We start from the raw sequence: 69,171 nt of genomic DNA on the forward strand, positions 1-69,171 counted from the left end.
AAAAGCGGCACACTTTTTTTGGCGCACTCAGTGTTCGAATTCACTCACTTGTTTTCATTCACTCTTTCAAATGAACTGTATTAGTTGACTAATGTAGGGAATAATGACTGAGGGTATAGGGAGTGATTTTGAACACAGCCCCTGTCACTCACATGAGATCACAGCAATATAGCAAACCACAATGATCCAATCAATTCATGTCGGACAAAATCAAGTCCCGCTGTTTCGCTCAGATATACATCACAATAGGGAAGAAAAGACTATCGCAACTTCCTTTTCATGCCGACTTTAATATGTGAGAACTACTACTTGCTTTGCCTAGAGAGGGTGGGCCTCAATACCATTGACATTTTGGATTAGTGAAAATATCTCCATAAGCATCTTCCAGAGAGTGTGAGATACACAGGATTGAAATTACAAGATTTTATCATAATTTTTGTGAATGTAGCCTACTCCTTTAACATGTAATAGACGGGACCCTGCTCCACCAAGTGTTGCAGAGGGCTCCAGCAGCATAGAAAAGCCAGTGAACGTGATTTCACCAAGTGCAACATGTTCCTGGATCAGCATCTTTGTTGATCCTGGAACAACATTTCAATCAACCAATCAGATCTTGACAATTTTGCAGTTTATGTCAAGTTTAGGCTTACAGCCAGGGGTGCTTCTACATCATTGTTATTCACCTATTATTTCCCTCTGATTTAGGGATAAAGTTGTGGGCAGGGTTGGGTTTAGGGGTAAGGATAGGGTTAAGATTACATTTTTGGACATGAATGTTGTTGCGGAATCAACAAAATATGTTGATCCAGGAACATGTCTTACTTGGAAAAATCACGAATTACTTTCACCATGAAATTAATAGATCTACTGTTGTGTGCGAGTCCCTAATCACAACTCTTTTCTTGTTAAATATCGATCTCTAAGAACTGACACAGAGCTTCCAGTGAAGTCTGGCTTAAAGCTAATGTTCCTTGCTGTCCAATCAACGAGAACGGTCCCTAACATAAAAGTCACAAGGGAACACATTTTCTTTTGAATTTGGGCTTTTTGGCCTCCAGTGTTGCATACAAACAGCAAAGTCACCATGTTGCCAGGAAGCTGCATTCTATCTGTCATTTTTACAGCTTTGTGTAAGACTCTGCAGAGCCATTAGTTTTACAGATTTGTGTTACTGACCTTACTGTCATTGATTCGCTTCACATTCTACACGATAAACTTCCATGTGCTCTCCTGAGAAATAAGGCATGATTATACATGCTTTGGTATGAGAAAACAGAGGTGTTTCAACACTCTCATTTGTAACTATTTTACATTTTAAATTTTGTATAATCTCATTTGTACTTTTTTTGTACAGTCTGCTTTTCCACTAACGGTGTATAGAAGTGGACCCTCATGTTTACGTTGTTTTCCCCCCTAAAAATTGTAAGTTTCCGTATGAATCACATTGTTCAAATTTATCCGTAATCGCCACCTAGTAAAATAGTTACGTTCTCTCATGAGATCTGGATGGCTGTTGGGGAACACTTTTGGAAAACTCTTATTAAGGAGTTCTCTTCCATTATTAATTTACAAGAGATATCAATTATTATCATAATTTGGGTAAAAATGTAGATAGGCTAAATAATTTTCACACAAAAAAATATGTTTATGATGTTTTCCTATTTAAAAGACAAAGCTGTAATTCATCCTTATTCATCTTTACACTATGTGCTAACTGCTAAGTGATGGCTGTAATGTGCATTTTTTGCAAGCCAGAAAAAGGTTAGACACCGTAATAACTTTCAGTGACAGCAAGAAGCAGAAGTACAGTTATTTACTTGTGTTTGAAAGGTCTGAAGCCCAATGATGAAACAGACCACAGCCGCTTCAGTATGTTTTATGACTCGTTTGCTCTCATAAAAACTCCTAATCACTGCAATCATCCCCACGTGCAGGGCTGTTTTGGCAAAAACGTTTATGCACCGCTTGAAAGCCTTTTGTTCTTTCTGCAACTTGACACAGTCTGTTCTTCCATACAATATCTGTCACAACTGATACAAGTCCAAAACTCACACAGATTATCCTGTTTTATCAACTAGAATGTTCATTGTGATATAAAAAGAAATTTTTGGACAATAAAAATGAAAAATTTAAATAAAATAATAAAATTGAAAAATTCGGTTCTCGCGCACCGGCACTTGTCGCATGTTGCCGGTATCTGAACGCCCACACCGAAACGTAGAATCAGATTATTAATTAAATGTACATTGCGCATTCTGAGCTTTTATAAGCTTTACGAACTGAACGGATCAATTGTCTGCGCAATATGACAGTGACTGAAGCTCAGTTGTTTAATTTTGCATGAGTGGGGCGCGAATCACCGTAAGCGCGTTCACCAACGCGCTCCAAAAGTGTTAATATTAGCACGAGCCGTTCCTATGTGACGCTGCTGATAAAATGTGCGACCCATTTGGATTCTATTGAGGATAGTAAAACGCTACGGAGAAAGTCGAACATGATATAAAACAACCACAAATGTCTGATGAAAAGAGGGGAAAACATAATCCTGCAAGCTTTTTAAACTCATGAAGACCACATTTACTAGAATTGATCACGTTCTGTTGTTTTTATTGTGGCAAATTTTGACTAGTTTTAGAATTTATAATATATAATCTGTTAAGGGAATAGATTTTTCACTAAAGATTTACATTACAGCTGTGGCATGTTGTAGCTATAGTTTCTAAACTGTGTTGCTATATTTCATAACAAATGCTATAAAAAGAAAGAAAGAAAAAATTGTCTTACCTGTAATTGTATCCTTATTGTAACAAATGCTATAGTTAACAATTACAAGAACTGTTATTTTAAGGCCGAGTTAGAGCTTTAGAATATAAACCTTCTTGAATTTTTGACTAAACTATTGGTTTTGTTTAAGAATGTACGAATATGAATATTTTTATCTTCTAGTGCTATAGCCATGGGAGGTCTCTGACTAAATACTGATACCTAGAGGTCAAAAGCAATAGCAAAAGAAATAGGTCATTATTATTAAATTGCAGACAAAGATTTTGGATAGCTAGGTTGACTTGTATGTTTAGTGCGGTAGGGGCCCCAACCTCAAATTCTTTCATAGGGCCCAAAATTGCTAGCTGCGCCCCTGTGAAGACGTTGCACTGGCTTCCTGTTAAATACCGTATAGATTTTCTAAATTTTAATGCTTACATATAAGGCTCTGCATGGTCTTGCTCCACAGTATTTGGCAGATCTTTTAACATCTTACACGCCAAGTCGCAATTTACGATCTTCTCAGCGTGGTCTCTTAGCTGTCCCCAAAACAAGGTTACGATCCAGGGGTGACAGGGCCTTTTCATCGTATGCTCCAAAACTGTGGAACTCTCCCCCAACTGACATTAGGGATGCCAATTCTTTAGCTGTTTTTGAAACTTTGCTCAAAACATTCTTTTTTAGGAAAGCTTTTATTTGATTGTTTTGTGATTTATTTCTTGTTGATTTGTATAATATATTGTCTTATATTGTTGTGTTTTTCTTTTTTGTAGCTTTCTTGGAAAGCGCCTTGAGAAAGCAACTTTTAAAGGCGCTATACAAAATAAATGTATTATTATTATTAAGATAGATAGATAGATAGATAGACAGGCTGAAACATAGCTAGATAGACAGAAAGACAGAAAGCTAGCTAGCTAGCTAGATAGAGATAGATAGGTAGATAGACAGACAGACAGACAGACAGCTAGCTAGCTAGCTAGCTAGAGATAGACAGACAGACAGCTAGCTAGCTAGCTAGATGAGTAAACCGAAAAATAAAACAAAATAACAGTCCATTAGATTTAACTAACCATGAGAAAATCCAATAAAATAATATTTTTTAATGATCATCTCTGCTGTTTTATCACATAAATTCCCACATTCCAACATGAATGCAGTAAAAATAGTGTTTTTTCAGTTCTCTTGCCAATGGCACGGCAGATGTACTTTTGACTTTCTTAGTTGGAGCCCATCTCTCAATACTGAACCAGCCTAATGAAGGATTTCTTGAACCCTCCAGGCATATCACTCATCACCTCACTCCCTATATAAATCACTGTAAAACTACATGCTTACAGTCATGATGACTTTATGTCAGATATATGACTGGAGTCAAAGGCATGCCAACACACTGATATCAGGGACAGCATTCAATTCAATTCAATTCAATTCACATTTATTTGTATAGCGCTTTTCACGATACATATCGTTTCAAAGCAGCTTTACAGAGAATGCATATCAACATTACAATTTGGAGACTGCAGTTAGCTAATAATGTAATAATTTAGGCGATTAACATACAATCACTGTTAGCAATTTAATTGGAGGTAGAAGCAAAGAGCTCCTGGAAAAATGAATTACATATTAACAATAATTAGGATTTATAGAATGTGAATGTGCGTGTTGATCCAGATGTTGCATCTTCTGAAGTCATCGCAGGAGTTGGCGCCGTCTCTTCCAAAGTTTTAGTCATCTGAGGTCTTCTTAAGAATCTTGTTAAACAGAAGGAGGTGCCTCTCAGCTTTATCATTCCCTTCACTGCCGATCTTGTCACCGAGTTACTAATTAAATATAATGTGGTCTTTGTGGTATAATAAGGGATGGGATTTTGTTTATAGTGCAATAGTAGCTTTTATTTATATTTTAGTTTAATTGATCATAATAAATAATATTAGAATAATTAATATTATATTTTATAATACATTTTATTAAAAAAAAAAAAAAGAAAAAAAAAAAGTGAATACTATGTGAAAGTATGTGACTAATTGTTTGTTCGACCAATGGCATGCAGGGGGAGCGTTTTTAGGAAAAACCATCTGAATTCTTTTTCCAGTTCGTCTGGTAATGAACTGTCTTATGTATGAGATTATCCAAATCAGTTTTGATTCTGGCCTGTATCTTCTAGTAGTGTGTAGTTATCCAAGCAAGTTTTCCCTCATCTTTCCAAACATAAGAAATCATGTTCTCTATCCCCATGCAAGACCACATATGGAGACTAATAGAACTCATATGTGAACCTGCAAGTTCAGCCACAATACACATGACTTTCTCTATGGCAGACCAGATGTGTGGAGAAAGAAATGGCCTTTGCTATTGTCCATGAGTTAAGGCCAGTTGTTGTTGGCTTGCTAAAGACAATGCAAGATCACTGGTCAGTATGACACTTACACAAAGAAATGTTAAAGGAGATGTGCTGAAAGATGGCAATCTAAAGTTACATAGCAATCGCTATTATAAATAATAGCAATGGCAAAAACAATGTATGTTACATATTAAGCAGATTAAAGTCAGATTACTCGGAATTGTTTTTGCAACTAGCTGAAAGGTTTTTATATTTTATTTTATTTTAATGAAAATGTTTCTTTATGGTTTTAGTTTAATTTGGATCGATATTTGGTGTGAATTTAGCAGCTTTTACTTCAGACCATGTGCAAACAATGGAGAGCTGTATGGTGAGAGTGTATATACATCTGAAACAACTTGTTAGTCATGTTCATCCTCCCAGTGTTTTTTCAATAAAGTCTGGGGTTTCAGGTTCAGGAGCAAAGCTTGACTTCTTTCAAACATTTAGTCATCCATATGTCTTTGTGTAAAGGCATCTATGCATGCTGCCACATAATCCCTTATATCAAATTTTGTTTCTTTTACTCTGCAGTGTTAGTTTTTGCATTCACTTCATGTCATTTTTTAAATTAATTATCAGAATATGTGGAGAATAAGAATCGGCCATTTCAAAAGTGACTTTGTACAGTACTTGGATACAAATGATTGGTTATGCCTATCAGTAGGTTCATCATTAGCAGTCACCGTCATCAGGATATTTTGAAGAATGTCGGTAACCAAACAGTTGATGGTCCCCATTGACTTTCATAGTATTTGAGGTCCATCAACTGTTCGCTTAACTGTATTCTTCAAAACATCTTATTTGTGTTCAGCAGAAGAAAGAAATTCATACAGGTTTGGAACAACTTGAGGGTGAGTAAATGATGACAATTTTCATTTTTGGCAAACTATCCCTTTAATATGATTCATAAAACAATAGTTGCATCACAGATTAAAAAAATGAATAGATGGGTTACAATTTTTGGAGGTAAACAGTAAAATCACAAGTGGAGTTGTTTTAAGCAGAAATTGTTTTATTTATTTATTTTTTTTAGCTCCATTGAGGCTTATTTCAATGTAAAGATTTGTCTATTAAATTTTTTTTTACATGAATAAATTCATAAAAATGAACTTCAGCGGGATGATGGAAAGTTACAAGCTGCATAATTTAAGGTAAACAACAGCCAAAGCTATTCTGATCCTGATCAGATAAAAATGCATTCATGTGTCTGAATGCAAGCACCACAAAATATCATGTGCATGACAAGCTCAATGACAAGGCTCATACAGTATATATTCAAAGAAACAATATAAACAGCTGGGAAAAAAATGACCAATGTCTTTCTTTCTAACCACCACCATTTCAAGTACCCCTTATCGGAGTTGAAGTGGGTTTTTGTGTTTGCTACACAGATCCAAGATATTACTGCACTGGTTTGTAATGTGCAATCATTCAATGCTGTTTGTAGTAAAAACGTATTTTCAGGACAAACACACTGTTCTACAACAATGACTTTCACTTAAGCTGGATCTTCGGGTACAGAGAGCCTCCATTCATCTCACTGTCTGGGTCTGGAGTGATGCCTGACCAGTCTCACTCTTCGTCTTAATCCTGTTTTAGTCAACAAACACACACATAAATATATATAAAAAGCTGCCCTACACATCTATGGTTAATTTAATTTCTCTTTACAATATAAAGGTCTATGAATTATGATAAAGTTGGGTTTGAAAATAAATAATTTTAAAAGTATTTTAAATCTTAATCTGTATAAAAAGTGCAACAAAATGACTTCAAGAACACATCAGATGTTAATGAACTGATATGCATACCTTGCGGTTGTCTGACGGCGGCTCGTTTTTTAGAACGTCCCTCTGAGGAAAAAAAAAAAAAACAATTAAACTTTCGGCATCAGATCCTTCTTCATATCAATTGCAACGAGCTGTGAAGCCACTAACCCTTGATGATTCTGGTGATTCTCTCTGTTTCTGATTCAAAGAGTTCTGGATTGTCCTTCAAAGATACAATCTTTGAGAAATCTGGTCCTAAAAGAGGCATAACATTAAATTCAGTAAATATTCAAATATATAATATTAAATCAGATATTATCAAATATTATGTTTTTTATAATTATTGTTTTTAATATTAGAATTAACTACACTCTATATAGAACTATATAGAAACTTAAAGAACCTTTTCGCGCTTCTCAATATGGAATCATTTTATGGATTTGGTTTTAATTAATTTTGTATTTTAATTAAATTTTATGAATTAAACAGCTCGTAAACATACTTTATTACTAGACAAAGTGAAATAACCCATTAAACAAGAAAGTATTATGCAATCATTTGAGACATTTCTCCTTATATTGAACTTTTCTGGCATAAAGTGTTCTTTAAAATTGAGTCAAGAACTGTAGAGTTATATATTAAATTTTTTCTCAGATCGTAAAGTAATTGAAACTGATATTAAAATTCTGGCTGACAGTAATAAGCCAATAATTGCCATGTTTTAACTGACAATCCAATTTTTTCTTTTTAAAACATAATTTTAAACATCACAGCTGAATTTAGGCATCAAAACATTATAATGTACACAATATAAAAATTTACATTTTGAGATTTGATAAAGTGTTAATTCATTAGTGTTTTTAAAGACTGTAAAAGCAGGGAAAATTAGTATGCATAATTACATATCCAACATTGACTGACCAATTAATTAAAACAACAAAAATCTGTATATCAGAAGTGTAAAATCATATTTTACCTTCAATGATCTGCGGTTCTGGTTTAATTACTCTAGTAATAGTGGTTTCCCCTGGTGCACCTTTGAGCACAAAAAGATGAACATTCGATTTGGTTCATAATTTTAAACACTAAGCAGGGCTTGACATTAACTTTTTTGCTCACCAGCCACTGTCGCTAGTGGTTTTCCAAAGTTACTAGCCACTCAGCATTTTCACTGCCCACAATTTTGACATCGATACCATGGGTAACAAAAAACTGCCATATAGATATTTTTAATATTATCTCATTTGGCAGCAGACATATTAGGCTGCTGTCACTTTAAGACCTGACACACAGATCCATTATACTGTTACACATGCGTTTTCTTTCTCAACTGTTTACGTTCACTTAAAACGTAACTCAGTATCGATGCGTATCAAAAAAAATCTATATTTTTGACAACACTACATTGCACTTAGTTTATTATTTCAGACGCCTTTTTAAAAGACAACAATTGAAAAATGTATATATTATAAATAAAATCAAACTGCCAAAGTGGCTAGTAAGATTGACTGCGTTACACGCCATTGCTGAAATCCACCCGCATTTGGCAGGTTGGCGGGTGTTAATGTCAAGCCCTGTGTATTGATGTATTACATCTCACCTTCAGACTCTTTCTTGATTACTCTGGTAAAGGTGGTGATCCCTGGTCCACCTTTGAGAACAAGGATACATGAGAACAATGGATGAACAAACTTCTGGGTAAAAGTGAAAACAACCCTTAGCCAAATCAGTGAGTAATAGTCAATAATCAAACCCTTAATCTCACTTTAACTGTACTGCATGAAGGTTCTGGAGTAATACCGATTCTTTCTTTTAGCTAAATCATCAGTGCGATCTTGCCAAAAATGAATCAAAACCATAGGGTAGGAACTTAAATCAAAAACATCTGGAGTAGAGCCATGTGTGTGAGCCATGGGAAAACCAACAGGGCTTTATTTTGTTACGTAACTAGGGATTGTAATCCATGGGCATAAAATTAGACAGACAAACAAACATTAAACATTACTAAACAAGAATGAATCACTGAGTTCACAGCTGCTCTCAATAAAAACGTCAGGCTCTTTAGGAAGCTACAAAAGAATTTTACAGATCCCAAGCCTTTCTAAATCATAAATCAAATTAATGTTTGGATCAATGGCCTAAAAAAAAAACAATACTGGAAAGAACATGATCACTACATATGCCAAGGATTATGGGCAAAAGTGTTTGGCAGCAGAGAAAGATATATCTGATCTGAAGATTCAAGAACGGTCTCTTGGTTCAAGTGTAAATGGCTCACTGATTCAATGTCAATGAGTTTAATTTGTTCAAAACACAGTATTGACCTTTAAATATACAAGTACCAAATTGTATCCAGGTCAGTGCTGTTATTGTTGACTAAAATTCAAACTAATAAAAATCATTTTCGTTAACTGATATAAATCTGAAATAAAATAAACTATAAATATTAGATGAAAAGTTTAAACTTAAAAAATATGAAATGTTGACTTGACAACTATCTAAAATAAAATAAATTACTAAAACTGAAATAAAAATGATCTAAAGCTAAAAAACAAGGGCAAAGGCACAAAAGCTAATTCAACAAATTTAAAAAAAATAAAAAAATAAAAATACTTTAATAGAACAAATAATATTAATATAGAACTATGATGATGTTTATGAAAAAAAGAGTATATAATGCAGTTAATAACAGATAAAGGGGTTACTTTTATCATTTCAGCAACATTGTGGCCTGGATATAGGCTCTTTTTTAAAAAAATGTAAACTATAACTCAACGAAGACTCTCTTAGACCAACCTCCCTGAGTGATTGTGTCAGTGATTTGTCTGATGTCTTCATCCTGGAAGATATGTACGTCACCACGCTGAAACTTCTCCTTGGTTATATCTACAACATATAAAGTGATAAGATTTGACATAGCTGTGCCACAAAAATCCTTTCAATGTATCAGACAGGATAAAAAAAAACAACTCTGTTTATAGCCATTCTGAACCAAAGTGAAATGTTAAAGTAAGAGTAACTTTTCTATTTTCTTTTGAGAACAGACTTATGCTGAATATGCAGAATATGCTGAGTATCTCTATCTAATCCAGTTCTTACTGTACTAGATTTAATTTCTCAAATGTTAAATAAAACCAACTGAACATTTTAACTCTTAACAACTTGGCCAAATAGTAATGTTGAACTATCCAACCTAATAAAGCTGTTAAAATGAATGACCTTCACTCTCGATTTCTCCCTCAGCATCAATTTCACCATCAGATGAGGCACTGTGAGCTGAGCAAAAAGAATGGAGGCAAAAAAATGTTACAAGAAATAGTGTTTTTTATAAATTAACGTTGATACTTAATTTTATGTTTGGACATACTTTCAATGACCCTTGTGACTTTTGTAACAGATGGCTTTCCTTTAACCACTCTGGTAACTTTGGTTATGTTTGGTTCTCCTTCAAGCACTCCAGTAACTTTGGTGACAACTGGCTCTCCAACCACTCTTGTAACTTTGGTGATGCTTGGTTCTCCTTCAATCTCTCGTGTACCTTTGGTGACACTTGTCTCTCCAATCACTCGTGTAACTTTGGTGATGCTTGGTTCTCCTTCAATCACTCGTGTAAATTTAATGGGTTCACGCTCAATGACCCTAGTGACCTTGAACTCAGGACCTGTGGAAAAGGTACAGATCCTGTCAGGTGTCATGTCAAATCATAGTGGCCATGATATTTTCAACAATGTTCTCGGTACTTGTAAAAAACAAATTATTCAGAAAGTTAAATGTTAAAGTTAGGTTTGCTTCCAATTGCAGCAAACTTCATATGAAATCAATTCGAGCATTGTGCCAAAGTGATATAAATCACAAGTAAATGATCAAAGATGAGACTGGGAGTCTAAGCCAATCTTTAATAGTTACTGGCGCTGTCAGAGCTGTTAATGAACACCAGGTTGGCCTTTCTCTCTAGACACTGCAACGGGAGTCACGTTTCATGCTACTGCTGAATTCATAAAACATAGATTAGTATATTCTGCCAAAGATGAGATAAGACATTGTGAACATGTGGCTGCGGATCAGGATCGTGTCTTTTTTTTAATGCAGGTTCAGCATAAATGATAATTTGGGTTTTATGATGGAACTCAAACACAGTTTGCACTGACTGTATATAAGAAACTGTAAAAAATAAAACACTAAATTACACACACACACACACACACACACACACACACACACACACACACTTGTATATGTGGTGTATGGGGACTCTCTATAGACATGGTTTTTATACTGTACAAACTGTATATTCTATCCCCCTACACTACCCCTACCCCTAAACCTACCCATCACAGGAAACTGTCTGCATTTTTTGAATTTCAAAAAAAAAAAACACAGTTTAGTATGTTTTTAAAGCCATTTGGTTTACGAGGACACAGGAAGTGTCCTCATAAACCATGTTTACATTGTAATACCCATGTCATTATACACATTTGTACACACACACACACACACACACACACACACACACACACACACACACACACACACACACACACACTCTCTATATACAGTACAGTTTAATATCAGTAACATTTTACATGTTTCAGTAATCAGTAAAAACCGTAATAATATGAAATATTGTTACAATTTAAAATGACTGTTTTCTATTTCAGTATATTTTAAAATGTAATTTATTCCTGTAATGGCAAAGCTGAATTTTCAGCATTGTTATTCTAGTCTTCAGTGTCACATGGTCCTTCAGAAATCATTCTAATATGCTTATTATTATCAATGTTGAAAACAGTTGTGCTGCTTAATATTTTTATGGAAACACTTTTTTAGGATTTTTGATGAACAGAAAGTTAAAAAACAGCATTTATTTTAAATTTATATATATGGTGTAACATTTCATTATTATTATCATGATCAATTTAATGTGCCCTTGCTTAATGAAAGTATTAATTTAAAAAAATAAATAAATAAAATCTTACTGTTATGGTTCACAGGTCACAATCAACATTTAATCAACAGTTAAACCATTTACTTTGTCATTATAAAGGTTTCATTGTACTCTGTGTGGTATTAGAGACTCATTGGAATCATGACACACGCACAAATTGATAAATGAATGACACATGTGAATGTTACACTGTAACATCGGCTTATTAAATTAAGCTGTACAAAGACTCCAAATGACTTGACTTTCATGAGGCCCATCTGTATTTCATTTATAACTAACTTTGTCATTAAAAGATCTTTCATGGAAAAAGTTTGTCCATCGTTTACCAATAAATAAGAGTCCCGCTATGGGATTCGGTCTCACAAAGGAAATTCCAGATAAAAGGCTTTAGAATTTTATATATATAAATATATATGTATTAGTTAAGCCAATGTTGGGCTGTTTTGACAATTACAGACATTAGCTTTACAAAATTGTGGGACTTTTTTTTTTTTTTTTTTCAAGAAGAAAGGTAGCCAGTCACTGACCACTATAGTTTGAGATCCAAAGCTCTGCTCTCTAGGTCGTAACTCTCGCAAACACTGCCAGTACCTAAGCTTTAATCAGTTTTTACCTTCACAAATACACATTTTAAGCCAAGTTTCCAATTGCATCAATGCACATAAATTCCATTTAAAATTTTCTGAGATTCGACATTAACTCCTACTCAACAGGTAGTTCTCCTGCCATGGTCTGAGGCGAAATCCTCTCCCTCTCTGTCTCTAATGGCTCTTTATCTGCTCTATCTGTCCAGAGACTGCCAGAGGAGATGCCAGTGTTGGTTCCAGCCAACAAAACAACATGTGCTCGCTGTCCTCTGGGGCTCTATGATGAATCCGTTTACTCAGAGTTGCAGCTGAGGCAAAGTTTAGGCTTGTTGTTATATTGAATAATGACTGAGTAAATACATAATTGTACAAATACCTAAAAGAGCTTCTGGGAATAATCGGCTGGCAGAGAAGGGCTTGCCCGAGGAGCTCAGTATCACAAATAAAATAAATTAATGCTTATGCATGTAGAAAGTGGGTGAGCGGATAGGAAAAAGTGTTGCCATTTAGTGGTATAAAATAAATAAAATAAAATAAGTGATGTGATAATGTATTACCTCTCTCAATGACATGTGTAGTTATAGTCCTCTCTGCAAGGGGAAACACAATATTCATTCATAGAAAGCATGTCGAATATAACCCATATGTCCTTGATGACGTTATGTTATGTGGAACTTAAGGAGAGAAATGAAACTGAGAGGGATGAAACTCAACTTACTCATGAATGTAAGTGGTATCTCACGATAGGTGAATCCAGATACAAACTATACACAAACCAAACCAAAAAATAAATAAAACCAACTGATAAAAGAGGATTTGTGTTTGTACAGTGATGTACTGGACTGTGATGGATCTGTTATATAATGTGAGTCAGCGTTCAGATATGAAGTGAGTTCTGTTGTACCTTCAGTTGCATGTATTTGATGAGTCTCCTCAGCAGAATCAATATGTCTTCACGGCCAACTGGCAGATCTGTGAAATGCAGTAAAATCCTCTATTAAGCTCTAGGGACTGTGTCTTAGGTCTCAGGAATTGTAGTTATATAAGAGTGGAAAAAACAGGTACATTGAAGATCTATGCAATTGATTTTGCAATTAATTGATTGATAAATGATTGTAAAAGTCCCACCAAAATATTATATCTTAAACATCTCAAAGATATTTGCATATAAACGCATATTCATTGCTGTTTACCTTGAGGATATAATATAGTCTTCACTACATGGATCACTCCATTGGATGCCATAAGATCAAAATCTGGAACCTCCACTGAATTTACATGGATGGAGTTGTTAACCTGAGTAGAAGATGGTGTTAATCATTAAATTACTTTTTGAAAATTACCATTAATTAGATTAGAGGAAAAAAAATATACATATTAAAGTATAACAATATATTTAAAAATCCATAAAATAATATTAATAAATAATAAATAAACGTTGTTCTCCAAGACAAATACAACAGCTGCACATCATTTTAAGAAGTCACTTTCTCGTATTGGCTCTGTTTGTAAGATATCTCTTGACTAAAGTAAATTTACATTTACAGTGCTGATTTCTGTTTTCAGCAAAGGAAATATCTGGACCATAGGAGACCTATTGTTCCAGCTTTTAGAGGGAGTTACGGATGGAGGCGTTTCTGAGATTTGAGATATGTTGATTTTGATTGATGGCAACAAACTGCCTGGATGTTATGACCTTATCGCTGTAGCAAATGCATTAAATTCACAAACAAAAAGCCCCATGCCATAGACCCTTGGCTATACACAAACATACAAAGAAAAAAGTTTATAGTCCTAATTAGGATGAGATGATACATGTTTTTTTATAATCAAGTCAGTTTCATACTCAGTGTTAACCTGCTGGTACGGTTTCCTGTAAAGGATTTACATGAATGGTCTGGATTTGGTTCATGGAATTTTTGAGAACAGACACAGGAAATTTGTCCTCCATCTAATTGCATTGTCTGATGATAATCGCATGTCAGGTCCTTCCTCTCTTGTGCTATAAAAACATTAGTATTGGCTCAAATTTAAAAGTCACACTTTTGGAGTCAAACAGTTTTATTATGGAGTGTGCAAAAGCCTTTAAACATTAATCATGTAACTGGAAAAGCTAATTATAGGACATTTTTATCATAATCAATGTTGGGAAAACACTGACATTTGAGGAAATCTCTGTGTTTTCACTAATTACAGTGTTTAATCAGATAGATTTGGTTTATTATTCACTAAAAACCACGACCGATAGAGATCCTATCAATGTACTTACCGAAAGCACTTGAAGGTTGTTGCCCTGTATGGTCTTGAGAAGATTAGTCACTCCACCCTCCAGTCCTCCATTAATAAAGATGCCATTACTAAAATGGTAGAGCAGGATTGCCCTGAGGGCGTTGATGTCACCTGAATAAGAGAATAGTCACTGGTCACCTGTGAGGTAATAGACCAAGCAAAAGTTGGACATATTAGAGGGGAAAAATGGTTTACTTTTTAAAAGAGCGATGTCTTCCTCTGTCAGGGTGCCAAAGGCGGCATCGATAGGAGCAAAGAGTGTGTACGATCCCTCCTGCTTCAGCAGGTCTGTTAGTTTAGCACTCTCCATCAGAGACAGAAAGATTCTGGAACAATTCAGCCAGTTGATGAAGCACTTGTACTTAATATTTTGTAGTTTTTCATTAAAGTCCCCATGTAGTCAATAATTTTATCCCTTAAAACTCATCTTTAATCACCAAAATGACATATTTAAATGTTTTTTCCTGTGCAAAAAATTCTTCATGCCTTAAAATAGCTTAAATGTAACTCTACACCCTTGCTTAATTTAGTATACGTGGATCTATGAATATGCTAATTAGCCCCGCCTCCACTCACTCACACAAGCTCAATGATCCACTCAGTCAACTTACTGAGGTAAACGCTGCACAATGGTATCACTTTTTACACATAACGGTAATTAATATGATTAGCCTTTTGCTTGACTGTTATCAAACAGCTAATAATGTGTTGCTAATGTTACACGACCCCCTTGCTTTACAGTGTTCATAGTTAATGATATGCCGGAACATTGACGCGATTGGTTACAAGGTAGTTTGTGACGTAAAAAACACTAGCGATTTCAAACCGCGTTTTTTAAACTGTCTTTAAATCACTGCAGTTTTAAAGACAAAATACTCAGCAATGGTGTTGACTTATGAATTTTCACATTGTTTGTCTTAAAGTATATTAAAAACACCACATAGACATATACCACACAGGGGGACTTTAATTATTACTGTAAATATATATAATCATTTCACATGATGACAATCTCACTTGAATCGTCCGTCTTTCAAGAGCAGCTCATAGATGGTTGACTGGGGCGGCTGGATCAGGGACCTCATGAGATGAAGGACTCCGTTACTTCCTTCTCTGCTACCTCTGACCATACATGCATTCTCAATACACACAGCCTAATACACACACATGTTGAGGAGAATTAAATGATAGTTGAGCTTTGGACATTTTACAGAGTATTGAGAAACAATATAGTTAGACAAGGAGAATTTTTTATTCTACAGACTTACCTGAAGCAAATATACAAGTGTATCAAACTTAACTGCCAAAGACCAGAGCAATAAAGCATTTAAAAAATGGTTGTTTTCACTCATTTAGTTTACACAGTAATTGTTTGCAGGTCCTCAATCTTTCTCTAAGACTCTTTCTCTTAGACAAAAATATTATGAGTCTTTGTCTCTCACCGTGCGATAAATAAAGACTCTGAGCAACTTTCCTCCAAGGGTCTCGAGCAGCTGGCCGCTGTAGAGTTCATTCAGAGAGACCTTGAATTTCAGGATGTGGTTTTCCAGAATAATCTTCAGGAGACGCTGGTCCATGGACATTACCTCATCTGCATGGCAGGTGATGAGGAGACACTTGAAGTTATTTTGACATTTTAACCAGGACTGCGTGTCATTCAGAAGTGTAACTATATTAAATACAAACTGAATATATCTGCAGAAACTTCCTGTATCATGAGTCATGCGGCCAACTCACCAGAAAAGGCTTGATTCAGTGGGGCGAGAAGAGTATACTCAGTCTCAGGCTGCATGGCTGCAGAGAGGCCGAGCTCAGACACCAAGTCACCAAACGTGCTCTGAGATTTGCCCACAAGCTCCATCACCTGCTTGGCTGCAAGACATACAAAAGATACACACTATTCATAACTTCAGATTGAGATTTAGATGTTATATTAGTGTCAATAAAGTTGTATATTTTAATATCTGCTAATATATGATATGTGGGTGTGATTTATTTGGGTGAGCTATCCCTTTAAGATCAAATAATGTCATGTTGAACCCAGTGGGCATGTACAGAGTCTCACCCGAGTCAGGCATGAGCACCTGGTCGATCAAATGAATGACCCCATTGGTGGTGACAATGTCCTTCTTCAGCACCATCTTGATACCATTGACTGTAAGGCTCTCACCATCACATCCAATCTCAATATTACTGCCCTCAAGAGTCCCATAGATTGAGCCCGCCATAATGGCCTCAGAGCACTGCACTGAGTTCAGGAGGTGGTACTTCAACAGGGCTTGGAAAAATAACCAGGACAAGAGAGATTAAGAAAGGTTAAGTGACAGATTGAAAGATAAACAGTGTGGTGATCTAAACTGTTGAAATGAGGCTATAGATCAGACCTATAGACCTTCAGGCTATAGATCTCCAAAGACAGTTAAAAACACAGAAGCTCATGTAGACTACTGGGGCATCCGCCCAGTTCTTCCTGTGCGGGGGCAATCTGGTGGATAGTTGAGACTCTTACATCAACTGTGATCTGTGTTATCACTTTCCCAGCAGCTGAGCTTATTTCCTGAATCTGTTTAAGCTGTACATATATGTGCATTTTGACAACTTTAAGTGCTTCGCCCAACCAAAATTTAAATAAAAACCACCTTCATAAGACAATTTGGCCCTATTCAAAATGGCCTTTTCTGAATTTACACTTAGCAACATGGGCTACTGGGTAGTCTGCTGTGGAGTCAACGTCAATGTGCAAGGGTGGCCTCAAAGGGAAAAAATGGGACACTTTAGAGCAGTGGTTTACATTTCCACTTGACGGCTTCAGCACACTTTCAAGGGGGCTGCAAGATGATTCAAATTATTTTTAAAAAAAGACAAAGCAAACTTTAAAATAAGCTAAAAAAGCTAAAAAAGAAAGATCTTAACTGGATTTATATTTTAACTCTTAGTCTCTGTAAACAAAAAAGTGGACATCATGTACACATGCAAGCAAAGTCCACAAGACCGCAAGTCCACATCAAGTGAGCCATTTGGACAGGGCCAAAGATCCTGTAAGAGCCAGAAGTGATGTAATGCTGACATTATACTGTACATCTGTGTGGTCCTACTAGCCTTAAATGAGTCATGCTAAACAAATCTAATTTAAGTAGACAAAATACACAAGCAATCTGTTTATATATATATATATATATATATATATATATATATGTCTATACGTTATTTTCTTATAACGCTTTTTCTTTAAATGTTAATCTAATCTAAAAAGGTCACATAGATTAGATTAGTTGTAAAGAGACCCTCTTCTTAGCCAATATTTGCTGCCTTTTCTTTGTGAAACTGTGTCATGGGGAAAACAGACACACTTTTGTCTGTTACAACACTTATAATTGTCTCACCACAAAATACCTAATCTTTTTCATCAGAATCCGATGAAGTATTATTCAGCATCTAAGCATTTCCCATCCTGTTAGAGGTCTTGACCAAACTTGATTTTGGATCCCATTGTGGCTGCGGTCAGATCTGCTGTTTGCCCGCCGTCTGAGAATGTGGCACTGCTTGGATTGGACTGCATTTGTGGAGTTTACTTAAAACATGAGGCTGCTAGTCTTTCAAATCTTTGAAGGTGATTTTTCATCCTGTGCATGTTTTGTATGCACATACACTGCCGTTCAAAAGTTTGGGGTCGGTAAGATTTTTGAATGTCTTTGAGAAGTCTCTTCTGCTCACCACCAAGGCTGCTTTTATTTGATTTCAGGTTTATTTGATGAATAGAAAGTTAGAAAGAACAGCATTTATTATTTGTAAAAGTCTTTACTGTAACTTTTGATCAATTTAATGCTGAATAAAAGTATTAAATTCTTTCAAAAAGAAAATCTTACTGACCCTAAACATTTAAAAGAAAGTGTATGTTGTGATGAAGACTTTAAAACCAAAGTAGCAGTATTACTGCTAGTATTACTACTAGCTTTGTAATGCAACCCCCTGAAACCCCTTGAAAACAAAAATAAATTGTTTACCTTGAAGTACAGTAGTGTCACTCATAAGTCTCTCAAGGGTGTTGCTGTCTAGTTTATCAAATGCCTCGTTGGTCGGAGCAAAAAGTGTGTAGTGTCCGGGCTCACCCAGCTGGGCCAGGAGTCCCGAATTCCCAGCAGCTGTCTATAAAAGATGTCAAACAAAATGTTAGTGAGAAATATTTTTCATCTGTAATGGTTTCTATAAGAAATTTAGCAAGCCTCCAAGGAGTTTTGGTCATACAGTATTCATTTACAAAACCACAGTCATAACACCACATACGTTCAGCGTAGACAGTTCATCATCGTTTTCGATCACGTCCTTTATCGTTTGGCTTACGACGCTGATGACCCGATCAATGACATGCACAACTCCATTAGTGGCCACCTGGTTGCCGTGAATGATCCGGGCACAGTTCACAGTGACAACCTGAAATCATTGAAACAGATCAGTTTAGTGACTTTAAACTGAAGTGAAATGATTAGTTCAACCAAAAATGAAAATTCTGTCATCATAAACATCTTACTCATGTCGCCCCAAACCTGTACGACTTTATTTCTTTTTTGGAAGACAAAAGAAAATTTTCTTTTTTTTTTTTCTTTTTTTTTTGTCCACTCAGTGAAAGTCAGTGGGGTCCAATCAATGTTGTTTTGGCACTGACTTGCATTATATGCAAAAAAATTGTTGAAACCTTATTCTTCAAAAAAAAAAAAGCAAGCTGACATTAAGTACAATGTATATCTTTTATTTCGAATATATACAAATGTCATTTATATATTTCAGTTTGTCAAGAGATTTAAAGCACAGTTTTTGAAGAGTGCGCATGTGCGTACGTGCTCTAGTACGTAAGAACAAGCATTTGATTTAATCTGGAAATAAAGCAAAATAACTGAGGAAAATGAGAATTAGTTCTCTAATGCCATGTCCGTAATTTATAGCAGAAAATCTAGCATTAATTCGATCTCAAACGGATTAATTTAAAGAAGTTATTACTCACCACCTGCGTGACGTCAGTCACCAACGTGGCTGAACGACAGGTTTGCGACAATATGGTTTCGGGAAACAGTCGTGATTAGCTAATTGATTTGTTCAACGATGCATCGTAGTATGGTAGTTCAGCAGCGAGTTACACGCGCCCCAGGTTTGAAACGACACGAGGATGACTAGGCCTATATGATGGCAGGATCTTTAAAGTGCATTTCATAACAATTTAGCAATTACGAATAGCATTTTTTTTTAAAGCAGAAATAAAAAATGAAATAAATAAGCTTAAAAAATTAGAAATAAGCCAGGATTAGGTCTTAGTTCAATTAGGCCATTTAAGTATCTTTTATAAACGTTCACTAGAAAAACACATTACTGGTGCGCATCTTGAGACAAAACAATGGCACTGACATATTTTAAGATACATCAGTACAAGTTACTTTCAGCTAAAACAGCACAAACATGCATTTTAGTCTAGGACTAGCTCAAGCCTTGTCTGTGAAACTGGGGGAAATAATACTAAAAAAGCATATACACACAGTGAATTTGAAGAAAAGAGAAACGTACTCCATTCGAGTAGTGATTGATATAGAGGCCTTGTTTGTTATACATGGACTCCAGGGTCATATCATTCTTCAGGTCCTTAGTGAGAAGACGTTTGTTGACCATGTGATAGTGGAGTGCATTGTAAAGCTCAAGGTTTCCACTGTTGACCACGGCAGCTTTCGCTACCTGCAAATATACAGAAATGACGGTAAAATGTAAGAGCTTTGCACTGGGGAAAAAGTTGACAGCATGACGACATATCTTCAATTTATTATTTTTTAATAAGTTCCATTCAGTGCTCCAAGTATGCTTAACACATCACTGATTTAAACATAGCATGCAAATACTGCGGTTCAAATGAAGTAGAACATGGCCTGGAATACGACTCACAGAATCTAAATCTTCCCAGGCATCGTCACTGGGTGCAAACATTGTGTAAGATCCTGCTCCCTCGATTTCTTCCCTCAGTTTGGATTGGTCCGCGTATCGCTGGGTGATCTTGGCTTTCACCAGATCCAGGGTGCCGTAAACACTGTCAATAGGGGCCACTGAGTGGTGGAGTGAAATTTACAGGAAATAAGCATAAAGAGTCTCATGCACAGTTTCTATTAAATAAAGAGATTCAATATAGAGTTACAATACAGCACATAATCCAAAGTCAGATGATGTGAACCTCGAGTCTACATTCAACACAAGATGTGGCTCATTAATCTCATGTATAAGTACAGCCAGCTGGGTCTAGTTTTTGTTTAGAGAACAAAAACTAATGTTCTCCTCTACTGAACTCCTAGCCAATGAATAACCTGATATTTAATCTAAGCATGACCTTAAACTGAAGTCAAATGTATTATAATTGTTGGCATAATCCAATATACCAATAAAATTAACCATATGTGAATGTTAAGTTATTTGTGTTACAGACATGACTGACACCTTAAATCGTGCTACTTGGACTTAGCAATCATATAGCAACATGCTAACAACCACTAAGACCAGCAACCTCATAAGAAGATATAAAATATGTAATATTCATATTGATGGAAAGAATGAATACAGACCTGCAGGGCATCCACGCTTCCCGTCTAACTTCATATAACCTGGGCAGCACTCATATAATATCATCCTGCATAGAATAAAGAAAAAGAGTCAAATTATAGAAACCGTATCATAAACTTCATATTCAACTGATGTTGAGATTATATATTTTTAGTATAGCATTTTAAAGTATTTTATTCTCGACCTAATTTATTCCTTTGTTATAAAATGGAAGAATTGACATTTTGTTTTTATTCGTTCCAGAAAATTCACATGATAAATTATTTTAGCATGTCTTGTTAATTTTTAAATGTACACAGATGTGTCTTTTTCATATAAAACATGTTTGTTTAACCATCTGGACTTTTATCTGGATTTTTGCAGTTTTTAAAAATCAAAATGCGTCACAAACTGCTGAACTTAATATTCATCGTTATCTGAACTTAATATCCATCATTACCTATCAAGACAGATTCTATTCAAAGACAAAACAATCAATATATTACAGCTATATAACTTCTCCTCAGAATACTTATATGTTCTGTGACAGTAGGTTCCACAGTATTATCTCATCTGCAAATCCTCAAAAATTTTGACAACATAAGAGGGCAAAACCTGAGCCAGGCCTGACAGAGAAAGCATGAAACATGTGAGGTCACTTGCCTCTGGGCTGTTTTGACAGCACGATGATTGATGTTTATTTTTTACAGTAACTTCAACTGGTATCTCTATCTGGCATGCAGTGTGGAAAAATGTGCAGTGTCCCAGTGGTTTATTGAACACATCATGAGCGTACAGGTTGATATGCGCTCTCAGAGGAAATTTTATCGCTCAGGGGTGGCTCAGGTAGTCTCAGTTACATTTTATTCAAGTATCAACTTTGTTTTAGATGCTTTTCAATAAATTACTTGGGGAATTCACAATTTGATACAAATTTAAACAGTAACAGACATATATTGTTATCCCAGCTAACAATAATATGTTCTAAGAAGGTTATAAAAACATTATTTCAAAACGTTTGGTTATGAAAACTTTAACGGAACATTTAGTTTCTTCATTTTGCATACAAACTTTTGAATGTTCTCTGAATGTTCTGAAAGAAGTAAAAACGTTCTGAGAACGTTCCCTGTTAGCTGGGATGTATGTGATAGACCAGATAATGAAAGCTCTTTTTCAAGTACAAATTCCTAATTTCTAATTGAAATCTTTTAATGCCAGACTTTTTATTTTGGCAAATTTGAGCACAGTAGAGATCTTTTCTGAAACTCAAGAGGAGACACATTTGCCACATTTAGAGTGTTTTCCTTATTAAAAATTTCAAAAATTTCTCAATTTGCTTTTTGTTCACTCTCAATGATGTTTAATCAACTGCAATATTAAAGTGAACATTTCAAAAAACACTACCAAAACTATAGTATGTGGGAAAAAGCTGATAAAGAAAACAAAATCTCCTTCCCAGGCTAAATATCTTTATTTGTATAAAAGATTTTTTATTTTATTTATATTTACATTTATTTTAAAATCTTTTTAGATGTTTATTAAGAGTAAACACTAATTTGTATCTTGGCCGCTTGCCTAAAAGTTAAAAGGTCTAACTTTCTATTTAAAAAAAAAAGGCAAAGAGGCTTTCTAACAGCTGTCTGCAGATGGTGTGCATGTAATTCTCCCATGACTAATGTCTTTCCTCACTGGTCTTAGCGAGAGATGTGTGGTTTTGAGAATTATCGTGCCATGTAGCCCTGCTGTTTGTCAGATATGGTTGAAACCACGCACCTGACACTGCACAGATTAAATTGCTCTTTTTCTCTTTTTTTATCATCATGATAGCGTCTAGAGGCGCAGACGTTGCAGCTGTGGTGGAGTTCATCCACTGACACTGAACAATGTTCCCAGTGTCGGTGAAGGAAGGAAAAAGGAAGCCAGCGGGACCCCTGAGAGAGGCCTGACTCAAACTTTCCCCTAAGCGGCCAGAGGAGAGACAGCAAGCTGGGCAGCTCCAGGCCTACTGCTGCCCAGAGTTTAGTCAGGGGGAACTGGGGTGAGACGCCAGCCAGGAAGACTTTTTTTGTGCTTTTATTATTTACCTCCCAGTAGACACATTCAAAATTGCTTTCATATGTTTTGTACAGTGACCAGAGAGGCTGCAGGCATACTGTATATGCTGGAGGAAATCCAAGAGTAAAACAACACTGCAGGTGAGAAAAAGAATGACAATTGAATTGAGGTGTACCATAAATCTCACAGGACGCTGATTAACGTACACAGGAGACTCTTTATAATTCTTTATAATTCTCTCTTGAGAAGGTTAAACTGAGGGCAACGGTTATGATATATAATTAAAAGCTTAAACTGGAGCTGAGAATATTTTATTAGCTTTCTCTCTTCCAAAATCAATGTCTAAAGACTACAGGCATGAAGAAGAATCAGTCCTTTAGGTTCCTGGACATGCTGCTGCATGATTAAACACAGCTGTACACAACCCCCCCCCCCCCCCCCCCCCCCCCCCCCCCCCCCCCCCGACACACACACACACACACACACACACACACACACACTTGTACATGTGGTGTACGGGGACTCTCCATAGACTGTATATTCTATCCCCCTACACTACCCCTACCCCTAAACCTACCCATCACAAAAAACTGTCTGCATTTTTGGAATTTAAAAAAAAAAAAAAACACTGTTTAGTATGTTTTTTTAAGCCATTTGGTTTACGAGGACACAGGAAGTATCCTCATAAACCATGTTTACATTGTAATATCCATGTCATTACACATTTGTGTCCTCATAAACCATGTATACAAGAACACACACACACACACACACACACACAACCAACCAAATTTACCAAGACCACACCCATACAAATTGTCCCACACATACAGTGGCCCCAAAAAGTATTTGGACACTTAAGCCACATCAAAAATGTATGAATGTATATATACACACACACACACACACACACACACACATATATATATATATATATATATATATATATATATAGATCCATAAGATCACAAATTAAAAACAGAAATGACAGAAAAAACTGTACAATCAAACACAGACATTTCCTGAGGCCAAAGGTTTTTCTCTGTTCTTTCATGTATTGCAGATCTCTGCCAGTGGAAAGGCTGAGTTGAGCCTGAAAAATTCAGCCTGCCAATTACTAGTCACCACTGTCCCTAAGGCTTCCATCACAGTCTTATAGAGCCCAGAAACATGCTTACATCATCCTCTCAGGGAAGATGTAGTAAATTATTGTGGCATTTGAGGAGAAAACAGAGAGAGAAGCCACTGGAGCAACGATAAATATGTCAAGTCGTAGTCAGAGAACATGAGCTGCGGTTTATCTGCCATAAACAAGTACAGTTAGATGCACTCGGCTGACAAGTGCATCTAACTTCTTTCACCCTGCTGCGAGCTGAGAGAAAGGCTCCAAAGTGTAATATGTTTTTGCATCATAAATCATCTCACTCTAGGGAGTATTTACGGTTTGGACCAGCTTGTTTTGGCAAAAATCCAACTTGTCTTAAATCATTACTAATACAAAAAAACAAACAAAACTGATCTATATGAAGTGTACAAAACAGTTTCAAATGCTTCTGCTTCATTCACTTTCCTTGAACACGCCCTACAGCACCGAACAAGCATAATCAATGTAATCCATCACCATCATGACCCACTTTCACCCTGAGAACCACAGGCGCTTTTTCACAGCGACCTCTGACCTCTGATGAGATCACGGGCAGAAACCTGGCTAAAGTGTCAAGAGTGAAAAGGAATGGATGACTTACGCCGCTTTGCCACAGATGGATTTCTTGTACCAGTTTCTGCATGTGCTGAAGTACTTTTTCTTTGTCCCCATGACCTGCTGTAAAGCACACACATTGGGCCTGGAAAAAAAGAGAGCATGTGTGTTTAAAAAAAAAAACCCTCTGGGGATGGTTGATAACTGCAGACATGACAGACTAACAGGACACAGGGTAATCAGTTAGGCAGGTGATTATATAGAAGTCCTGACAAATTGCTTTAAAGAGCTGACTGAACAAAATAAAAATTGCTTTTTAGTCTATTTGCATTTTAGAAATACATTTATGGTCAATAAATAAAAATAGATTAAAATATTCTGCATTTTTAAATGACTTGTTGATGATACACAGATTCTGTGAAATTTGTATTGAATTTGAATTGTAAAGTAAATACATTTAGTAAAATAAAAATATTTGACATCTAAAACAGAAATATTATATCATAAATATATTTATACTTATAAAAAATAAATAAATGTAACATAATATTTCAGATTCAGTTCTAATTAAGTGCACAATGATGCTTTTTAAACAATAAAACTACTTTTATTTATAAAATATATTATTTAAATGATCGTATGTTAGGTTCATCCTGTATATAACATAAATAAAATATAACCTAATATAAAAATACAGTGGGGGTCTGACACTCCTAGTGAAAATGCTTATTTTGTATTTGTTTTTTTTTTATTTGATACATTTGTTTCCATTACAAATATTATGTAAGTATAATTTGTGTGAAAATCTAACAAAAAAAAAAGAAGGTTTTGGTAGGTATATAACATGGCACAATTCAAAAATTATGATATTTAATTAGTAACTAAGAAACAGTACAAAAACATTTTACGTTTATGTATCATAATGTGTTTTTGTTGTTTTATTTTAAAGGCTTAAATAGCATTTTGAGTCCCAGCATTTCAATGTGGACTTATATATAATTTTAGGTTTTAACAATATTAACAATAGTTATTAATAATATTAACAAAATTAACCATCTTGTTCCTAGTCAGCAAAGGTAAACTTTTAAAACAATCTTACCCTTCTTTCTTAGCCCTGATGCGACTGTGTGTGACTATCTTGTCATAGGCTGAAGAATCCACCTGGTCCAGGGAGGAGAGTGCCAGGATGGCGAAGGTGGCCGTAAACAAAAATATCATACTGGAGAACCCCCTGCAAATCAAACCCACTCAAAAAAAAGCAGAAGGAATGGGAGCGAGCAACAGGGAACGAGCCTTTATATCACCCCTCCCCTTCTCTTTCTGTCTCAAACAATGACAGAGATTAATACAGAGAGAGAATCAACCTGCTTCCTATGGATCCGCCCCCTCCGTGAGAACCCTGTACGCCTAAGAAGGACCTTCCACATTTACAGAGACAGAAAGAAGAGAGTCAGAGGGTCTTACAATAGTATGGCCATCTGGAAATGTTTAGTTGCATTACATATAAAATATCTACATTATATGCCAAATGTTTTAGACACACTTGTTCCTTTTAAAATCACATACTCTGCAAGCATTGCACCTTTATTTTTAATCACTGCAGCTCAGTATTAATCTTATAAGTGACAGAAAAATCTTTATCATTCATTTACACCATCACTTTCTCAGGTGCTCTGCAGGTTTGTCCTCAGAAACAGGATGTTCATTATCTGCAGAACGCTACTGAGGGAATCAGATGAAAGGATAATGTCTAATCATACTGTAACCATTCAATCTCCAGCCAGTTTCTTCATCACCGGGCTGTTGTCCATATCTGGAATCTGGCGGTTTTAAGCTGGCGCTCATGGTTCAGGCCTCAGGCGATCCTTTGGACAAGTCAAAGCCAGATGGGAACTTTAAAAGCTCCCAAGAATCTCATCTGCATTTATCTCATGCTGTCTGGCATGAAAGGTGAGTGGGGGAAAAACTGAAGTGAGGATGGGAATAACAGTGTGAAGGGATTTGAACTAGTATCAGAAAACACAGGTTTAAGAGCTATGGTCATTAATTTATGTCTTATGTTTTAACCCTGTGTGTGCATCTACCTCTAGTGGTGGAGTCATAGCAGTACACAAACGACAACAATAAATTGGCTTTGCTGCAGATCAGCGTCCAGTAATGATCAGGAGAGGCTGAGAAACGAACAGATTTTCTTAATGATAAACATGATAAGGATAGTCACTTAATTAGGCCATTTAATTATTGTAACTTCAATTAAAATAACCGCTGTCGCGGGGTTAATTTATGCAATATCAAGCGAAGCTTACTACTATCAACACGGCTGTGATTCGGCCGTATCCACACAGCCACGGGCTTTTACACGTTCAGTTTTATAAACAAGAAGTTTAATGTTGCGCAAAGAAATGTATATTGTTGTTACCATTTTCCAATTAGTTCCAAACGACGCCACAGCAGGATTAACTGTTGGAACAAGCAACACACACAATAGGGTTTCGTTACTGAATCATCTTTTCTAAAAGAATCGGTTCAGTGTATGATTCAGTGACTCACAAGGACCAGCTGCTAGTCACTTCGAAAACGGAAAAAGAATCTATGCTGTGAGTGTGCTTGGTTATTTGCACTGATTCTGTTATCTTAACTATTTACACCTCTTTTGTCATTTTGTACCTATTTACTATAGCCTACATGCTAGTTCTAGGCCAGATAGAAAGGAAGGATCTAGCCTAGGATAAATTTAGTTATAGAAAGACAAACATAGAGAACAATTGTGTCACCAGAACGTTTTATTACTCTTTATGTAATGTAAATTATTCCCTTTTTGAGATACATTAAACTTTATCGAATTTTATCCCAGTACAGCCTTGGGTGTACAGATAGGCTGTAATTAACATCATAACTGAAATGGAATATTATAACCGATTTGGAACATATTAGTAGGCAGCAATCACACAAATCACACAAGTGACCTTTTTTTATATAGTGCTTTATACAAAACAGAGTGTTTCAAAGCAGCTTTTCAGTACAGGAAAATAACAGTGAATGATGCAAATGAGACAAATTTAAATTCTGCTGTAAAGCAACTTTACAGATGACAATAGTGTCATTATTCAGCTCAAATCAGTTTAGTGTTGATTCAGTTTTGTTCAATAACTTTGTAAAGTTCATCAATTATTAAATGAGTTCAATTCAGCTAAGCAACTCTACAGAAGACAATTAGTGTGGTTATTCACCTTGAGTCAGTTCAATGTTGATTCCATTCAGCAAAGTGTTGATGTTGCAAAATTAATCAATTGTGAAACAAATAAGTCCAATAAGCTATAGAGCAGCTCTGCAGAAAACAGCGGTATCATCGTCCAGGGCTGCGTTTCCCAAAAGCTTTGTAAGCCAAAGTAGATTGCAGAACCAATGCCAGAAATGGTTTCTACAATCAACTTGGCTCACAATGCTTTTGCGAAACACAGCCCAGCTCAATTCAATTCAAATTCTGTTCTCATCCAATAGTGTAAGTGCAGTCAAACCAGGCTCAGTTGGGGATATTTCTCCTCTGGCCAAATGAACAAGCATGGTGTTACAGTACTTATGACTCCAGGCTGCAAACCAAGTCAGATTGTGGATTGAATATCAGTCTCTGTGCTTGAAGACTGGGATATGTCACAACGGGATTATGCATACCACCAAACCTTGCTTTGTTGTTTTTCTTTTTTCTTTTTTTTTTTAATTCCAGCATTGCTAATCACCAGCATAAGGTATGTTTTGGTCCCCAACATGGTTCAGCTACACCAGCTCAGTTATGCTTGAGAACAGCATTACTGATCCACCAGCTAGAACACTATACCAGCTTTAACCAGCAAAAACCAGCCTTGACCAATTTATGCTAGTTTATGCTGGATTTAAAAAAAATATATATTATATATGGATATTATAAAAATCAACTTTTCACTGAACTTATTGCAATACATTATTACAGTACAGTGGTTATTAATGGTACTTAACTAGTGTACATTTATTGACAGAAAAATAAGAAATTACATCTCAGTATCATCTACAGTTCACTGCTGGATCACACAGTTTCACTGCTGATCCAAAATAAACCATAAACCCAGGATAGATTGGCTGCGTGAATGTGCCCTGGACTATGTAGATGAGTTTCATTTTGTCAGAGATGCTGAAGTAGTTCACAATTCCAGCACTGTAATCAACATACACTCCTAATCTAGAAGACTTTAATTTAGAAGTGTTTACGTAGAGTTTAGTCTTTTTGTTATTGTCCCAGAATATGTATTTGGAAGGAGAGCAGTACAAATTCATAGACTGATCATTGCATCCAAATTTACACTCATCACCCCTTCCCTTCCTGCAGATGCTACTATAGGACAACGATATACCCACGCCAGCACTCCCACTCCACTCAATCTCCCAGTAGGCACGTCCACACACGCTCTCTCTGCACAACACCTGAGGCCAACAATCAAATCTCTCTGGATGATTGGGATATCGCTGGACTCTGCCAGTGTTAGTAGCCACTCTGTTCCCCCCAGACAGTAGAAGTACTTCATTCATTGTGTTTGAATCCATTGAGAGCTCTTGTGAATCTGATGGAGATTAAACACAGTGTTTGAGGTCACTATAAAAACAGTAAAAGGCAATGGAAAGTCATGTCATATGTGTATACAGTGCTCAGCATAAATGAGCACACCCCCTTTGAAAAGTAACATTTTAAACAATATCTCAATGGACACAAAACAATTTGCAAAATGTTGACAAGACTAAGTTTTATATAACATCTGTTTAACTTATAACATGAAAGTAAGGTTAATAATATAACTTAGAGAACAAAATTTTCAGTTTTACTCAAATTAGGGTGATGCAAAAATGAATACACCCCACTGAAAGTCTCTGGAGCAAAGCTAAATTTTAGACTACAAATGTCTAATTTAACAAGAATTCAACCACAGGTGAGTCTAATTATTCATTACACAGGTGTCCAGCAGACAGTTGACTATAAAAGGGTGTTAAAACCCTTTCCCATTTCATGCTGTCAGCAATGGCACCACATGGAAGAGAAATGTCACACGACCTGAGAAAGGAAATAATTTCTTTACATCAGAAAGGTGAAGGCTACAAGAAGATCAGCAAAGCTTTACTTATCAGTCAGAATACTGTAGCAAAAGTGGTACAAAAAGATGGCAACCATCTCACAGAGACCAGGTCATCCACGGAAGTTAACACCTCGACAGGAGCGTCTTTTGATGAGAAGTGTTGAGGAAAATTGGCACGCAAGTTCACTGCAGTTATCTAAAGAAGTAGAAAGCCAAACTGGGGTGACTATTTCCCGTGAAACAACACAGCGTACACTGCAGAGGAATGGCATGCGTGGGTGCCGTCCACGAAAGAAGCCTCTCCTAAAGCCCAGGCACAAAAAAGCCCACCTAGAGTTTGCCAGGGCCCATGCTGACAAAGATGAAGACTATTGGGACTCTGTACTCTGGAGTGATGAGACCAAGATAAATGTTTTTGGAACTGATGGCTTCAAAACTGTATGGCATCGCAAAGGTGAGGATACAAAGAAAAATGCATGGTGCCTACAGTGAAACATGGTGGTGGCAGTGTCCTTATGTGGGGCTGCATGAGTGTTGCTGGTGTCGGGGAGCTGCATTTCATTGATGGCATCATGAATTCACAGATGTACTGCTCTATACTGAAAGAGAAGATGCTACCATCTCTCCATGCCCTTGGTCGTCATGCACTTTTCCAACATGACAATGATCCTAAACACACATCTAAGGCCACTGTTGGATTTCTGAAGAAGAACAGGGTGAAAGTGATTCAGTGGCCAAGTATCAAACACCAATGGGGAATTCTGAAGAGACAAGTTGAGCATCACTCTCCATCCAGCATTAAGTCTCTAAAAGAGGTCATTCTTCAAGAATGGAAAAAGATAGATGTTGCAAAATGTCGCCAACTTGGTGCTGTCATTAAAAATCATGGAGGCCGTACAAACTACTAGATGTAGTAGTTTTTGTTGTGGGGTGTACTCATTTTTGCATCACCCTAATATGAGTAAAACTGAAAAATGTGTCATCTAAGTTATATTATTAACCTTACTTTCATGTTATAAGTTAAACAAGTTATATTAAACTTAGTCTTGTCAACATTTTGGAAATTGTTTTTGTGTTCATTGAGATATTGTTTAAAATGTTTCTTTTCAAAGGGGGTGTGCTCATTTACGCTGAGCACTGACTGTACGTTTGAGTGTGTGTGTATATGACATACATTGTAGGATCTCATTCCTGTTCCTGGGTGCATCGGTAGGATATTTGTAAAGCATTACTAAGAAAAAACATATATTTAGTGTAATCTGATGCAAGGTCACATCTTTGTTTTAATGTTCAGTTTTTATTTACATGATTCATTCCTGAATTAATGCTATACTTACCCAAACCAGACACAACCACTACATCTGAAGTAAGGAAATCATCCATTTTTTTCTTTAGTTTTTTAGAGAAAGATTTTCTCGCATAATTAGAAGGATGAGTACTGGCATCAAAGCTGAAAAGGTTAGTATGTTCATGAGGAACAGAGAGAGATGAAGAACTCTGTGAAAAACATAAAAATAATGAACATCCTTATCACTCATAATTATCTACACAATAATTAGATTTTACTGTGATTGTTGACTCAACATATGACAATATATTTACAATATGTGCTGTATTTCAATCACTGAATCTTTTCGTAACATTCTGGTATGGTTAGACTTGATATTTGTCTAATTTAGGTTTTAACATATCAAAGTCTTGGTACAGTATTTACATAGTTTGTTTAAAGTGACACAAAAAAATTAAAGCAAGAACAGTTCATCCATATAAGGAAAAAGTACATTAATTGTACCTTTTAGATTTGTATAAATTGTGTATTAATATGCATTTTTTAAATTAATTAACAAGGCAAACATGGTAACACTTTGCAACAAGGTTTCATTTAAAAACATTAACTACGTGAGTATTACTTAAGTACTTAAGTATTTATTTATTACATGTTAGTTAACATTTACATGTACATTTTTAAAATCAAAAGTTCTATCTGTCAGTATTAATGTACTGTAAACTAACGTGAATTTGTAACTAACATTAAAAAAAGTTAATAAATGCTGTTAAAATATATTGCTCATTGTTAGTTTGTGTTAATTAATTAACTAATGTTAACAACAAAAAAAGACCTTATTGTAAAGTGTTTCTCAAAAATAGTCTACTGTCTGCAAGCCGTATACTTTACGCAAGTATGCGAATGCTTCGGCCAGAGGGCTTGTATTCGGTTATTGGGAACTACACTCTTAAAAATAAATGTTCTTTAATGGCATCTATGATTCCATGAAGAACATTTATGGAACCTTTCCATTGCACAAAAGGTTCTTTATAGTGGAAAAAGATTTATATAAAGCCTTAAAATGTTCTTCACACTCAGAAAAAAATGATTCTTTTAAGAACTGTTCACTAAAGGGTTCTTTTCAGGAGCCAAAAATGGTTCTTCTATGGCATTGTGCTGGCCAAGCTTTCATTGACATCATTATTGAATATGTTTCTGGTCTAATTCATACCTGATTCATTCTCTCTGCTCCTGGTGACACATCATGGTTTTTGTGGATATCCATCGTACACAGCATACAAATACTCATCTGGTCAGTATGACAAAAAATCTCCAAAAGCTCATTGTGTATTGGACAGATCATCTCCTGGAGTTGATCAGTAGCATCTATAAAATAGTGTCTCTCATCTTCAAAGAGATTCTCATGTTGTTGAAAGTGAATTGGACAGAAAGAGTTCAGGCACACCAGACAGGATTTGATGGCTTTGTATTTTCTGCCAGTACAGACATCACACTCCACATCTCCAGGTCCAGCGTCACAGTGAGAAACTTGAGCAGTCTGGGGAGCAGCCTGGGGTCCTGTCCTCCTCAGTGTCTCTACCAATTCAGCAACCATCACATTCTTCGCTAAAACTGGTCTCGGAGTAAAGATCTGTCTGCACTGAGGACAGCTGTAAACGCTCCCAAAAGAATTTTCATCCCAATGGCGTGTAATACAGTTCATACAATAACTGTGTCCACAGGGGATGGTCACTGGATCGTTCAGTAGATCTAGACAGACTGGACAGCTGAACTGTTCCCGGCTCACTGAAATATTAGCTTCTGCCATTTCAGTACATTTAGATGTAGAAAGACAGTTCGACAGCACACTCACCGCACTAGTTTCCTGGTTTTGTGTTCACGAGAAGAGCCAAACCGGTGTGTCTATAAGACATGACAGCCTGTATTTTGCTGCACATTAACAAAGTCCCATAAAAAGTCCACTAGGGTCATTAACCAGTTTTGTGCTAACTTTCGATTTTCCAACATTTCTGAGAAATGCGCAGACAATAAAGATAATTTTGACAGATAGTTTTGCAAATGACTGGCTGGCTGAACAAAGGTCTTGCTTTATACAGAGTAATTTAGATTATGTTTTATATTTATTACAGTAATGTTTAGTCTATTTTAAATTTGCTTTACCAGAATAGCAATTTAGAATGTGCAACACCCACACAAACAAACAGAATGGACATGATGAATTCGATGAGTTGCAGCACACAGGCCTATTGAAATGTAATAAACAAGATTCTTTGGATCATTGCCAAATTCGGGTTAGAAAATGTTGAGACATGCGTCAATTAAATTTTCTGTTTCTAAGGGGACATGGTGATGTAGGGAAAATAAAAGATGGAAGGATAAAATATTATTTAAAGGGGTCCTTGATTATGATTTCACTTTTTTAACTTTAGTTAGTGTGTAATGTTGCTGTTTGAGCATAAACAACATCTGCAAAGTTACGACACTCAAAGTTCAATTCAAAGGGAGATATTTTCTTTTACAGAAATCGGTTTTTAAGGACTACAACAAATGGCTGGTTGGGACTACAACAAGCTTCTTCCCGTGTTGGTGACATCACAAACCCCAAAATTTACATAAACCCTGCCCCCGGGAACACGCAACAAAGGGGGTGAGGCCATGTTAGGCTGATTTAGTGAAGAGGAAGAGTTGTTGTAGAGTGTTGTTGCCATGCCGTCATTTTACGCCAGACTGCTTCACAAACGAGGATTAATTCAATGCTGGATTTGCACAAAAATTAACATGACAGCACATGCTAGTCGAAGAGTTGAATCAACTCCACAACAACTACATAAATTTATCCACTAATCATTCAGAAACGTCCAGATGCATTCTATAGGTTGTAACTTCTTTACACTCTCTCCATCAGTGTCCGACTCCGGTTTGAACAATGTAAGGCTACAGACAATCGTCATTTTGGCTGCGTGAGATTCTCCAGCTTTGTTGACGTTGAGCAACCAAAGCATGAGCTGTTAAAGCTCCGCCCTCTTTTGGAAAGTGCATTTAAAGGGACACACAAAAACGGTGTGTTTTTGCTCACACCCAAATAGGGGCAAATTTGACAAGCTATAATAAATGATCTGTGAGGTATTTTGAGCTGAAACTTCACAGACACATTCTGGGGACACCAGAGGCTTATGTTACATCTTGTGAAAAGGTGCATAATAGGTCCCCTTTAAATGCTTTTGCATTCACTCACAAAAACTTTTGCGTTCACTTGCAAAAAGCATTGAATTATTTTTTCTTTACATCTCATATTTCCATAATAAGTTTTGTTTTTGCTTGAAGAGCGTGAAATTTTTGTGAAAGAATGCAAAGATCTGAAGAGGTCTTTCACTTGCAAAAGCATTAAAATATGATTTTTCCTCTCATCTCATGCTTTTTACGATCACCATGTTCGATTCAATGGCAATAACGCAATCCTCGCATAGCTACTACTACTACATAGTATAAAATTTCTGATAATTATATTAATTATAGTAGGTTGTTTGCAACCAACTTAGAGAAAACACATTTGTGTAATGTTAATTTTAGTTACTGAAATATAACCCTTTGTTCTCTGTGTGACAACTAGCCTCAGTCTTCCCTACATGAACATTGTACTCAGGCCCTGATTGGATATATCTAAATAGCATCTTTTTGCGGCGCCAAAGAAAATAGTTCCATAGGATGTTAAAGCAGTATCAGATGTTATGTGTCTCTTAGCAACACACATGGTTCCTGAATGAATCCATGTTTTTGAATAAATTGGCTGAGTAAATGATTCAGTGACTCACAGAGGGTTGTTTAGTTCCTGATTAAAACAATGGCTGCATCCAAAATACATTTCTCTACAGTAGGCGAAAAACAGTAGGCCTATGTCTGAATTCCATAAAAGTGTAGGTGAAAAGTACCCAGATGACTACTGATAAAAGAATTACTTGATAAAAAGAGAAGTGCCTACCCTGACAGTATGCAGTTTTACATGCAGGAAATGTCTTTGAATGAATGATTTGATGCATCACTCATAAGTCACTTATATCGCCACCTACTAGTGTAACTTACAGAAAGAGTTCCTGAAAAAAAACCCTCACTACTAATTCACAGAATGACAGCCTGTCTGGAACGTGCAAATGTCACATTTTCAGCATTGTGCTATTCCTTTTCTGTGATTTAACCCTTCAAAATCCCTGAGGTCCACTCCACAGTTCTGGATTTAAGCATGCAGAAAGCAGAGCATGTCAACGCATTGCCCCTTGCTGCAGTGCAAATGACTCACTGCTCTTTTAAACTTCATTCAAGTGCCTTTGGGCTGCACACTGGACTCTCTAGCGTGCTAATTCAAATAAATTATAGATAGGCCTTTGTTCCCTGGTGAAGGACGGAGAATGTGAAATGAATTAGATAGTGAAACCTGCCCACAGTTTAATTCTCCACCACACCCCATCTCACTATGCAGCACTACAGGAGTCTGTTTAAAACCATTACAGATTCTCCATTTATATCAGGACAGTAGATAACCCGTTACTGGTTTAAATATGGCATACTGGGCCAAAATAATTAATTGAAATATAATACAGTAAATCTTTACAGTCAATCTATAACTGCAATGCAGTGCATATTTTTGTTGCAATTACCTAAGACCTGTGGGGAGATATTCTTTTGCAGTCTCCAAACTGTATAAATAGACCCTCATTTTAATTGGGTGCAATTTATATGGTAAAAACTTGATTGACATATGACACTCACATATATACACTTCATAGTTTCACCCTACAGATTTAGTCCACAAATGTATTAATGCTTAATCTGTGCCCACATTATACATATACTATACTATTTTCCCAATTTCTAAACACTTACCTGTACACTATAGTTAATGTTAGTCATGCATCTTTGCAAAAGTCAAATTATGTAATCAATCTCTCTTATTTCTGAAATAAACTTGAATGGGAACCAAGATCACAATAATGCAAAAGTCATAGTACAGCATATATTTATTTATTTATATTTGTGCATTAATTCATGATCTGTAATACGAGGCAGTAACCTGTTAAGTAAACAACGAGGATAGATGGAATAAGATGTTCAGATGCAAAAAGTATGTACTGATGCTGTGCAAACTGTAATAATACCGTGTTCTCCGTACCTGTTCATTCTTCATTAAGAATACAAATGAGAGTAGGATGAAACATACATGATTACTGTAACATGACTTTACAGTACATTTAAGATATGCAGTGTTTACTTTGGACTTATCAAGTGTTGGTATGAGCAAGTTCATCCACGTTTATTAAAAGACACCCTTCAATCTGTTCTTTCTCTCATACATTTGCCTCATGCGCAATGCAAGATGACTAAAAAGTTTTAAAAGTTGTAAATATTTGCATAGTAAACTTTATTAAAGATATTAGGTTGCATGATGGTAATGACATCTTTTACGGTGGAACCACAGATAGCATAAAATGCTAAATCAAATGGAGTAAGGCAGAATGAAAGGTCTAGAATAGCAAAGTGTCTGCCATCATACACGATTCAACAGAAAGGAGAGCAGAGCAGCGATTAACTACAGGAGCATTTACACACTTGAGTGAGTGTAAATCACTGTGAATGACAACGTCGGACCCCGTATTCTCCTAAAAGAGACAATCATCCCTGAGACCCAGAATGACACTTGATATTCGTATCATACAGATGCAGCGCCCTGCACTGGACCGTCACCACAGCTGCTTCTGGGATAGAGCGAAGGTTCAGGAGAACAGCATCTTTCTCTTTGATTTCCTGTATTCGGTATGTGATCGTCACTTTTTCAGAGTTTGAATACCGTTATAATCTGCTTCCTTCATATCTGTTTGTCTCATTCATTTCTTCATCACACATTTTACGCATGTATGACATTTCATCGTCCTCTTCCTCAGTCTCATTCACTTTGTCCCTCTCTGTTTCTTTGTTTTGGTTCTTTGCTGCATTGCAATTGAGGTTTCCTTCCTGTTCGCCATCGTCCTGTTCTTCGCTCTCGGATTCACCAGCTTCCTCTGACACGGAGTATATCTCTCCCGGGTTGTTTGGCCCTTTGCAGTTCATTTGATGGGTAACAGTCTTGTTTGGGACAGAACCACCCGCTAGGCCGCTAAAGCCACCAGGCTTCCAGGCAATGGCTTTGGATGCGCCCTCCTGGATTATAGAGGTGGTGACACTCTGCAGTCTCATTTTGCCCTTCATTTGACTTCCAGCTGAAGCAGAATTGCACTTCAGAGGGTTATCAGAATGCACTAGGTTTGAGGCTCCTGTGCTCCCTTTTGAGGTCGACGTGCCAATCTTAGTGCCCTTCATCATTCCCATTACCTCGTAACGGAAGCTTGAGATGTCCTGTTTAAGTTCCTATTAATGTTATTCACACATTGCTCAGTAAAACATGATGTTATACAGTTATACTGCAGAGTACAAAATAGGTCAAATAACCTAAATGAAAAATCTATATTTCATATTATGACTGAATTAATCTGACCAGGGGCCGCATTTACAAAACATCTTAAGGCTAAAAAAGTAGCTAAATGTAGGCGTGTCAGTCCTAAATTTAGGACTCCTACATTTTTGCTCTAAGAGTATTTCACAAAGCATTTTAGCGCTAAAACTAGCTCCTAAATCTGAAAAGTTAGGAGTAGTCAAGAGGATTCCTAAGTCACTAAGACCAAATCACAAACTATCCAAAAAAAATGGTTGTACACCATTGAGGCGATAGGTGCTGAGCCTTTTCTTCATAAATGCAATAAATATTTAGATTGATTTTAATCTGCGATGACATAACATAAAGTTTAATTTATGTACAGGCAAAATGTATTGGATGGAGAATAAAACATTGCGGTGAAGTTGAAAATAATATCCTATTGTCGGCGCCGATAGCCTTGTGGGCAGCTTGCGTGACCCGAGTTCGAATTCAGGCTCATAGACCTTTCCCTATCCCGTGCTGTCCGAGGGGAGGCTCCAAGCTAGGAATTTAGGTCACACCCAGAGTACTCCCTTGTATCCTGGGAAGAGGCACCAGCCGAAAGTGAGAAGTCAGAGTGGTGGAGGGATGCAGAAAACTGTCGAGGTGAGGCTTGCTCTGTATATGCCTCGAGCTGATTAAATAGACCATTTAAACATGCTCCTCCCGAACTTTGTTTATAAAACATTATTTGTCGCTTGAATTTTGCACTCGAGATGCAGACATGTAAGAGGCTGACAATTAGCTGAAGATATACTTGTTATAATTAGTGACACTTAGCCTACATTTAAAAAAAAAATCTTATTTGAATATGTCAACATTTTTATTTTAAAATCTTTATTTGAATATAGCAACATTTTTATTTTGAAATCTTTATTTGAATGTGGCAACGAGGTCAACCCGCCCTTACTCTTAGCTTAAGACTCCTCTCTATTCTTTAGTAAAAGTTGGTCTCAGCAGCTTTGTGAAACTCTTACCTACAAACTTTTACTGCTATTTAGGAAAACTCTTTGTAGTAAGATAAAATGTTTTGTGAATACGGCCTTTGGATTTGAATAAATACTTATTTACCTTTTTGTTCCCCTATATATGTATATACTTATTTATTGACATGTTTATTTATTTCTTCATTTATTTAAGTAGCTTTGTATTAAGCAGTGTTGTTATTGTTAACTAAAACTATTAATTATTGTTTTTGTTAACTGAAATAAAGCTGAAATAATTACGCTGAATAAAATATAAATATGAAAACCTAAAGCTTACAAAACTTAAACGAACATTAGAAATGTTGCCTTGGCAACAATTGAAATAAAAGGATTAAAGTCACTAAAACTAACTGAAATTAAATTAAATATGACAAAAAAATTAAATATTAAAAAAAAAAAAGAAAAATGACAAAAGTACATCACAAACTGAGTAAAACAAACTTTAACTAAAATAAAAATAAAACCAAAAATGTCAAACTAAAATGTAAAAAAAATTAATGTAAATGATAAAAAATAACACTTAAATAATCTACAGTCTACAAGACCTGATTAAGGATTATATTGTGATAATTTTTGGTTGACTGTACATTGTCCCTTTACTTAATACCACATTAAAAAAAAAAACATATGCAATTTACCTTAAAGTTCTCCTCCGTTAATCCCTCTTCTTTTTTGGCATCCCTGATCATTGCTGCCACATACCGCTTAACCAGGTTTCTGAGTACCTCCTTAAAAATTAAATTAATTCAATTATGAACATGTAAAACAAGCAGACCTTAAAGACTTTCAGAGAAGTCAAAGTGTATATGAAAGGGAGATTAAAGGGATAGTTCACCCAAAAATGAAAATTCTGTCGTCGTTTCTGTATACAAGTTGTTCCAAACCTGTATACATTTCTTTGTTCTGCTGAACAAAAATGAAGTTATTTGGAAGAATGTTTGTAACCAAGCAATTTTTAACATTTTTTTGGCTGAACTATCCCTTTAATCTGTAAATTCAGAAAGATGGGTTGATTTACACTGCATGACATAAGAAAAGAGATGGTGGCGAGCTGTAACCTTTCATCTGGCGTTCTGTTTCAAAGTGCACTGTGTAGACAAATCAGTTGCTTTGAAAGAGACACCATTACCTGGTACTGGCGGTTTGTGCGGACGTTTTCAGCAGCTCGCATCTGAAAAAAGGGAATAACTCAATTGTATTGATTTTTCATGACACCTACTTTGCTATATTACAAGGTAGTGGTAACCTCAGCAGCTCCAATCATTTTGTTCACAGAATCATTTTGTTTTTCAGAAGCAGATTTTTAATATTGACTGTTGTTTATTCCCCACACATAGCAATCGTGTGACTTAAGAAGACTTGAAATACAGTGTGCAAGTTCTATGGACTAGTTTTGTCACATCTGTTTTGGGTTTTGGTTCACTATAGTTTCATGTCTTTTATTTTGTAATTTCTCACAGTCATGTGTCCTGGTTCCTTGTCATGTGATCATGTCTTGTGCTTCCATAAGGCTTGTTCGAGATGCATCGGCGTGGTGTAGACAGATCGGCGTATGACATCAAAGTACAGCGAGAGCGATTCAAAAGCATAAGGAGTCAAATGCTCTCCAAACCCTCTCACGGTGCTTTGATGTCATATGCCGATCGGTCTGTGCAGCGCTGATGCGTCTCAAACAAGCCTACAGTCTTATGTGTCATTGGCTGCATTTGAAAACTTGATTTCAGACAGACTTCTAAGGCAGCGTAACAGTTTAACATTATCAACATGAAATGAATCTGCAGCAGTCAGGTACAAGCTCTCTAAGTTGTTTACATTCATTATGGCCCAAGCACTGATGGTGTGAGGACCCTATTGTAATTGCTCAGTCAATTATTCTTCTTCTCTGAAATGAATGGCATTTTTGAGGGCCTAAACATGCTTGAAAACTCATGAAACTTTGCACATGCATCAGAAGTGGTGAAAATTTATATCTGATATGGGTTTCAGAATTAGGTGTGGCAAAATGGCTCAATAGAGCCACCTACAAAATTTCAATTAAGTGCCCTTCGCGCTACGTTTCACGTACAAGTATGAAATTCAGTAGACACATGTAACAGCCCAATCCCTACAAAAAAGTCCACGGGTGCAAAATCTGAAAACCCAAAAGGAGGGCCCTTTCATCGCTGCTTGCAGCTTTAATTATTATTGTAATGTTATGTGCCTTGAGACATGACGCTGTTTCTTGTGATACTTTGCCAAGAGCAGCTGTTCATGAGTTTTGGAGGAGGCGTGGCTTTGGACAGCGATTTGCAGGGAGGGTGGGATCGTATGCTTTCAATGCTAGCAGGCTAATGTTAGCATTTCTCAGATCACCTACTGCACCTTTGATAAATACTGCACATGAGTTAAACTCTGCTCGCCTTCAGTGGAGTCGCATTACAAGTTTTATGGTGAATTTTGGTTGTTTCTATATTTTGACAATGTAAATCACCATCTACTTTTTGTCTCGAAGGGCAGCATGAACATCTAATAAATATCTTCTTTTGTGTTCCATGGAGGAAAAAAAAAATTAAACAACATGAGGGTGAAAAAATTATGAGGTCATTTTAATTTTGGGGGTTGACTAACCCATATTTCATATGAATTATTAATAGAAAAAGAGAGGAAATTGCTCATTACCCCAAGTGATCCAAGTGTCTCTGTTCTTTTTCGTTGTTGAATTTTGAAGCAGTGGCTCTTGATCCATCTGATGAGGTACCATGCTGATTTTGGACTTGGAATGATGTTGAAGGGAGGAGGCAATGTGCCGCCCTCTTCGAAGTAGCTCATCCAAAGTTTAGTTCTGGCAAACTTCCACTCAATATCAGCATGATCCTGTGGAACAACCAAAGAGAAGAGCCGAACAATGTCAATTGAACAGTAAACAGAATGATACAGAATGTTTGATAGAGAATGTTTGTACTTTTAAAAAATTCATTTATCGCACCAAAGGGTCATAAAATGAACTAATGAAGGCAAAAAAGTTATTCAAAACTTTAAATATATAAACAAATACATACATTTTATGTACCCAAATGCAGTAAAAACAACTAATAATTTATAGCACTTACAGCAATATGTTGGTAGGAATTATTCATCATAGCAATAAGCATATTAAGAAGCACCACCAGAGAGATTATGTTGTAGGTCCCAAACATTGTGGCTCCAACAAACTCTGTGAACTCGTGTTTGGCTTCAACATTGGTCACATACAGAGAAACGAGACCAAATATGGACCAGAACAATGACTGCAGTGTCTCAAACATACTGGAAAAAAAACAATAAAAAAACATAATATCACTATTTATTGCAAAACAAGCAAAATTATGCTTAAATTTGAGAAAACTACAGTTCCTTACGTGGTGAATGCATTGTTCTGCACTGAGCAGCGGATACCCTTGCATAAGATGTCATCTGTTTTTGTGCCATTGGTTTCATAATAGAAATACAGTTGATTGAGTCCATTTGCAAAAGAGAGCAGCACCAGGCAGTAAATGAAGAGGAATTTGAGGATGTCCAGTAGCATTCGGCCAAGTGAGATCTGAAGAGGGCCCAGGTGGGAGTTGGCTGTGAAGAGTGAAATTAGTCGTAGGGAGCTAAATATGTTAGCAATGGCGAACAAGGCCTCTCCCACCAAGGTGGGGTGCCACATCACCCAGTCCTTCCGGCACTGACTTTCATTGGACTGCAGAAAGAGAAGTGTTGAGAATTACAGAATGTCATCGTGTTCAACCTCTGATCATATTCTATTCTTGCTTCTGATTAAGACTAGTCTAACATCCTGTTCTAACCAGGCGCAACTCAATATGTTTTCCAGCAGCAACTAATTTGTATGTCTACAATGAAAGTTGAAATGCTTTGAAAGCAAATCAAAGACAATAAAAAAATTTATGTTTAAAGGAACACTCCACTTTTTCTGAAAATAGGCTCATTTTCCAACTCCCCTAGAGTTAAATAGTTGAGTTTTACCGTTTTTGAATCCATTCAGCCGATCTCCGGGTCTGGCGGTACCACTTTTAGCATAGCTTAGCATAGTTCATTGAATCTGATTAGACCGTTAGCATCTCGTTAAAAAATGACCAAAGAGTTTCAATATTTTTCCTATTTAAAACTCTTCTGTAGTTACATCGTGTACTAAGACCGAAGGAAAATGAAATTTTGTATGAATAAAAATGTCTATTTTTTTATTATTATTATTATTTATTTTTACAAATATATCTTTTATAAGGTTTATTTTATATAGAATGTGTAAAATAGAACATATTAACTTAATTACAATTTGTTACCTTAAAGTGAGCGACAATCTTCAATGAGATAGTGGCCAGATACAGAGAATTCATGACAAAGTCCATGAGGTTCCACCAGTCATGAACGTAATCCTGAAAGCCACCATCCCACATTTGTTTGATCTCAGCCCATACAAAGCCTGTAAAGCAAAGATATTGAAAAAAAAAAAAAAACTTAAAAAAAAAATAAAATACTACAACTGATCAAAAATCCGACTGAAATCAAATCAGATTTTTCACACATTACCTAAAACCCAGGGTAAGATCATCCATTCCACAGTGGTAGTGGTGGGCCTTGAGACATCCATAGCATTGATGGTATGATTACTTTTGGAATCCACATGTTGGGAGGCCAACAGCAGGAGAAAGAGGAAGGTCAGATAAGAAGCAGTGTGGCATATAAACTTGATGAAGGGTTTTCGGATGAAGAGGCCGTAGTGGCTCTTGGGGGCGATCAAGTAGAACAGCGAAAAGAAGGGGAAGAGGAATCCAATGAACATACAGGTGACAAACTTGCTGGCCCAGTGGCGCCGTCTCCAGCCTGGGAACTCATCATACCAGCGAGACGCGAGCAGCTGCTGACAGTTTGGCTGTGCTACAAACTAACCACAGAATAATGAAGAGAGATGAAATTGACTAAATGAATAAATGAACTTTCTTAAAGCAGTAAATTCACCATTAACCATAAATCAAGACATACAGTAATGTATAGAGTTGCTGAGATTTTGCCTGAACTTTAATTTAATGATTTGCTTGCATTTTCTGGAATGTGCAGTGATGCAAAATCATTTTCTGCCTTCTATCATGCATGGAGACTGACATAATTTTCTACAGTTGCAAAAGAAATGCTCTCTGCGGGAGAATACAAAAAATAATGGAGCCATGTCCTAATGAGAAACAAGTGCCATTTAAAAAGAGCAAACACAAAAGGCACAAAAAGGCTTACAGTAACATACTGTTCTTTTCTCTCAGGCTGCTCTATCTGGTTCTCATCATCGCTGGTTTAAATCCCTAGCTATATCTTTTCTGCACCTTTTCTGAAACCATCTGGGCCACACATGGCACGCAGCAAGCCAAACACTGACTCATGTATGAATTAAACATATATAAATTTAAATTTTGTGTGTGATTTTCTTTTTGTGATATCAATAGCACTGAACTCTTACTTTTTGGTAAAAAAAAAAGTCAAAAATATTAATTCTGTATTTAACTAATTTATTGAATTCTTTATAAAATATACATTAAATAGATTTTTTATTGCTGTTTATATTTTGTCAATAATTAGATATATAAACAGTATATTATATACTGTATCTTATGTATCTCTTTTTTGGTTCTCTTATTCATGAAAGACAAATAATGAAACAGAACGACTTGTTTGTGATGTAGAAGATCTTCCAGAGGAATTTCCATGATACAGGAATAGAAAAATAATATTCTGCTGTGTTTCTGTTAAATTACATTCAGATGCTACATATGAATAAAGGGCAACATCTTCCAGAGCTTGTAAGCATAACTTCTTCTCCATTTTCAGTCATTTTTAAGCAAGCACACACATACAGTTTACATATCAATACATAGAAACCTTTCCTGCATAAGGAAAAATGTCCTTCAACATTTCAAACAGAAAGAGCTTGTAATGTTTTATGTGGGCAGAAGGGGGCAACATAGATCCACATAATGTTGCAGCCACTCTGCAAAATCCCACAGTGGGGGGCAAATGAGGACCTCGAGGTCCACTTTCCAGCAGAGTTTAGCTCTAATCCTAATCAAACACACCCTTACAAGCTAATCAATGTTGTCATGATTACTGGAAAGCTTTAAATTTGATCAGGGTTAGAGCAAAATTCTACAGGGAAATGGATCTCGAGGGCCAGAGTTTCCCCGCCCTGCTCTAGGGGGAATAAAAACACAACCTACAGTACCTTCTTGAGTTGAAAATATTCTGCTCAGCTTGATTTAAACACAACACCACCTGAAATTATCCACAATGTGTAAAACACACCAGATTGCTAAATCAACGGGGCAGCCATCCAAATATAATCCTCGATTACTGAAACAAACAGCTAAACACCTGTGAACCTTTATAATATGCTCAAGTGCTGTTCCTATCTGGAGTGATTATTTTGCACTTCTGCTATTGATCTAGCAGCATTTGAGGATTGCTTTCAAATTTCTTGTTGTCACAGAACCATTTCTGACATTTGGAGAGCAAATATCTTACCTCTTTCTGATGGTACTTGATAGCCAGTTTCAGCCTGGCGAGATCATTATTCCCTTCATCCTCCAGGAGATTCACATCATCCTTGTAATTCAGAATCAACTCGAGCTCTCTGGAACTGCGCGTTTGGTCGAGCAGATCTTTGGCAAACTGCTTGCACTGCTGGGAAAGCTCTTCGTACTCTGACTTAAATTCATTCTCCACCTTGCTGAGCTCCTGGAGCTCCCAGCTGAGCTGAAAGGCCGTCAGGAAGGGGTCCTCGCTGGAGAGGGCGACAAGCGAGGGACTGGCCAGGGCCCGGTAGATGTTGAGACGGGATCGGGAATGTCGCAGGCTGTCCACGTCTGAGCCAGACACACATTCCATGCAGTTGCAACGCACCTGGTGGGGCTGGGGCACGGACACCCCCTTCTGAACCAGCATCTTGATGATCTCATAGTTGTTGGTGTGTGCGGCCAAAATAATGGGCGTTATGTCAGGGGTAAAATCGGAGAACTGTTTATCCAACAGGATAGGAGGCACCTAGAAAAGAGAGAAATCTGGGCTGGTAAACAGTAAGTCCACTGCCAAAAAAAAATAATAATAATAATGTTATTATTCTGTATTTTTGTCTTGTTTTCAGGAATAAATATCATCATTAAAACAAGATTCATTTACCTGAAAAGCAAAATTACCATTTTAAGTCTTGTTTTCTGAGAAATCAAAACAAGAACTACTTGATGGCCAAAGAAAATAATAAGCCTTTGTAATATGTGTATTAAATGTTACACATGGGGGGGATGAATGAGGGAGTGGGCACCCGAACAAATAGCTGATTGGCTCTTCTAACTGAAAGGCAAGATTTCTTTTCTTCTTGCCGTCATATTGAATTACGATTTTTCTTATTCAAAGTGTTCTAGGTCCTCTCCCTTATAATGTCTGTGATGTAATTTGCTTTGAATGAAAGTGATAACCGACTATGTATACACTAACGTTCAGATGTTTGAGGTCAGTAAGATTTTTAATGTTTTTGAAGTCTCTAATGGTGCACCAATTAGGCTGCATTTATTTAATCAAAAATTGAGTAAAACCACTTATATTGTGAAACATTATTACAAAATAAAATAATGTTTCTATATTAATACATTTTTAAAATGTAATTTATTTCTGTAATGTCAAAGCTGAATTTTCAGCATCATAACTCCAGTCTTCAGTGTCACGTGATCCTTCAGATCCTCCTAATATGCTGATTTGGTGCTCAAGAAACTTTTCTTATTATTATCGATGTTGAAAATAGTTGTGCTGCTTAATATTTTTGTGAAAACCCTGATGCATTTGAATAGAAAGTTCAAAACAACAGCATTTATTTGAAATAGAAATCTTTTGTAACATTATTAATGTCTTTACTGTCACTTTTGATCAATTTCAAAATGCGTCCTTGCTGAATAAATGTATTAATTGCTTTCAAAAATTACAAATCTTTTGATTGGTAGTTTAGCTGTATGTCTATGATAACACAAGAAAATTGTGGGAAAAGACCATGTTATCATGTTATCATATAATTTCTAGTCCTATCTGTTGTATTCTAACTCACAGTTTATGGGGATACAAGGTCCTTGGGGTGTGTGCGCATGCGTTGTGAGAGTGAGTGGTACACTGAAGTAAATAGAACATCTGTTCAAGCTCTAGTGTGAAACTGAACTGTTGTTAAATAACTAAACTACTCCGACATAACACTATAATTATATATTACCGTTTACTCATACTCATGAGATGACTTTCATACAACATAGTTAGCCACATAGTTAAATATACAGGGTAAAATCGAGGGAAAATTAGTGAATTTGGACACCATTGTGCATTGTGTATGACATCACATACACGTTGTGCCTGAACGATGAAAATAATTGAAATCCAAGCTGTTTAGACTGAAACGCATTTTCAAAAATCCAATTTTAATTCGGTTGCAAACCTACAAATGTGATCTGGATCAGGTTAGTTACAATTGAATGTGTTTTTGTTTTGCTGTTTAGACTACAAGAAAAAATGCATTTGAGTGGGATACACCAAAAAATCTGATCTGCTCTGAACAAAGCCTTTGAATTGCTCAAAGCATGATTCAGTTATTCTCTGCTATCCCACAAAAAACCTAACCAGCTAATATGACAAATTCACCTTATTTTTCTGTGACGTGGTGGCACGATGTTCAATTCACTACACTGTCTGGCGCTTAAGTCATTAGAACTTTATCTGTAACAAAGGTCGTAGCCCTTCAAACAAAGTGGAAAATGACTTAATCTTCAGCTGCAAGACAGTGAGAAAGATAATGCAGCCATCTTCATGCAAAAACAAGAAAAACACTACTAACACTAATAAAAAGAACACTACTTTCCAAACTTTTAATTAAACAGCCATGTCTACAAGGGAAAAATGTCCCTTTCAGAAAGGATTAGTGCATCATCGGGTTCTAGGTATCACTGCAACATGGTCTGAAAAACTATTTGAAATGTCTGAAACAGTTTGGACGTAATCTGCACATTTACAGTCGCTTCACAAAAGAAAGGATTACCAAGGCAACTGGGAATTCCTGCATGTGTAAGTTGAATTGAAAGGAGGACCCAAGAGATGCTATAGTAGGAGAGACATGAAATTGTTTCAGTTTGGAAACTCTGAAGTAAATTTGTCAGTGATTGCCGTCTTACCTGCATGCCCCTGCTGGGCTTTTTATGGTTCAAAAGCAACTCCACAGCCCCCACCACCTCCTTCCGTATGGCGTGTAAGAGTGCATCCCCCACATACACGCCAAAGCTGAGCAGCAACTCAACGATTTCCAGATTCTCATTCTCTATGGCAATCAACAGAGCCGTCCGTCCAAGAGGGTCGATGCAGTTGATGTTGATTTTGAAGTAAATCTCAGCTTCTATCAGTGATTGTTTGACACTGGCGTAGTCGCCTTTCTCCACAGCGCACAGGTAGGCCTTTTCCAGAGGTGACAGCTCCGACTCGGCTCGAACTATCCGCAGCGGGATCCGGTCCCTGTATGAGAAGTTCTCTGTTCTGCGAAAGTAGAGCTGTGACATTGCTGCTATGCTTTCATGTGAGACAACTGGGCATCGAGAGAGATGGAAACAGAGAAAGCCAGTACAGACAATGAAGAGATGCTGGTAAATGAGGGTAGGAATCATGCATTACAGAGGAAATGGCTTTAAGCATTGTAAACCGTCATTTCCACACCCAACATCCCATTAGCATGACACTCAGCCCTTATTTGCTTGGTTTTCTGTTGACTCTGAGGTTATTAGATTTAGACGTTTTGTTGAAGGCCATAGTGAAAACCTCAGATACTTCTAATGGGACAAGCTCTTAATGGAGTTAAGAGAGCACATGCTATAAATTATGCCATAAATGAATACCATGGACTGGTGTTTATAAAGCAACTCAGTACTTTCAAAATGCATCATTAATGTTAATCAATAAAATGTCTGCGGGGAATTCAACCTGTTGACATTATCCAAACTGTTTTAGGCATCTCATATTCAAATGTGAGGATCAGCTTTGCTTTCCCTCACCACACAAATGATCTTTGAAAATGCACTTTTGCTGTCATTTGGATCAGAGTAGATCACAATAGAGTGTGGTTAACACAAGCTAAAGATATTATTACGTTTTATTCTACATCATAAAATACATCAGTAATACCCCCTTGTGATTTCTTTAAGCTTTACTTGTCTTGAAAAAGGCAGTTGCTAAGTAGCTAAATGGGACTACAGAGGTTGTTGGGGACATTAAACATTATCACACCTTATCCACTTAGGCCAACCTGGCCCACATCCAAGTGAGAAGTCAGAAGCCAGGCCCATGCCGCCCTGCAGGCGATTCTTAAGATTGTATTGGTCATGTCAATCACAGTACTGATTGCTTACACCTACCAATGATCCCTAAACTTACCCGTCACTGTAACCAATGAAATTACCTGCGGGGGGATTTCTGGTAAAGTGGGTTAGTGGGGAGTCACGAGGTGACATATTGGGCACGGGCGTGATTTCTGACATCACACTTGGATGTGGGCGGGGTTGGATGTCCACCACAGGCAGCAGCGAGCCCTACTTAAGTGGACAGGCACATGTGGCGTGCGTCTGGAGAAAGAGAGAACGCGCACGGAGCTGGAAGTGCTTGATTGACGCGCTTTGTCTTTAGATAAAACTACTAGGATATAGCGTTGAAATATCATTACTACAAACGATCCTGAGTGCTTGTGGTGTGATCCGCACCGCTGTTTTGACGCGCTGCTGACTTCAACTAGAAACAGTAAAATGGTGCTACTGTTCTGTCTAGCGGATGGAAACATGCCAGGGTCCAGATGTGGACCGTGGGCCGCCATTTGAATATCAGTGCTTTAGTTCAAATGACGTGGAATCACGATGCCGGCTCAACAACTTGATGTCTGTCAGCATTGGCGATGGACGATGGCATCGTTTATAGGCCCAACCCTAGTGTGAACGAGCCCTAAGTCTGTTTTAATAGCCTCACTGTGTTCATAATCGTGCTCTTGCAAAATATTCTAACTATTGAAGAAAATGTTTTTTACTTTAGTCTTAGTGATGGTGACGTTGAAGTCATACGAAAGTGGTGTAGTTAAGTTATATATTGAATTACAGGCTTGTATTAGTCTTGTATTGTATTAGGCTTCAAAATTCATAAAAGATGTGTTTATTTGTGAAGATTATCATGATGAACAAAACTTATAAGAATCAAACTGTTGTTGGTCACACAGCTCATTAATGCAATTAATCTAAAATCCAATGGGAAAATCCTATTGTGTTTTTGTCAAGGGAACCTGGATGATGCTCACTTCCGGGTTTGGCCTAAAAGATGTCATAGTACTACTGCAGCAATGACATCTTTTAGGCCAACCCAGAAGTGAGCATCATCAAGCAAATCTCAAGTAATTCGCTCTAAAGAGTGAGTAACATAAACTACAGCACTGCCTGAAATAGCCTGTATTAGGGGTGCGTGTAGTGTTTTTTTTTTTTCTTTTTTGGACATTTTGCTAACTCGAAACGCAGCAAAAAAAAAAAGAAAAAAAGAAAAGAATCTATGACCAGAAATGCTGCTGAGGTAGGCAGCTACATGGGTCAAATATCTGTAACCGCTGAAATCTGCACATACGTGTCCTCTGGATATAAGCTGGATATTTGTCAGGTTCATGGCATCAGGAGACTCAGTCTGATAGTCACCCTGTAGAAGATGCTGATGTTTTATGGCATGTGCTTTCTCTTGTGCTTTACAGGAACATGCTGTTAAAACATTTTGTTCCTCGGCAGACTTAACAGTCACTAAAGACCTCATGGTGTTTTAATGGTCCAAATATACATTACATTAAGTTAAACAAACACTTATACTTGTTACTGTCTCCCAGAGACGTCTTTTGTTAAGATAATTATTAACTTATATTTTGTAGATATATATAATGTAGGTAAATGTTCATAATGTAGTTGCAAGCCAAATACAATTAATCTCTTTTACCACAGTAAAAGTATGAAAACACCCTCTTGTAAACTGTCATTTGGATTAATGAAGAGAAAACATGGGTCATCCAAGTCAATTATTTGTATCTGATAATCTGCATATGTGTCATCTGCATAAAAGCTGAATGTGGCTGATTGTCAAGATATAAATAACCATAACCTGTAAATAATGATGGCCAGTGCTTCTATGTGTGATTTGAAAAAAAAAAAAGACAAAAAAAAAATTAGTCTACTGATAAAATATTATGGTCCCCAACAAATTTCTCAGCTTCATAGTGTTTTTCTGTAAAAACTTGTACACTTATGAGGACCTTCCATAGGCTTCTATTGTTACACTGATTGTAAGTCAAATGAACTTGATACAAGAGAAAGACATGCAATTATTAGTCCACTTCAAAATAATGTTTACGTCTATTTTAAAAGCTTTTTAGACACAGTTGCAATTCATAGATTTGAATTATGCCATTATTTTGGTCTATCTATGAACCTTTTACCTAGTGAAGAGATTTTCCTATATTTATGAGGGCATTTTTAGAATGTGCGCAGAAGTGGTTGATGAACACAGACAGATCAGTGCGCAGTGCGCTTTAGTCGCCACTCATGATTGCTGGAGGCTGTCTCAAAATACAGTGAGCTGCCTACCTCAGCAGCATTTCTGCTCATAGATGCTTTTTTTTTTTTTTTCCCCTTTTGCTGCCGTGTTTCGAGTTGGCAAAATGTCCAAAAAAAATAAAAATAAATACTAAATAAAAAATACTACACGCGCACCTAATGCCCATATAAATGATGCTCGCTCGTATGATGCCCCAAAACCGCTGTATATTGGTAGGCAGCTTGTATTATAGTGAAAACAGGCTATTTCAGGCAGAGCTGTAGTTTATGTTAAGCACTCTTTAGAGCGAATTACTTGAGATTTAATTCGTTATTTATTTTTAAATACCACAACAATTAATTAACTGTGTGGAGCGCGTTTATAAAATAGAACTCGTTGTCACTTTAAAGGAATTGTACACCTAAACTGCGAATTCTGTTGTCATTTACACACCCTCGTGTTGTTCTAAACATGTGTGACTTACTTTTTTCTGTGATACACAATATGAGACGTAATAACAGCCTCAGTCTCCATTCACTTTCATTGTATGGGAAAAACACCCCCTTTTGTGTTTAAGGAAAGATATTTATACAGGTTTCGAACAACACGAGTGTAAGCAAAGAACAGAAATTGCATTTTTGAGTGAACTACCCTTTTATGAAATAACGGAATCTCACCTCACCTGTTGGTTTTTGGATGTTGCACTGACTCGTGACTGATTCCGTCTAACTAACGTACAACAGGTGCCCAGCGCGAAGAAAACCCGTCACACTCCAACCGCCTCCACTGAGAAAAAGCGCGAAAATGCGCAACGATAGAAATAGGACGCGGGAAAATAATATCCATTTGTACGCGCAGGGAGGCTCAATGATCCTCTCATTTCGCATTCAAGATGGAGCTAATCTGCAGAGTTTCCCAAAGCCAAACATGTTTGTTGTCTCCAGAAAGTGCATGTGTGAGATCTGTAATCGTTTATCATCTTGCATATTCTCTTTCCCATATAGATTTCATCGCACTTTGGTGTGACGCGTTCTCATCTTTCGTTAAGAGTTATTTTGCTGATTGAAGAGACTTGGAGCGCAAAGGCTACCAGATGTCCTGTCTGCAATCTCTCTCTCTCTCTCTCTCTCTCTCTCTCTCTCTCTCTCTCCAGAGAGAGTGCTTGTACACGGTTCTCCACTCGTCTAGTGTCACAGTCTTTAAAGGTGCACTCAGTAATTTTAAAATGAATTATCATTACAATATATATAACATAGTTCCTAATATATATATATATATATATATATATATAGCCTATAGTATAGTATAATAATATGTATATATATATAGTTCCTATATATAGTTCCTAACCAATGACAATAATGTACTTTCAGTCATTGCTCGAAGACACTTTAAAGTATACAAAACAAGCAAACCAAACATTAACAACAAAGAAATTAACGGGTACTTGGGGCAAAAATGGCACCAAAATCAATGAACAAAAATGCCCCATATTTAAGATAGGGGGGCAAAAAATGCCCCAGCACAATTAAAATAAATTAAAGTTAACATTGAAAATGAATGAAAAGTGTCCATTGAGGCTTTACATTTAGATCCGCTCACGTTGCATCATATTTCTTTTTAAGCATTTTTTGCAGTGTTTATAACCAATCACACATTTCTATTGAGCTTATTAATGCAATGGCCAATCAGAGGAATTCAGATTTAACCACAGAAAACGCTGTAATTTTGTCCAGTGCGTGGACTCACTGACTGAATCATAAATAACAAAGTGCAGATACAAAGTAAAAGATTAAAGTGCTTAGTGATCATATTTACAATTTTTTTTTTTGCCAGAGTGCATCACTCACACTAGACTGAAGTCATGGACCACTTTAGTGATGAGGAACAGTCTTTGCTCGTTTTCTGTATATGACTGACTCCCATGCAGTTTGAATAACCGTTTTGCTACTAAAATAACTAATTAAAAATGTCCAATGAAATGTGTAACAAGCAATAAGCTAAAAACAGGTCTTGCCCAGTTTTGTCAGACTTGTTGGCAGAATAATGTGCCATTTCCCCAAACACAAAAACATTTTTATGTTTTGTGTTAATATCATTATTACAATATCAAGTGCAACACTGCAGCCCTACCCTCTAATGATTTCCTTGTCCTATTAGTAGTTGTCCTATAACTGATATAATCTCTATGAAGTGTTCTAAGGATGTTTTTTCTACTATTAGTCCTATGGTAACAGCTATAGTAAACAACTCTTTAGCCAAAGATGTTGTTCCAGCTAGTTTTTAAACATGCAATTGTGCAACCTCTGTTGAAAAAAACTCAACTTGATCCGGAAATGTTGCAGTAACTATCGGACAATCTCTAAACTGTCTTTCATTACTAAGCTTTTAGAGAAAGTAGTGTTTTACACAGCTTCAGTCTTATTTGGATTCTTTTAATATTTTGGACATGTTCCAATCTGGTTTTAGATCATTAAATAGCACTGAGTCAGCTCTGTTGAGGGTTACAAATGATATCTTTCTTGCTCTGGATTCAGGCTCTTGTGTTGTGCTGGTTTTGTTGGACCTGAGCCCAGCATTTAATACCATTGTCTGTAGCATCCTTCTTGAATCACTTGAATGGTAGGTATCCAAGGCACTGTATTATAATGGTTTGCTTACCTCAAGAATAGTAGTTTTTCTGTAAATTTAGGGAAATTTTTTCATCATCTGCACCTGTCTTGTGTGGTATGCCCCAGGCATCCATTTTGGGACCTTTATTGTTTCCCCTTTATACTGCTATGTGGATAATTCTCAGTTCTACCTTCCAGTAAGCCTTGACAACAGTGTTTCATTTAATGTGTTATTGAAATGTGTAAATGATATTAAGAGGTCTGGTGGATGACAAATAATTTTAGTGTAGCTAAATGAGGATAAAACAGAGGTTTTAATTCTAGGTTGTCCTGAAAATTCCTTCCCTGCTTTGGAAGCCCAGTTAGTTCCTCTCTCAACCAGTGTATGCAAACAAATTAACCTGTTAGCATTCCACTGCCACCCACGGTACACATACCTTTCAAAAGAGACCAAAACCATGCATATACTCCAAATGGTTCAAGAACAGCATGCAATTTACTTTGGGATCAGTTCATATTGTGTTTAAATGTGCTTTATAAACAAATGTTGTTGTTGTTGTTGTTGTTGTAAGTAAACATAATAAACAATCATTTTAAATGCTAGCAGTGAATTTAAGCTTTACGACATTATAATTTACAGTCTTTTAATGGACAATTCATTCAGATAGTAAGCCAACTTAATGCATCCAGGACAGTAGGTGTCAGTAAAGTCCAAAACAACTTGGAGCAAATAAACTAGCTTGAAATTATTCAGATCATTAACCATTCCTCTCATTTTGCAGAATTACAAATCCTTCTAATTAAATTATTTAATGAATATTAATAACATTTAGTTCCTGTGATGTTTTTATTAGAACAAATAAATGTAAAAAAAAAAAAAAAAAAATCGTTATTTATTTCAGGCAAGGTTTGATAAATAGAAATATCATTTTACATTGAAATGAAAATGTTTAAGAGTAAGTCGAGACACTGTCCTTCTGAATATGATTTGTTTTGGCTCAACAGCAACAAGATATTCTGAGAGCTATCATCAGTGATTTATCATAATGCCAAGATGTCTGTTAGAACAGATGAATGTTTTGGACAGTCAAGTCTATAAATCGGTAAGCATTTGTGCCATTTATTCACATGTACACTTTACCATTAAAATAGCACAAATGAAATGTGTCCAGACACTGAGATGAATTTTGTCTCTCCTGAGCCATACTTCTCCAGATCAAACCTGTGAAACTGAGTCATTGATCTGGGTTTGAAGCTTTAGGTGTGAAAAAGGCAACTCTAAAACATCACATCCTTCCTGCAATTTGTCAGATTAACAGGTTCAAACATCACAGAGCAAGACAAATCAAACTGTAGCAGCAGCCAAAGACGTTTCTCTGTGAGAATTTTATGTCATCTTTGGGATCTGAAGGACATACAAATCAAAGATGTGGAGCCATAAAGCAAATTTCACATAATTCCTCAACAACTATTGCAAAATGTTCACCACCTGTTATGTACAAACTCCTCTGAGAAAATGCAGGTCTTCAGCCTTCAGTCTATCCTTTTCCTTTTTAAATCTTTCTGCTTCACAGATAAATCATTAAAAAAAAAAAAAAAGAATGTTTTAAATAATATTTTTCTTTGCTTATTAGAGTAGCCTATGTCAAAACTAGCTTAGCAACATGCTAACAACAAACTTTAAATCAGTTGGTTCAGTTGAGTTAGTTTCTCCTGATAGGGGTGTAAAAGTGATTATACACGTGGCAACTTTTTGAGCAATGTTGCTGGGCAATGTAGCCGAGTGATGTTGCCTGGGCACTTTCCCATTGAGAATGGAAAACAAATTTCGGTCTAAAGTATCCAGATAGTAATTTGTTGCCCAATCTCAAAGGGAAAGTGCCCAAGCATCATCGCTTGGAGACATTGCCCGGCAACATTGCTCAAAAAGATGCCCTGTGTATCATCACCTTAACTGGTCCTACTCACAACGTTCCGAGCAGGATTCGAACCAGCGTCATCGACATGGGAAGCAGGCCCGCTAACAAGGACTTTGTCGCTAGATTAGCAGCTTTTCACATCCCTTTAGCTTTTTTAGTCACTGTATCATACTCGTTCCGTGGTCTGACAGAAATTATGTAAATAGAACGGTTTTATTGGACATGTGAGCCACACGTGAGCACAGATTAGGGGAGAAAACAGATGTAAAGTGCTGACAGTTGGCATATGACATAATCTGGCGAGATTTAGTGACTTTTTGAGCAGGCTTTAGCTACTTTCCATTGAAAATAGTTGGCAACACTGCCTTTAGCGTCAGTCGCTAGTGCGCCTCTTGAGGCCAGGAGAGTGAGGTTACTTGCACAGCTCTTTACTAGCTGGCCTTAATTACAGGGGCGCATATAAGCAAACAAATCATAAATAATTCAGCTTAAAAACATGCACCAAATAAGTTAAACAAATTAAAATGTTTGAGCATTTATCCAAGAAGCAAGTTACAGCCAATGAAGCCAATCCAAAGAACAAACCTGTGCTTTCTCAGTTGTTTTCCTTCCAGTGCTGCTGGAGACTCTCTATCCTATTTCAACATTTCCTCAGGCTATAATTGTTTAGAATAATGCAGAGTGAATAAATCATATAATGTCTGTACTGTGCCACCCCTGTAGATTCCTTGCATTGAAAATAAATATGGCAGTGTGAGGTAGGATGATGGGAAAACATACAGTTGATTTAGATTTTTGAAGTTTCTATATGAGCCCCTTTATGAATGCTGGGTATACTGCTACCTCCAGGCAACAGAAATATCTTTGTATTCACACATCCCAATATAAATAATCATGAGCTTACCTAGAGATGTAAAAATAAGAAAAAGAAGAGGTGAATCAAAATGAGAACCGTGACCAAATCCAATATCATCTCCTTGGTTCCAATCTTTCCAAACAAATGCCAAGATCATCAGTGTATTCTGACCTTAAATTTTTGATTTGGAACATTAAAGAATGAGAGCATATAATGACACACCGAATTATTACAAAATGGGATAATCTTGCAGAATGTCAGTATTGATTTGCTGGGCCAGACACAATAAATGAAATGTCTCCTGTTCTTCATTAGTGCGGGTAGGAGAGTTTGTGTTTAGCCTACTTGGGCACAGAAGAAAGGCTTTATCAGGCCTCTGTATTCATGGCAGCTGTTTTAAACCGTATTACTGCACACAAAAACCTAGATAATTAAAATTGATTGGATTTTGCTCCTAAAAAGGCTATGATCAGACACTGCTTGATATAGTGATCAGCATCTTGGACCCTGCTAGTATTTGTATATCGACAAGAGAGAAAACCTCCTCTAATAATGCAGTTAGAAAGATAGATATTATTCTCGCGCATATGCATTGGTACTTATTGTTTTCTTTCCTGCACGGCTTGAAACTAGAGGCCATGGCAAAAGAAATCATTTACCCAAGTTGTGAGCTTGAAACTTTGAAATTGAATGTTAAGAGATACAAGCACGGAAAATAATGTGGGAAAAAAAAGTCTTTCTGTTAAGTTGTCCTTGCAGGCTGCATGCAAACACAAAAATATACAGTATGACTATTGTAATCCAAGTCACGATTGATTTTAGTGAATCAAAAACATTGCACAACCAGCGTAATTGAGATCACACACAAACAACTAATGAGCTGGTCCTTTTTAGTTAAACAAAAACATACCTCACTACCAGTGTAGTCCAGTTCATGAACAAATGACTCTTTTGAGAGCCTGATGCCTTAATGATCCATTCAAAAATACTCATGAAGTACCAGTTTGATTCAGTCTGATTAATTCAGATGGATAGATAGACAGATAGACAGATAGATAGATAGATAGTCATACATAATTGCTAATTTCTCTATTCTTGCTTGCACAAAATGTGCTTACCAAACAAACAAATGTTAATTTCCCTGTGATTTTATTATTCAACGAGTAACATTTCATATTGGCAGCATCTCACCAAGCTTAATTTATAAAGTTTCCTGCCATTTGCAGGCTTTTATCATTAGCGTATGGTTAATAAATGCAACATGTCTCTGTATGGCAGCAGAATATGTTCCTCTCTGTGGTAGCATGAATTTATCTGGCTCTTTCAGTTTGAATGGATTGTAAGCCAGGCTTTTCTCCGTGCTGACTTCACACTGCCGAGCTTGATCTGTCACACAGCAGCCACAACAGTGGAAAAACTCTCTTGGAGATCTGAACTGTCATCGCTCAGGGCACCGGCTTGCTTATTTTGAATGAAGAAATGTGAGAGAGGTTGAAGACGACCTGTCACTTCAACAATGGAGACTCAAATCCAAAATGTCCAGAACAAAATAAATGAGGAAAATATATGAGAAAAGCCGGATGGGGGAGGGGGAAAAACACCTCCAGTTACCTAGGCTACGGGTCTCTTGAGATGTGTGATACAAGCGCCCGTCACATTGCAGCCCTGTGAATAAATATGTCATTAGCATGTGGATTGGTTGGGAATTTCAGCTGCTTCTCATCAATGACCTCACATTTTGGACACAAGCGATGTAATAGACACACATAAAAATACGTCAAACTGATCAGAGTTCAGCGTTCCCATCAGCAATGGTTATCATTCTAAATGTACTCACATTGCGATCTCACTTACACAGGAAGTCGAATAAAGTGGCACAACTTGGAGAAACATTTTGATACGCTGTCAATCACTGATTGGCTTGTTGTGTTTGTTTGTAATAGGAATACGTGTGGACTAATGAAAAATCTGAGAGGGCAACAGATAGCAGAAAGCTTCCCGCTGAATGCTGGACAGATTCTTTAGAAGGCTGTTGGCAGCACTGGAGCAGGATAAAACAAAATTACCTTAGGAGCAGCTTGATAGTCTTTGATGGCTTTAGGAATCCTTACTGAGAAGGATGATATTCAGGGGTTTAGGGCTGTTAATGAAAAGGATTTGCGAATTGCATACTAAAATGGAGCGACTTTTCAATTAGGTTGGAAGATAGAGATTGCAAATGATGGTTTACATCCCTATAAAAAGTTGAAATATTTTGAAATCTTTCTGTGTGTGTGTGTGTTTCTCACTCTCTCTTCAAATCCCTAGCAACAACAAACACAAACTCAGAGCTCAAAAAGTGTAGAAAAAATTGCATCTCCAGTCTCCTTTTCACTTGACTCAAGAGACTTGTATTTGAAATCCACACTTTGGGGTAAACATACTGAACTCAATAGTGGTCCATTTTTTTTGCATAAATTAACTTCAGAGACCCAAGCGATGATATTGTCAATATATTTTCATTTTTCCTCCTTGATGGTGCTTTTCAAAATCCACTGATTACAAAAGCAAAACTGGAAATGGGTTTCCAAAAGTAACAAAATTTCACCACTGCTATAATACAAATGCTTTTACACCACTGGTTACATTTAAACTGGAGTATATGGAATTGGTTTTACATAATAAAAGATAATAGACAGACAGATAACTGGTCGCTTTTACTTTTTCTGTACTATGAATTGTAAGCTATAAGGCTGAAATGTAATGTTTCAGAGCATTCTCTAACATTCAAAAATTTCTTTACAATATTTACAATTTTATTTACAATTTTGAGCCCCTGCCCCTTCAATCGTGAAAGTTTAAGTGACATTTCAGTCATATTGCGGTGCCCCCCCGGAACGTGATTTCACCCCTGCCCCCACGGAGGTCTATGCACGCCACTGTGAAGAAATGTTTCTTAAGAAACCCATCAGCATGATGAATGATGACACTGAAGACTGGAGTAATGGCTGCTGAAAATTCAGTTTTGACATCACAGAAATAAATCCAGGTGGGAACCCAGAGCACAGGCAGGACAAAGGCCCACAGCGGAACCGATGGAGGGAGGAGCTAGGTTAGTGTCAACGGTTCAACCTCCAGTGGGGAAGTCAGGAGATTTGGAGATCCAGGCATAGCCAAGAAGAAGCTGAGACTAGGTGATACCGCAGGTCCTGGAGGCAAAGGCAGAGCCGCGGTGAGGAGTGGCCAAGGTGGAGCCAGGGTGCCAAAGGACTGAGGCACAGCCAGTGAGACCTAGGACCAAGGCGAAGCTGGAGGGACGGCGGAGTCTGATGTGCAGCTGAAGACCCAGAAGTCCTTGGCACAGGCAGAGTAACTACTGACCAAGGCCGGAGCTGGAGGGAAGAGGGAGCCTGGTGAAGCCATGAGGATGACAGTCCCAGTTGGAGCCGAGGGATGAAGGAGACAAGGTGGATCCGACTGGTAGACGGGCTGTGGAGTAAACAGAGGAGATGCTGAGGAACTGAAGGGAGCCAGTGGAGGCGGGGCCAAAGAACTGGCTGTCTTGGGTAGAAGAGCTGGGAAAGGGAGGCTGGGTGGGACCATCAGAGATGCAGGAGACTTGGAGCTGGGCGGGACCAGCGGAGACAGGAGACCACAGGGAATATTCTTCCTCATCAAGTAATTGTTATGGAGAAAAGTCTTCTTTTTCTTGCAAATGAAGCTCAGGAGGCAGAGTTCCAGAAGTCAAAATAAGACTTTATTGGACAAAGCAACAAAGCCGAGATGCCTGACCATCTCACTCGCAACTCACACTTTTATACAATTTTAACCAATGATCTTATCTGCAGGTGCTCTTCTCCCTTTCTCTTCCTGGAATCACCCCAGTACTCCCCAACATTTTCACCACAGTTTCTTCATTAATTGGCTATCTTGTTCTCTTTGTAACGGTGGCCGACTGCCAACTTTTCTACATCAAAAACATATTTTGATTGCCCCTCAGAGTGATTATTCAGTGTTTTTGCCTCATTATTTTCATCAAGAGAACACATTGAAAGCCATGTAAACCAAAAAAGCAACTACAGCTAAAATCCCATTCTTTCCCATGTGACTTCTCTCACTGTCATGTAGGCCATGAGGCCTTCAAAACTCATCTGACTTTTATAGTATTCAAACTACTTCTACAATTGTTTTCTATAGGATAAATAAAATATTTTCTCATTCCCCACTTTGGGACTTTATCAAGTCCCACCCTTTATCGCCCTTACCCAGAGTGCAATCCCACATGCCCGCCCCTTTCATTTTCTATCTGTACCAATATTGGTCCTCTTTATCACTAACAAATGGTTGTCTTGTGTAACTGCACTGCCGAGGAGGTTGCAGCCAAACATCACTGCCCACAATTTTTACTAGGACAATGTAAAAGACTCCGCCTCCCCAACTAAACATTCTAGGGGGTCAATAAAATCAAAAACAAATCAACAATTTGTTAAAGCATGTGAGTGGAATGTCTTAGCTTTACCCATGGTTGTCATGGTTTTGTAGAATACATCAGTGATTAGACTTATTCCATTTAATATAAGATGTTCAAGGATATCAATTTTGATGTACTTGTTATCCCAGGGTGCCAGAGGGACTCTCTGGGGTGTTCCTGCGTTGCCAGAGGCACCTCATCTACCTGTTTTCTATTGTTTTCTACCTCATTGGAGCAGACAGCAGGGTTTTAAACCACCAGTAGAGTCTACTCTTGCTGCTAAGCATTGAGGTGCTTGTTGATCCTTTCTTCACAGCTTAAGTTAGCCTCTTGCTTTCCAGTGGTACTTTCCTGTGTTAAGAATATATACGTAATGTATTCAAAAAGATCTTAGTAACTTCAATTAGCAATGCCTTTGAATCCTTAAAATAGTCATCAGATCTTATCTTTCCCTTTTAAATTCTAGTTGCATTGTCTCGTACCACAGACAATGACCTGTTTCAGACCTTTATCTTCCCCTTTCATTCATCAAAATCATTATGATTCACAAAAAGGTGTCCTCAAAAAGAATATATGTCTTTGAAAAAGGATAAATGACTTCAGGAAGGGGTTTAATAACAAAATAACAAAGATAACAACCTCTAACTTCCTGCCTACTCTACCCAAAGTCTAAAATTCTACCTACAATTATAGAAAAGAAAATGCAATGCTGGCTCTTTTGCTATCAAAAGACAATACAAGATTCTGAAAATAAAGAGTGAAAATAAATGGCACCCTTTCCCTACCACTCCTTGGCTTTGCAGGGATTTTACATAATTTCATCCAGCTCATCCATTCCAGGGCCTATTGGGTATACATTGATGCATCAACTCCAGATCTCCTCACAGACAGATTGATCATCTGCTTAACTGCTGCATTGGCCATTAGTGATCGGAGGAAAGGCACAACACAACAGAACAACAGCACAAAAACAACAACTACTACGGCTATTATACCATGCAAATGGAACGCAGGCAAATAGAAACAGAAAAGAACCAAACTAAAACACAATAAAACTAAACATATCTGTGGCAGTTATTGTTTTTACTTTATTTTTGATCAAATAAAAGCAGCCTTGGTGAGACTTCTTTCAAAAATATTCAGATTGTATGATACAAATAGGAGACTGAAGATTCAAATTGTAACCAATTGTTCCTTCCAAAATATGTAGAATTATGTGAAATGCTTTTGACATTTAGTAAAGAAAAAAATGTTTAAAACAGCTGCTACAATTTTGCTACAGTGGGTCTCTGCAGTGATAAGTGGAGAACCAGGTGACTAACACAGATACCCTTCCAAATAATAGCAAACTACAGCTGAATTAGGCTCTAATTTCAGATAAAGTTCATCAGATGCCTCAGGACAAAAACATGAATGCTATTAGTGTCACCCTCTCACTTTACAAGTACGAACACCCCCTCTCAGCAGGCGTCTCTGAGGGGATTTTACTTAATTAAAGATTGATCCGTCACAGACAAAGTCTGGAGAGTGGCTTCAAATTCATTTCTAATGACATGCAGAATGGCTAACTGGAAATGTAAAATGTAAATCGATAGTTTACAAAAAAATAAGTAATTTAAGAGATGTGATTAAAGATGGCGTAAAAAAGGTTAAATGGTTCCTGAAATTAGCAGAGCCATTTTAGTTTAATGTTTCCATCAGAAGAAGGTGCGTCAAAGTAGTTGCTAGTAAGGTAAAGATCACACAAACAATGCCAATATTTCCGTGAAAGGTTTGTTTTTACTACAGAAAGGGTTTTCAAATACTACTATTTGCTAGCACTTAAACTGAAGGATAAAAAAATCCTCTTCCCAGAATGATACTCTTTCCCATTAAATGGATGGCAAATTCAGGTATGATGGCAAGATAAGCCTTTGTGGGGTCATATGAGGTGTCTGTATTCTGGAGGTGGTTTTATTTCCAATATTTGGATTCTCATGGAGCGAGTGGGTGGAGACAGAAGATGAAACATATTTCCCACTGTCTGGAGCTCAATATGAGACACAAGTGAGCAGCTAATAAAATTCACTCCAAGGACAGCCAAGAGATCGACCAGCTACTGTATTAAGGAAATTCTGAATTAAATGCATCTGCCGAATTTTCACTCCAAACACACAAAAGCTCAACAGTATTTTAAAATTCATAATTTAAAGTCACCATTAAGCTTAAGAATAAATAGTAATTTTACAATGCATTTATGATGCAAATAATGAGAGAGAAAAATGAAAATAATGGATTTACTGATGTATGTTTTAACAAATAAGGGGTCAATTTGTTGGTGACAGATAAGAGAGGAGAATCCTGTAGGTTTCAGAATGGTTCATCTATTTCTGGGATTCAATTCACATGATTGACAAGTCAGGTTAAGTCAACAAAACAGTTGGATTTGTTCCATTTCAAGGGTCCAGATAATTACTCCTCACCATGAGCAAATGGAATTTGAATAGGGCTGAAAAATAGAACCTAGTTCACATCTTGCCAAAAAAGTTTTAAGGCAGAAGGTTATTTAATGTACTGTATATCTTGTGTTATTTCAGTCTACAAAGAAACAGGGTAAAATAGTAATGATTTTTTGGGAAATTAGGGTTGTCTCTCAGTTCTTAGTAAGTGACTGAGCACTCAAAATATAAGAAAAAGTCTGTTATTACAGAACACAATCTACAAGAGCTGAGGAGACCATTAACAGTGTGAACATTTAAGAGAGCACTCTGGTTATAGATCGCTGTTGATTATTTATTAATGGAACAGTTCCCCCAATGAGGATTCTGTCATTATTCTCTCACCCTCATGTAATTCAAACCCTGTATGCTTCTATTTCTTTCTGTAGAACACAAAAGTAGATTGTTATGCAAGTGTTTTCATAAACAGCAGTTCACCAACAGATAAAAACACCATAAAAAATAATCAATATTATACTATGCACTATATTCTATATTGCTGAAGCCTTTTGATAGTTTTGTGTGATGTATAGACCGCAATTTATTTTATTCATTAGGGTTGTGAATTGACACTCATTTCTTATTAATTTGGTTTGATTTTTTTTTATTTTTTTTTTAATAGTGGAATTCAATGACGTTTGGTTCTTTAAATATTAAATATTTTAAATTTATTTATTATTGAAATTATCTCTTCACTTTAGCAATATAAAAAGCTATAATAATACTTCAGAAAACTTGGAATATAACATGTCTTGTGATATTTTTTTCTCATTTTATGGTGTTTTTTGTCAGACCTTGGTTATTGTGAACTGTCATTAGATGGCCAGACCTGTGTAATGATGTCTAGTTTTGTGTGTGTAAGAAAAAACAACAGTAAATGGGTTTGGAATGACATGAGGTCGAGTAAATAACAGCACATTTATATTAAAAAAAAATCTTGGCAAATGTGTCATATTTCTTATAAATGAAATCAATAGCAAATGTTTCACATTGGTCATAAATTGATAGAAAATTAACCCATTAAAACGTCTTACTCAGAATGAAGAATGGCCCAGAGTATAAATGTATTGTGCAATTATCTGGTAACAAGTGAAAGAGGAAGGTTGACCGTCTCTGACTTCTTTAGGGTGAATAGAATCATAATCGAGTAACGCTGGGGGAAGTGGCTCCATTGAAAGCCAACACTTCACTCCTGTCAAACAGCCTAACAATGAAGTGCGTGTTGTGCTGGTAAGTGAGGAAAGGAAAACCTAATGGAGCCCAGAGGGCTGGTGAGTGTTTTTCTGAGAGTGAGGTAATGACTGTAGCCTCTGCTACCGCCCCATCTGCCAGCTCATGCTGAAAAACCACTCAAACCAACTGAAGGAGAACCTACCAGGCTATTGGACTGCAGACAGCGGGACAGGCAAGGGTTATCAAATGCTTTGCGCTTTAGGTGTGTGTGTGTGTGTGTGTGTGTGTGTGTGTGTGTGTGTGTGTGTGTGTGTGTGTGTGTGAAATAAAGGGGAACACAAAGAACAAAAAATTACTGATCAGTATAAATGAACAAGCATAAGCTTCATAAGTTATATAAGTAGCGACATGAAATGTGTAAATGATCTTCAAAAATTATATTTTAAATGTGTTTTCTTTGTTGTTTTTTTAAATGTGATCTAATGCTTTGAAGAACTAGTGCTAATGATGCTCACTAAAAATGTAATTATCTACTGGGTCTTTAAAAGGTCATAATAACTCATTAAAACATGTATATGGTTCATTTAGTCTAATGAATCACACCAGAACTGGTGTTAAAAAAAAAGTACATTTAAATCTAAGAACGTGAGTTGTGTCTCTACACGGTTCAAAGATCTTCTCAAAGGCTGCTCAACCAGAATAGTGTGACATGAATGCCACAGAAAGAGATTTCACCTAAAGGAACGATCTGAAAATAGCAGTCGCTTTCAGCTGTTCATTCTGTCGACTATGTAGTTTTTAGATTGCACTGGAGTCTGTTCTTCTGCATGTAAACCTATTTAGAACAGGTTTTCCATGTCATTTTGTGGTATTGCACTATTAAGATTTTTCTTACTAAATAGAGATCTATTCATTGTGTTTTGCTTCATATGAGACTCATGGGGTCTTAAATGCAATCCTCAACCTGAGGACTGAAAGTGATGTTTTCGAGAGGTATAGCAATTAAGATAAGACATCACAGTGAGATTTAATCAACCAAGCCACTCTGAGCTGTTCAATAAAAATATGTGTGCCATTTATAGACTAAGAGCTGCTTGATTAAAAGAAGTAGAATGAATAATTTTCAAAAAATGATCACTGCACTTATTAGACGTACAGTTACACCTAACAGCAGGGATAAAATTCATTTCAAAGTCTTACAAACAAACAATGTATCAAAAAAAAAAATTATTTTCATTACATTGGTTTCAAATAACATGAAGAACAATGTCTCAAAACTAAAATCTCAGATAAGTAAAAATGCAAGAAACAGTATAAAAAATATGAGACAAGGAAAACAAAATAAAAAAATAAAATAAAATAAAAAAATAGCTATTTTAATTCAAAATATGTACATTTGCAGCTTGGATGGGTACAATAAGAAATTGTGTAATCTGAAATACGTAATTTAATGCAAGCTCAAGGTGGGCTGTAATATTGTTTTAATACAATGGATTAATAGTTAATATTAAGTATCTTGTACTTTAGACAATGTTGTCTTCTAGAAAAATCGTGTTTCATTCCTGAATGAATCAGTGTTTGAACAAATCAGCTGAATGAATGATTCAATGACTCAGTCAGTCAGTTGCCGCCACATACTGAAATCAATAATCAAAAATCAACAAATCTATTAAACATCAAGTGCCAAATAAAATTTAAAAATGAAGTAAAATAAAAAGAAATAAAAGCAACAGTGCAGAGTAAACTAAGGACATGTCGATTTTAAATTAAATTACATTTTAATTGCTCTCTCTCTCTGTCTCTTTGTGATTGTCTTGTATTCATTTATTTTGCCTTTTTGACTAGAAACATCAAATGGCAATGAAATTGCTTCCTGTTCGTCTCTCTGAACACATTAGGACCACTTTAGCTGTTTTCTTTTATTGCTGTTGGCTTCCTGTTTACCATGTTGAATGTGGTGGGAAGAAAGAGAGACACACATACTTCTTTTTTTTTTTTCGTCTAATGTGTTTGGATGCAAATGCAAACAAATCTGTTCAGACATAAGGCCATCCCAAACCACAAAGACAAAATTTTCCATTTTCCTCATGAACAATTAAGCGTTGATATGTTTGAAAGTCATCTCTGAGTATGATCTACATGATGTACAACGACATGTGGTTTACCATAATCAATACACATCAGAGCATGATGAAAATTACCAGTAATGAGGGGTTTTCTGTCCTTTTAATGGTGGGAGGTGCATTTAGCTCACTTAACTGATGTTATTTTATGTATATGACACTGTAGGCACATGCATACTACAGTATAACTAAAAGTTTATTATATAACATCTGATCTAAACATAAAACCATAATACGACCATAATTGTAGCATCTGTTGCAATTCACCCTGACCCATCTACTGTATGTCTCTCTTAATGATATAGTATTTATGATCTCAGAAAGCCTCAGGGATATATATAAGCTGTCATATAAGCTTTGCTACTGGAGCTACATATGGAACAGACGATCAAAGCGAAGTGTAGGCTTGATTATATTCCCCAGGTGGTCATCATCGGCCCTTCAAATTACTGTCCAACATACTGACATTTCTCAGATATTTATAGGGTTGTGTGAAGAGTGTCTAAACCCAGTTAAAACTATCCATAGAAATTCTTTCTTTGAACTATAACATTCATTATCAGTGACACTTATGTCCAATACGCCTACATGATTACTTAAAAAAAAAAAAAAAAAAAAAAAAAAACATGAATTACGGAACTAATGATTAAGATCACAGAGCAGGATTTGAGACTCACACTGTAATTTTAAGTGATTGGTTTGCAGCTGTGCCATGCGTAATAAACGACCCTGTTACTGGTGTATGACTGAACCTTTTTTGAAAGCCTGCAATGTGGTAATCAGTAGTACGCTTTTATTTTTCCCACAGTGAACCATTCTGGTTTGGTTTTTAGCATTTTATTGTTGTTGCTATACACTGTCTGCCGACGGGCATCAAAGAAAAACTGTTATCACTTTGGAACAGCAGCTGCTTCAACACAAGCATAATTTAGCAAGTAAACTCAAATGGAGTCCTTGAGATTAGACACAAATGAATCATGTGGATAATTGATTTTCTGATTAGCAGTAATGTACACAGAAGCAGGTGGCAAATGTTTCTGCTGGCAACAGTATAATCAAATATATATTGACTGCAAATGGGCCTCATTAATTGGTAAATGGATACAAAAAAAAAAAGAAAGAAAAAGAAATACTTACATAAAATGTTAAACAGTCAAATGCAAGAAATGCAAAATCTTCTTCACATGGATTTCAAGTCACAGCAATCATCATTTCACAAAAAGTACCTGTGTAAAAGCACTTTAAAAAGTGGCAAAATGCATCTCTTAGCATGAAGTAGGTGGCAATTAACAAGTTCCTGATAAAATTAATTCTGCAAAAATATTTTTTCTAACCAAAGCAAATGACTGTAATATTATTTCTGCAGGTTTCTTAAAAAAAAGAAGTTGATATTTTTCCCTGGCACAGATTTCAAATTACATAATTTTGGGTGATCTTGCAGCACAGCGTGGAGAAAAAACAGCTACAAATGGCTTATAGTTGTTTTTGCACAATAAACTAAGATAGGATTTTTTTAATCTAACATAGAAAAAAAGACACACTTCACCTTAAGGGAGAAAAGCAGTTAAATGTCGCAACGTGTAGTAACTGACCACCTTCAGACCAACTGCAGTGCAATAACAGCTCGGTGTGGATTCAGAATCCAGTGCCAAAAATCTATTTCCTGTCTACAGGTGTGCTTTGTTGTCAGTCAGTAACTGCTCTGAAATGATTTCCCTCTGCAATGGTACAAAAATATCCAGATGATTCACTTTTCCTTCTGTGAAGTGGAAATTCAACTGCCTCTCAGCATGGGGCTGTTCTAATTTTAGCACCTCTCTGTCTTGCTACCTTTTCTCTCTCTGTCTCCGTTTTTCCTCTTCTGTATGTGACATTCTCTCTCTATGTCAGACAGAGACAGATACACATGCAATTTTTTTTTTTTTTTTTGAATAAACCATTTATCGCACTGCTACAAACTGTTAAAATTCCTAGTTGGAACAGGTCCCAAATCATAAAGAATCAC

General features: G+C 36.6%; 3 protein-coding genes across 4 annotated transcripts; all 3 read right to left on the minus strand.

The window, feature by feature from the left end:
* Nucleotides 1-6,015: 6,015 nt before the first annotated feature.
* Nucleotides 6,016-26,377, minus strand: postna (periostin, osteoblast specific factor a). The gene is made up of 25 exons (XM_051910961.1): nt 26,157-26,377; nt 25,104-25,202; nt 21,327-21,391; nt 20,659-20,816; nt 20,290-20,454; nt 19,021-19,167; nt 18,741-18,882; nt 16,802-17,014; nt 16,474-16,608; nt 16,179-16,327; nt 15,754-15,890; nt 14,932-15,062; nt 14,717-14,847; nt 13,641-13,743; nt 13,352-13,419; nt 13,166-13,211; nt 13,005-13,037; nt 10,283-10,576; nt 10,135-10,191; nt 9,712-9,801; nt 8,516-8,566; nt 7,892-7,951; nt 7,084-7,170; nt 6,958-6,999; nt 6,016-6,736 (listed from the first exon to the last, which is right to left on the minus strand). Exons 1-25 carry the CDS (start codon nt 26,273-26,275, stop codon nt 6,684-6,686), a joined length of 2,775 nt encoding a protein of 924 aa, XP_051766921.1. The 5' UTR covers nt 26,276-26,377; the 3' UTR covers nt 6,016-6,683.
* A 2,365-nt stretch (nt 26,378-28,742) lies between these two features.
* On the minus strand, nt 28,743-33,673 carry ftr54 (finTRIM family, member 54). Its single transcript, XM_051910962.1, has 4 exons — nt 32,655-33,673; nt 31,494-31,653; nt 31,331-31,387; nt 28,743-29,649 (listed from the first exon to the last, which is right to left on the minus strand). The coding sequence occupies exons 1-4, from the start codon at nt 33,249-33,251 to the stop codon at nt 29,096-29,098; spliced, it is 1,368 nt and encodes a 455-aa protein (XP_051766922.1). The 5' UTR covers nt 33,252-33,673; the 3' UTR covers nt 28,743-29,095.
* Nucleotides 33,674-36,438: 2,765 nt separating this feature from the next.
* Nucleotides 36,439-52,660, minus strand: trpc4a (transient receptor potential cation channel, subfamily C, member 4a). 2 transcript variants are annotated; one of them, XM_051911263.1, is made up of 11 exons: nt 52,239-52,660; nt 48,139-48,542; nt 45,461-45,979; nt 43,484-43,838; nt 43,237-43,376; nt 42,310-42,635; nt 42,022-42,217; nt 41,591-41,785; nt 40,062-40,103; nt 39,571-39,660; nt 36,439-37,840 (listed from the first exon to the last, which is right to left on the minus strand). In XM_051911263.1, the coding sequence occupies exons 2-11, from the start codon at nt 48,514-48,516 to the stop codon at nt 37,286-37,288; spliced, it is 2,796 nt and encodes a 931-aa protein (XP_051767223.1). In that variant the 5' UTR covers nt 48,517-48,542; nt 52,239-52,660; the 3' UTR covers nt 36,439-37,285. The 2 variants fall into 2 exon arrangements, with proteins under 2 accessions (XP_051767223.1, XP_051767224.1); XM_051911264.1 differs by having other exon boundaries at nt 52,234-52,660.
* Between the last annotated feature and the right edge of the window lie 16,511 nt (nt 52,661-69,171).

Source organism: Ctenopharyngodon idella, chromosome 10, assembly GCF_019924925.1.
Source record: "Ctenopharyngodon idella isolate HZGC_01 chromosome 10, HZGC01, whole genome shotgun sequence".
Lineage (NCBI taxonomy): Eukaryota > Metazoa > Chordata > Actinopteri > Cypriniformes > Xenocyprididae > Ctenopharyngodon > Ctenopharyngodon idella.

Excerpts from the sequence above, each read along its gene's own strand:
- postna (XM_051910961.1), bottom strand. The coding sequence starts at position 26,275 with ATGATATTTTTGTTTACGGCCACCTTCGCCATCCTGGCACTCTCCTCC. Across the intron at positions 16,609-16,801 it reads GGTGCTCATGCCTGACTCGG|CCAAGCAGGTGATGGAGCTT; the intron begins GTGAGACTCTGT and ends TATGTCTTGCAG. Across the intron at positions 14,848-14,931 it reads AGACATCGCTCTTTTAAAAA|GTGACATCAACGCCCTCAGG; the intron begins GTAAACCATTTT and ends TCTCTTATTCAG.
- ftr54 (XM_051910962.1), bottom strand. The coding sequence starts at position 33,251 with ATGGCAGAAGCTAATATTTCAGTGAGCCGGGAACAGTTCAGCTGTCCA. Across the intron at positions 31,654-32,654 it reads GAGCAGAGAGAATGAATCAG|AGTTCTTCATCTCTCTCTGT; the intron begins GTATGAATTAGA and ends TGTTTTTCACAG. Across the intron at positions 31,388-31,493 it reads AGTGGTTGTGTCTGGTTTGG|TAATGCTTTACAAATATCCT; the intron begins GTAAGTATAGCA and ends GTTTTTTCTTAG.
- trpc4a (XM_051911263.1), bottom strand. The coding sequence starts at position 48,516 with ATGTCACAGCTCTACTTTCGCAGAACAGAGAACTTCTCATACAGGGAC. Across the intron at positions 45,980-48,138 it reads AGCCCAGCAGGGGCATGCAG|GTGCCTCCTATCCTGTTGGA; the intron begins GTAAGACGGCAA and ends TCTCTTTTCTAG. Across the intron at positions 43,839-45,460 it reads TCAAGTACCATCAGAAAGAG|TTTGTAGCACAGCCAAACTG; the intron begins GTAAGATATTTG and ends TTCTGTGGTTAG.